This window comes from Papio anubis, chromosome 1 (assembly GCF_008728515.1).
Source record: "Papio anubis isolate 15944 chromosome 1, Panubis1.0, whole genome shotgun sequence".
NCBI lineage: Eukaryota > Metazoa > Chordata > Mammalia > Primates > Cercopithecidae > Papio > Papio anubis.
This window is the reverse complement of record NC_044976.1, coordinates 69,496,432-69,568,520: the sequence shown is the minus strand read 5'-3', so window position 1 is coordinate 69,568,520 and position 72,089 is coordinate 69,496,432. Positions and strand designations below refer to the sequence as shown.

The 72,089-nt window shown below is 38.6% G+C and overlaps 1 long non-coding RNA gene across 1 annotated transcript; it reads right to left on the bottom strand.

Moving 5' to 3' along the window:
- Positions 1-36,762: 36,762 nt before the first annotated feature.
- Positions 36,763-65,813, bottom strand: LOC108587485. Its single transcript, XR_001906083.3, has 3 exons — positions 64,395-65,813; positions 40,042-40,168; positions 36,763-39,589 (listed from the first exon to the last, which is right to left on the bottom strand). It is a non-coding gene; the product is annotated as an uncharacterized LOC108587485 (long non-coding RNA).
- Positions 65,814-72,089: the final 6,276 nt, after the last annotated feature.

The following is a 72,089-nucleotide window of genomic DNA, read 5'->3' as shown; positions in this document are numbered from 1 at the left end:
TGAAAACATGAGCACCGTTAGGCAGTGAATTTGTCACGCTAAGTAGGACAATGCCTAATGGTGATAAGAAAATGAAGCAAACACCTGACATTAAATCTCTTTTATGGCATTTTCATAGAAATTGCAGGCACACCTATATAATCCCTAACCACAGGAAAGAATGTGAAAAGAAAAATGTAGTCTTTAGTGACATGGATTTTCTTAGCTGGATGCACATTTGGGATCATTAATAACAACTCTCTTCCAGGTGCAGAAATTGAGACCTAGAAAAGTTAAGAGATTTGCCCCAAGCTCATATAGCTTTTAGAGGCAGAGCACAACTATTTGGACGATGTCCCAAATGTCTCATTTTTTTCCAGTGATGCCATATGCTAGTAACAGCTAAGATTTGCAGTCCACGAAACGATAGGATATATATTATCATGTTTCATCTTTACTGCAACCCTGTGAGGGTAGTATTATTATCCCCTTCACACAGATCCAAAATCCAAGGCTCAGAGAGATTAACTGACATGCCAAAATAGCTCATGGAAAAGGTTGGGCTCACACCTACATCTTTGGCCGAAGAGTTGGAGTTGGTACACAGTACCATGTTGCCTATCTTGCAGATAGAACCACACAGAAACCTCCTATTTCCCCCATTGCATTGATACAGGAGAATGTAGCTATTGAAAAGAAGCAATTATCAACTACTTCATTCAACAAGCAGGTATTGAGGACCTACTGTATGACAGACAATAATCTAGGTCCCAGAGACACAGCAGTAAGAACAATAGACAAAGACATTGCCCTCAAGGTGACAGACAAGGAACAAAAGCAAAACGTATAGGTGTAGGTGGTAATAAGTGCTATGAAATAAAAAGAAAGTAATAAGAGGATGGAGAGTGTTTGGGGTACTAATTACCAATTACCCAAGGACTCTATCTGAACCTGAACAAATCAGCATGCACAGATTTTATACACAGTGATATATAAGCAATAGTAACAAGTTCAAGCTCACAGATCCTTAAGGGGTCCACAAGCTATGTTCAATGTTTCAAAAATAAATAAATAATAAAATCTAAATTAAATATTTAGTAAAAGAAAACTCCAGATAATTCATTTAAAAAAAAATTAAGACAGATTTTATCAACTCTGTGGAAACTAGACATAATCACAAATCCTGATTAACAGATACACATGTCATAAAAATGAGGACCCCAATCACTAATCAATGCAATTTTTCTGTTTTAAAAAAATGAATCTTTCCAAAAATCAGCCATTAAAGGGGGAATTGTTTAATGTAGTCATTGGCCATGATAAAATTGGAATTCAACATCTATCCTAGGACAAAGCAGAGGAGATCTTTTGGAAATAAGCTTCACCTTTGAGCATCACGGCAAATCTCTCTGAAAAGAACCAAGGCATGTACTAATTACAGCTGCCTATGCTGTCTGTATTACTCCTTTCTCACATTGCTATAAAGATACTACCTGAGACTGGGTCATTTATTTTAAAAAGGAGGTTTAATTGACTCACAGTTCTGCATGGCTGGGGAGGCCTCGGAAAACTTACAATCATGGCAGAAGGTGAAGGGGAAGCAAGTACCGTCTTCACAGTGGCAGGAGAGAGAGAGCGAGTGGGAACTAAACCATCAGACCTCACGAGCACTGCCTCACTATCATGAGAACAGCATAGGGGAAGCCACCTCCATGATCCAATCGCCTCCCACCAGGTCCCTCCCTTGAAATGTGGGAATTACAATTGCAGATGAGATTTTGATGGGGACACAAAGCTAATCCATACCACTGTTCCTGGGAAAATCTGAGCAATCAGCAAAATATACATCGTTTATCGCCTCATAGAATCCTCCTCATTCTCATCATCACTTACGTTTCCCACCCCAGTGTTTCCTCAGGAGCAAAGTACCTCTGCCGTGGTGTTGGCTTTCCACAGCCTACAACTGTGGTTCCTACTTAAGGCTTCTCTCTCCATTCTCAAGACCTTCCTCAGAGAATCAACTTGTCAACACCACATATGTTATACGTTAAATTATTTACTCTGAAAACGACCTGATGAAGTTAACACTACTCTTTTCATTTTGCAGATGAAGAATCAAGGTGTAGGAAGATTGATTAGGTATGCCCTAATCACACGGGGATAGTCTGTCCTTACAAAGCAATATTCTAAGTGACTAGCTAATCAACAAAATTAATGGGTAAACTCTATATTTTTACAAGGTGTTGCATTATCAAGACAGCAACAGTTAGAATGTATGTACAAACTTTGCAAAGAAGTTCATTGCTTATAAATTTTTGCACATTCAATATCATAATGCTAAGGAAACAAGAAAAAATACGAGTTCTCATCATTTTCAGAAAAATTGTGTAGCTGTATGTTTTCAAAAAATTTAAAGTTTATAATGATTTAAGTCTGGTTAGAATGAAAAATAAAGTAGATGTCAACCCGTGTATTTGGGGTTCTTTTCCTGAGAATATTGTTATGTTTATTCTTCCCCTCAGAATAGAAGTACAGGTTATGATAGGCATGTTTATTGTTAAATAATAAAAAAAGATTGTATTTAAATTACACAACAGATTTTAGATAATTTGATGCTGATCCACATGATATGGCTAGAGAAACGTTTTGACATCTAGCACTGTCAAATTTTATTTCCCTAAATAGATTAATAATTGTTAATAATAGTTCTGGTAATGCAATTTTAGATCTTGTTTAATCCTCACAACTACAAGATGAGAATTATGATTCTCAGTTTACATATGAGGTAACTTGGGCTCAGAGAAGTAAAATAAATTCCCAGGTGACAGGGTCAGCATTTAAATGCAGGTGGATCTCTCCCCAAAGCTTTTTATGTGCCTCACTCTTACTATCAGAACCCAACCCTTACACAGAGTCTGACTTTATTCATCACCGAGCAGTGCTAGGGGGTGTCCAAGACTAGACACAGACTAGTTTATCTTACAAATGAACAATAATACTGGATATTCAGCAAAAGGCACTCTCAGAAGAGATAAATTACTTAGACCCTCACTTTGACAACCCAAAAACATTTCAAGTATTAAACGTATTCTACCACTCATAAAAAGGAAGATGAATCATATTCTTGACTTCATATTAAAGTTAAAGATTCTTTTTTTGCATGATTTGCTCTAAATTAATATGCCAATGATTCACAGCCCCTTATAATATCACCTTTGGCCCACCATTTTTTATCAACGTGTTATGATAGAAATTGTCTCTTTGGGTTAAGACACATTCATCTGGAGGAATGTTATTATGGTCTGCATAAATAGCACTCGGTTATTTTTAAAGAATTATTTTTTCCATCTGTACAAATATACTGTTGGTTATCTTGAAACAGGGGACATTACCTACCAGAATTCCTAGCTGTAGGGGACTTATTTAGCCCCTATTCATGACCCTTTATTAATTGATCTGGATCTATTTTACCGCTTTAACAAATTTTGTCTGACTATTGCCTGACTGTTGTTTTAGTCACGCAAAAAATTATAAGCCAAGATTTTTAAAAAATACTGAACAGATTGCACACCGGGAAGCTGGCAGTCTTTCACACCATGTTCATTGTCTGCAGCACAAATCGTCACCACAATAAAGAGCCTAAAACAAAAGCCAAATGCTGCATAAGGAGTACTTTTCCTTCTGAAAAAATTCCAACATTGGGGAGCATCCTTTCCTCTGGATGCACATGCATAATTTCCATTATTGTTAATGGGAGCTATACATGCATAACACCCATTACTGCTAATGGGAGCTAAGTGCACACACAAGGGTAGAATACAGTGAAATCTGTCTTAGAAAATCACCCAAGAGACGAGCAAAAATCAGTTGCCTGGTAGAGAATGGTTTTAAATTAAAAGCAGAACAGAACTGAGGTTGAAACCACAGGGGAACTATTTAAACTTCAGGGAGCGGTGGGAATTGGCTTCTCTTTTTCTTGCTCTATTCTAGTATCTTGTTTTCCTCATCCATATTCTTGATGAGAACCAATGACCTTGTGATCTCCTAAAGAGATGATCTGGAAATGAATTTCACACCTCCATTGATTCAAATGGTAGGCTTGGGGATCCTTTGGTGGGGGAAGGAATACAACTACTAGATGATTACATCACACCACATGCAAAATACAAGTCACATGGTAGCTCTAATGACAGTTAATGAACCAGGATGAAAACAGTAAAGCAATATTATTATGGCAATTTATATCTATCACTCATTAATCCTTTAAAACATCTGTTCTATTATAATGTTATTGTAAAGATCAATGAAAAATAAACCGGAAAGTGATTTCCATCTACCCAAGTGGCCTTCTGCATTTTTTTCAGCATTTCAGGGCATTGGAAACACAAGCTATTCCTACAATATCTTAAAATCATAGGATTCTGTCCTAGTCCAGTCTTTTCATTTTGCAGGTAAGGAAATTGCAGAGAAATTAAGAGGCTATTTTTTTTTTTTTTTTTTAACCAAAGTCACAAAATACTAAAGGGAGATCTTAAATCTGGACTGCAGAATTTTTTCTGACTCCAGATCCAGTGGTTTAATGTTCAAAAGCACAGACTCCCAAAGACTTTCATCTTTGTTGGCTTTGCACTGGTCTCTGGGGACCAAATGCACAGATGGGTGGATGAGTTGTAAACTCCAAAAGGAGCCATTCTGGAACTCTGGAGAGTTGGGGACTGAATGTTCTGCATGTTACTCAAGTAAGTGCATGCTCCAGTTATTTCCGAAAAGAGTTTTAAATAGAAATCTCAACAAATGTTTTAAAGAGGCAGAAACAAAAAGGCAGTATTACCTCAGTCTAGAAAAGAGGAATGGAAATACTGTGCTTAAGATGACTTTTCTGTTCCATCTCCCACTTCCCAGTTATCCTTCTTAGACTGTAGTTATAAAAGCACCAGCAATAAAGTCACTCTTGTATCATGTGTCACATACGTGACACATGTTATTTTTGTTATGCTTTATACACGGATGTTTCTAGTTGGCTTTGTTTTGGACTCACCCAAAAATGGGCAGGGGCAGACGAAAATAACGTTGGACATTGGTTATTGTTTGCAAGAACCGTTAATATATAAAAGCCCATGTTACTTTTCCTTACTCTTTTTCCATGGAAGCGGTTCTTTGTTGCCTTGGCTGCCAGATTCCTGTCCCTCACAGGATTGAAAGGAAAGGAAAGACAAAGAAAGGGGGATGGAGAATGTAGTGAGAACAAAAGGAAGAGACAGAAAGAAAAGAAATAGAGAGAAGGAGAGAAGAGTAGAAGAAGAAAAAAAGAGCAGAGAAAAAGGCACCATAATACTTTGGAAGGCACAGCATAAAACTGGTGTTTTGGAGTCAAAAGAGCAATAATTTTAGAGCCTGAATAACAGAGTTTTATGATCAGCTCAGCCTTTAGAGTCTACGTGATATTAAATTAAATAAATTTATGACGTCTCAGTTTCCCCATTTGTCAAAGGAGAATAGAATATTCATTCTATTTCACAGTGTCATATTAGAAAAAGTAAGCATGAAAATACTTTATAAACCATAAGTAAGTGTAATATAGGAATCCTATGATTATGATGGCTTAAGAAAGCAAATGATCAGAGACAAAAAGTCACACAAAAGGGGCTGCCTTTGTCCAAGCATCAGAGCACATTTTTATGGCATCTGAACGTTACCCTAATTTTCAGTGAACATCTTCATCCCATTTCCATCTTTATATTATAGAAAAGCCACCTAATGAAGAGCAAAAACTTGGTTTAAAAAAACCATATATATATATATATATATATATATACACATATACACACACACACATATATATATATATTTATTTATTTATCAGTTTACCCTACAAGGCTCATGACACATACTTTGACATAACTCTTTCAAAAGGCCCTTGACTAAGAGCAAGGTGGCCTTGGATTGGATTAGAAGTCATTTCTGCTGACTCCACAGGAAACTCCAAGGAACAAGACCACAGGCAGGGGAGTACCCGGAGGCCCATGACTCAGCGCAGTGGTTGAACTGCTGATCTGAAGCTGGCTAATACTCACTGTCTCCCCTCAGCTATTTTCAGAAAAAGAAACAGAACCCTAATGCGTTCTCTGGAGTTCTGAAATATGTGTTTTTGTTATTTTTATGACCTATGTCACAAACTAGACTTTATTAAACTTCATTGCTGTACATGACATGATATTTTTTGTCTATTCATTTTTTTCTTGCAACAAACTGCAATCTCTTTGAGGGCAACTACTATGTTGTTGTTGTTGTTAATCTGCAGCCAAGCATGGTATAAGGCATAAAGTAGAACTCAATTAATATCTATATGATTTATTTATATATGTATTTATTCACATATTTCAATAGATTAAAGATCACATAGACGCAAGTCATTTCATACAGGCACAGACTAGTTTATATATTAAAATAGTTGTACAATTGATCATTTGCATAATTAATTAATTCATCTGAGTATAAACAAGTGCCCACCAAGTCAACTAGAAAGAACAATTAATTCTATAACAAGCATGAAGTCATGCCAAATAGTGCTAGAACATCTAATAATCATGTTTATAAAATCTGTTTTGTTGTAGCTCTTAAGAAAGACAAAGGAACAATGGTTGAGCCTTCAGACATATATTTGACAACAATGTCTTCTATCAGGAAATGCTGACAGTCATTTCATTTCTAAGAAATATTGTTTCTTACAATTCCATTTAGTGCTTTCTTTTCTTTGATTTGGAGTACACATTTTTCCTTTAATTAATATTACCATTGTATAAACTATGCAACTTCTATTTATTCATCTACTTTAGAGACTTAAGAATAATTATACTTTTTTCTTGCAGGAAGATGGCACTATTGCTTCACTCTTAACTTATCATGGTATAGTGAAGAAAACACTAGTTAAAAATCAATAGAGTTGGGTTTTGGTTCCCACAACCAAATATTTTGTCAATGTGTGACTTGAAAAGTTACTAATTTTGCTAATCTTACTGACCCTCCATTACTTATCTGTAAACATTTTTTGCAATAATTGCACCAGATAATGTCTGATAGGAATATTGTCTATACACTGCAAAGCACCATAAAAAGGTTCATAGTGATAATTATAACAATAGATACCATTTGTTTAATAGCTATGGAAAGTTAGGAATTGAGCACTCAATATTATTAATCTTTACAATGATTATGCAATATAGGTGTTATTATTCTCATTTACTTGATGAGGAAAATGAGGCTTGGGAAGCTTAATTAGGTAACTTACCTGTGATCAAACAGGGATGAAAGAAAAGAGCCAGAATTTCAAACCTAAATTGGCTGATTCAGATATTAAAAGAGAAATATGCTACTGGATTTGGGATGAGTTATTCACAGGAACTTGGAGTCAGTTTGCTTTCATTTGTGCCTCTCTCTTTTTTCATTTCCCTTTTCAATGTACTCTCTAACATCCTTCATTTTTCTAACTTTGGAGGGCCCAGCTGATGCTAATATGCATTACATTGTTTCTTATCTTTTTGGGTTTACCTTCACTTTTCCTCATCTGATATACAGAATTTAAGTAATGCTGATGATCATCTGATCCACTTTAGTTTTACTAGATATTAAAGAGGATACACAGAGATAGAAGCAACATCTTAGAAGACAAGAGGTCAGGAGACTTCAGATCCTTGAGCAAAGTTTTCCAAGTATTTTTGGGTAGACACCATATGACACAAAATGACAAAAGGCCACAACAAGAAGATAAGATTGCTGGTTGGTATTTTTTAAAGACAAACATTTTCAAGCTGGGAATGTATGTCACATTTTCAAATTACTTTTCCCGGATCTTTTGATACTGTCCCCATGATTTGTCATGTGATGTGGGTTAGTATGGTTTTGGGAAATAAGCTGATGTGTAAAAACAAAGAAATGGTTTCAGTGGGAAAGGAGGAGTTTTAACCTATATAAATCTTTATTAACATTTCCTCCTTGAAAAGGGTCCTTTAAAATGGCGATATCTAGTGAACAGTAACATTATCAATGGGGCAAACTGACATAATCCATGGCTCTTGTTATAATATACATTGAAGGCTGTAACATCATCTATGTAATATTAACTAATTATGAAGAAATGATCAGCCAAATCTAAATTGAAGGTCATTCTATAGAAAAACTGTTCTTTACTCTTCAAATATCGTAATGTCATGAAAGCACCCTCCAGCCTCCTAAAAGGGCAAAGGACTGAATTAAAATATACTAAAGGCTAAAAGAGATGTGCAACTATAGTCAGTACACTATTTCCGTAGAGAGGTTCTTCCAAAAAATTAAAAACAGAAATACTAAATGAGCCAACAATCTCACTTCTGGGTATATATCCAAAGGAAATAGAATCACTATCTCAACAAAATAGCTACCCAAATACCAAAAGGAAAAGAAGCCATTATATGAAAAAACTCATGCACATGCATGTTTATAGCAGCATAATCCACAATTGCAAAAATATGGAACCAACCTAAGTGCTCATCAACCAAAGACTGGATAAAGAAAATGTGGTATATATACACCATGGAATACTTCTTCGCCATAAAATGGAACTAAATAATGGCCTTTACAACAACTTGGATGGAATTGAAGACCATTATTCTAAGTGAAGTAACTTAGGAATGGAAAATAAAATATTGTATGTTCTCACTTACAAGTGAAAGCTAAGCTACGACGATGCAAAGGCATGAGAATGATAGAATGGACTTTGGGGACTCAGGGGGAAAAGTGGGAAGTGGAGGGTGAGGATTAAGACTACATATTGGGTACAATGTACACTGCTCAGGTGATGAGTGCAACAAAATTTCAGAAATCACCGCTAAATAACTTATCCATGTAACTGTAAACCACTGGCTCCCCAAAAGCTATTGAAATAAAAAAGTAAAAAAATAGCTGCACTCACAAGTTCACTGCTGCATTATTCACCAATAGCCAAGATATGGAAACAGCCTAAATATTTACAAGTAAATGAATGAATAAGGAAATTTGGTATGTATATATGTAGGCATTATATACAAATATATATATATGCCCACACACACACACACACACACACAAACAGTATTCAGCCTTAAAAATGAAGTAAATTCTATCATTTGTGACAATGTGGATGAACCTGGAGAACATTATGCTAAGTGAAGTGAGCCAGACACAGGAAGATAAATGCTGTATGATCTCACTCATATATGGAATCTAAAAAAGTCGAACTCATAGAAACAGAGAGTAGAAGAGTAGTTACTAGGGGTAGCTGGAGTGAGGAGGGGAAGAGGAGATTTTAGTGAAAGTACAAACTTGTAGTTCTAAGATGAATAAGTTCTGGATACCTAGTTTACAGCATGATGACTACAGTTAAGAGTAATATATTTTATGCTCAAAATGTGCTAAGAGAGTAGATCACACATACATGTAACTATATGAAGTGATGGATATGTAAATTAGCTTGTGTGGTAGTCATTACATAATGTCAAAACATCATTTGTACACCTTGAATGTACACAATTTTTATTTGTCGATTTTACCTCAATTAGGGTGAAAAAAAATGGGGCAAAAAGAATGTTGAAATTGTCTATGTACTGTAAAACTATGTGCTGACATGGAAAAAAGACTATGATTTAGTCAAAAAACAGGTAAACAATTTTTGTAAAAATTATACACACACATATTTGTACTCTAAGAAAATAGAAATTCTTGGAAACAGTGATGGGTCAAGTGAATCAGGACGTAAGATTAGTTGTCAGCATACTTAAAAACAGCATCATTCTTTTGCTTTTGATCATCTTTTATGTTTTTATATAATATGAAACTGGATCCTAAGCTATTACAGGTTCAGACGAGGTATAGTGTGCAGGATGTTTATTAAAGTGTGCCAGGGGATTAACAACCTCAGAATGGAGGGTGAAGTGGTAGGGTTGTGGTCCCAATGACGGGTTCAGACAACCACAATAGGAACTCAAGTTAAGATGGCTCCTGAGAGCTCTCACACACTGTGTTGAAATAACAATCTTGTAATGCTCTTGCCTCAATCTGTCTTTGGATACCGGCTGTCCTAAGAAGAATGTAGCCTTGGGACAGGGGCTCTCTACAGCTGAAGCAATTCTTGCAGGAGTTGACCGCCAAAGTCTGTCTTCAGATGTCACTCCCAGGAGCTCAGCAACAAGTACTTTCTTGAAGGAGGGTCTGGATGGTGCATCTTCATCTTCATATATAATTTATTTTCTTTTGATTCAGCAGTAACATGTTCCTTTAAAAAATGTTTAGTTGAATTTGGGATTCTAATTTCAACTGCTCAATAAGAAAATTAATAGGTTTACATAAGCTCTACCTTCTTCATTCATAGCCCTGCTGCTACACATGGCTGTACAATAGTTCTTAAATTCTATTAATCTTTCTTCGTCTTTCTTAGTGCCAGCTATGGATGGAATCGTGTCCCCCTAAAATTTATATGTTGAAGCCCTAACGACCAATGTAACTATATTTGGAGATAGTGTCATTAGAAGGTAATTAGAAAGATGGTGTCATTAGAAGGTCATAGGATGGGGCTCTAATCCAATAGGACTGATGTCTTTACAGAAAGAGGCAGAGAGAGATGCACACTCAGAGAAAAGGCTACATGGGGACAAAAGTGGCTGTGTGCAAGCCGGGAAGAAAGCCTTCACCAGAGATCAAATCCTGCCCAGGACCTTGATCGTGGACTTTCCAGACTTCAGAACTGGGAGAAAACAAATTTCTATGCTTTAAGCCACTAAGTCTGTGATATTTTGTAATGGCAGCCTGAGCTGACTGCCCACAATTGAAGGGCAGATCCAAAACTTGCCAAATAATTAGACCATGTGATTGATAGTTCTCAAACTGACATGATTTTGTACATGGCACAATGGAATTCTAGTAACAATGTGTGATATAATGAAGTCATATCATGTTCAGCTTCCTCCATCCCTTTCTTTGTGTCCCTACTCAGTCACCTGATTGTTCTGCCTAAACTTTTATTTATAATTGTTTAATTTTATATATTTTTTCCGTTTAAAAAAGTAATTGAAACATGTTATGGAAAAAAATTGTGCCTTAGAATTGAGCTTAGTTTGTTGTTTGTTTTTATAATGCTAGTGACATTATGAAGACACTAGAGTTTCCTAAGATTCTGTGATCCAGATTGGTTCATTTTTCTTTACCTTACTGGGATTATAGGAAAACAGTAGTTACTTAGAAAAGGTTCTAGTAACAGTAATATTTACCTATTGATCAGGCTGTTTGATATCTTCAGAAAGAAAAGGGTGCTTTAGAAAAAATCCATCCAATCTCACTTTTTCTTTTTTGGCCATAATTGGAAAATGGCTAGCCAAAGCATGAGCACGGGCAAGGTATGTCTTTCCTGTTCTGTGTAGTGAATACCAGCTATCTTTTGTGGGATTAAATCCATAGTTTGAGGTTTATTATCTATCATGGGGCCTTGAGGAGGAGAGCAAACAGTGCAATAGAATGAATTGGTAGATGTCATTAAATGAAGGATATAAAGCAAAAGTATGTCCAAATGTAAGTTAATGGATTATATCCCTAGGCAGAAATTGGAATATGTGCTTTCTCAAATGTAACATTTTAATTGGCCTACCTGGTAGAAGGTTAAATAAAATGTACACTAAACCTCATTACTAGTCAATTGTCAAATAGCCTCCCTGCAACATGATTAAAACTAGCAGACTGAGTGGGCTCAACCCAGAATTATGAGAGAACTAAAAGTTGTCTTTAGGAGCACTTTGCAACACAGAATTTTAAGTGGTCCCATTAGACCAACTATGCTCCTGCTATTTTATCCAGGAGTTTTAAGTACAGAGATGTGTATTTAAAAATTCCCTTTTCATATAATAATCCATTTCAAATGCCCTTCTGGAAATTATCTGTGATAGTACATTTCTAATAAAATACCACTGCTGAATGAAACCTAACCACCTGGCAAGAAAACAAACTATTATATCTTAGCATGATATTTGCAGATTTTTCTGGCATAAAGTGGTTCAGAAAACAACAGATTGTCTTTGCTACTCCCTAGCCCCCCAAACAAAATCTATTAAAGATAACCTCATTCAAAACAAAGATAGATGTGTGAGGATGAACACAAAAGAATATCAGAAGCCTTTGAAATTCCTAAAAGATAAAGATGAGCTCGAAATTTGTCATGATTACATTTTTAAAAATTATCTTCTATGCTATAGTGAATAGACTTTCCACATTTTTTTCTCTATTTGTGCATGTTGACTACCTAGCTACCGGCTGTTCCAACCATTATCTCTCCAAATAACCAGCAAAAAGAAATACCACAGCTTGTGTCACTGTGCTTCTGGAATTCCTTCTGTCAACAAATATTTATTGAGCCTCTTCTTTGTAACAAATTCACTGAGGATGGCCCAGTGAAAAGAAAACTTCAGCCCTTCAGGAACTCACAATCTAGTGGAGAAGAGCCCAAGTAAGCAAATACTTGCAATACAGTGTGATAAGAGCTACAATAGTGAAAATACCAGGTGCAACAGAAACACACCAGAGGGATATCTAACTTAGTCTTAAAGGGAGAGACAAGTTAAAAGTTCACAAAGGAAGTAATGTTTAAGTTGAAACCTAAAGTAGAGAACAGGGTCAAAGAAAGAAAAAGGCAACAGGAAGTGCAATGATTGGGAAGTAAGACCAGGTGTGTCAAAATGGTGACAATTCAGGTAATTTGGTTAACTTACAGCTTGGTTTTCAAGGTAAAGTGAGAGGTATTGTGGGTGATAAAGCAGGAAAGCTAAGTTTACAAGGAAGTGGAAGATTTGCAAACTGCTTTACAGACTTCAAACTTTATTAAGTCAACATGGAAGGGTTTAAGTAGGGAAGTCACAGGATCATATTAGCATTTTGGAAAAATCACTCCAGCTAAGATAAAGATATGAAGAACAGGTTGAATTGAGATAAGTCTGAATCAAGGCAAGACCAAATTTTTGGTAATTAAAATGCTATTGCAGCAAGCCAGTGGCAGTAGAATGAAGAAAAGGAGATGAATTTGAAAAAGATTTAGGAAGTAGTTTTGACAGGACTTAGTGATGATTGTCTTAGGTAGGAAATGAGAAAGATTTAAGAGTCAAAGATGAGAATGAAGTTTCTGGCATAAAAAGTTGGATATATCAGATAAGTAAACAATGATGGGAGGGAAAGGGTATGTATTATGGATAAATGGCTTGAAAATGAGATTTGCAGTTCCACTTTAACTGAGAGATAAGAGAACAAGGAAGAATTGATTAAATGCAACAAGTTTGTAGGTATAGTGGCAACAAGTTTGTAGGTTGAGTTAATTTCAGTCTAATGATTTCTCTCTCCTTTAGAAAGTCAGAGCCAAAGTTGTCTGCTGAGAAGCAGAGAGATAGGAAATATGGAGGTTTAAAGAGAATAGATAAATTTTGAAAAAGCCGATTTTCAGAATGGAATAAAAAGTGATGAGAAACTCATAGAAGAGATGTTAGGCAGTATTGATCCTTTTGAAGCATGGGTTCATAAAATTAATTAGCATTAATGGCAATTAAATGGCATTAATTGTCAGAGTTGTGTGATTTTTTTTAAAGTCATGCTCAGTTTCCTAGGTAAGAAGGAGGCAATAAATAAATAAATAAAACCAAATTGATCTAAAGTTGAAGGTTTTCCAGTTAACCAAGACATAAGAAAACAGGACAAGGGATTTGAGGATAACAATGACAAAAACAAAAATGTTTGAAGACAGTGGGGTTTTGGCTGGGTAAAGCAGGAAATGACAACTGGAGGGGACTGACAGGGGAAAATAAAAGGAACAAAGGATTAAAGGTACTAAGAACTTGAGGGACTAATCTAGTGACAATCACAGAGGGAGAAGCAAAGATAGGAAAAGAAAAGAGGAAAAAATGCAGTCAGAGACTAGAATGTTTTAAATTAACGCTTCAGAAACAGTCGGAAGTTGAAGGTGATGACAAGCAGGTGATGACATGCTCTAAGGAGTGTGTTAATAAAGGTAAAGATCCCTGAAGTTGAGGGAGTGCAGGCACAGACAGACTGCAATAGATATACTGTCCTGGTGTACATTGAAATGATTCGGGCAGGGGAGAAAACTGAGGTGAAGGAAAAGACCATTAAGGCACTGCCAATATATTCAAAGAATGAGGGGCAGTCACTAGCATCAGATGATCACACCAACAATCTGGGGCAAAGGATGGAGTGAGCCTTTAGAAGTGGAGATTTGGTATGAAAGTGAAAGAATTGTCTGGAATAAAAACTGAGGCATGAAAACTACTGGTGCAACACTAACCCTGTGACATGTCAGGGTCAGGATGTAGAGGGAAATAGCCCTTTCTTCTATAAATACATCTCACTCCCCTTCTCAGCAAGAAGACCACCCTCCATGGACTTTATTAAAATTTAATCACCATTTTGAATTGGGCTTATTGTAATTATGTTTGTAGAAAATAAATCCTTTTCTCTCTCTTTTCAAAACTGACTGGGTTTTCACGGCATGAATATTTGGGACCCTACACTCCAGCTGCTGCACATCAATCTTGCATGAGCACCAACCAGAAAAGTGCATGTGCTGGCAGAAGGTGAGGACCACACTGGGTTTTCTCATCCAGGGATGGTCACCCTGATGTGTAATCAATCAACAGGAAAGGTGTGCATTTTGCAAAGATCCTCCAAGAGGTCACTTTCCTAGGTGTGATCAATCTCCCCCATGCTGATCATGTTACAGCGATTACCACTCTATTCTAACAGCTTCTTCTCCAGGGAGAAACAAACTTTGTCTGTGAATGTGTAGTATGGTGTGTCTTGTCAGGTTAAATTACCTTGTAACATAACTCACTGTAAATTCACCTCATAAGTGAAAACCAATCGGAGATTTTAAAACACCATCCAAAAGCATCCTATCTGGAGGTGGAATTATGTTCTGCAATTGCAAATGAACCATGCCAGTGACCCTTACCATCAGCAAAAGAGTCAGCATTTCTTCAATTCACCACATAAGAAAAAGAGGTCTGCCACGGTTCTTATGGCCTAAGAAGTTCTTGCTGGGCCAAAAAGATACTGCTTGTTCTTATGACCTTTGAAGAGATAGATAGGAAAAAAACTAACATGTAAGGAGCACCTCATGGATGTTATGCTAATGCTTCACACATTTTTTTATAAGACTGGAATAAGTACTGCCTTCTCTGGGAAGCCTTCCCTGGCCACCTCCCAAATCAAAGGGTGATGGATAATTTTCTGTGCTAACTTAACTGGGCCATGAGGTGCTCAGTTGTTTGGTTAGACAACATTCTGGATGTGTCTATGAGGATATTTCTAAATCAGATTAACATTTGAATTGTAGACTAAGTAATGTAGATTGTCCTTTCCAATGTGGATGGGCCTCATCCAATCTATTGAAGGACTAAATAGAAAAAAAAAATGGCTGAGTAAGGAAGCATTTTTCTCTCTCTGCCAGTCTTCAAATAGGAATGTTCAATGCTGGCATGCTGGGCTTGGACTCAGACTGGAACTTATCAGCTCTCCTGGTTCTTAGGCCTTTGGACTTGAATTGGAACTATACCATGGGCTCTCCTGGGTCTCCAGTTTTCCAGCTGCAAATCTTGGGACTTCTCAACCTCCGTAATCTCATGAGCCAAGTCCTTATTTTACCCTGACTAATATGTAGTTTAGTGCTCCTTATCTGTTGTCTTCCTCTGCTGTGTGCCACATAATTACTATCTCCGTTATCTTGCTGTGTACTGTAGATTTTTCCTATGAGACTGTAAGCTATCTGAGTGAGCCTTACTTATTTTAGTAATGTTAGTGCCTAGAACAGTATCTAGCACATAAGGGTGCTAAGTGAATGGGATTAATTAGATATTTAATGCCCATAATATAGTCAGCATCATTACTATTTTTATGAGGAATCTAGAGTTCAGAGTCATCAAATAATTGATATAAAGCCACATAGTAAGTGGTAGAGTTTAGTTTTGAAACTGGGTGTGTCTGACTCCAAAATTCCCACAGATTTTTTTTTATACCACTTTCTTTCTGCTTCCCATTTCAAACAAAATTTCTGAGTAATCCAATTTAATTCTAGAATTAACTCCACTAGAATATGAGAAAGGCAGTGAATGGGATTTAAAAATTTTGACTCCAGAGGCAGATTGCTAGGGTTCAAATCCTAGATCCTCTGCTTACAGAACTCTAAACTAATTACCTCTCTTCCCAATGCTTCAATGTGTTTCCTTACCCACAAGTATTACCTATGTGTATCAGTAAGCTATTGCCACAATACTGCTGCCAAACGAGCCACTCTAATGTATTAGTTTAAAGAGTAATCATTCTCGTGGATCTGCAAATAGGCTAGGGTCCAACTGATCTACATTATTAGGCTTGGCTTGGAGGTGGGAGCAGTCTTCTGCTTCCAGATGCAGCAGTTGGAGAATTTCTGGTTTTTATTGCAAGCCTGTAGCCAATCAAGGCAGCTATGCATGGAATATCCTTCTTCCTTTCAGGACAGTTTTCTCTCTGCCACCCAGACTGGCGTGCAGTCAGGAGATCTTGGCTCACTGCAACCTCTGCCTCCCGGGTTCAAGCGATTCTCCTGTTTCAGCCTCCTGAGTTGCTGGGATTACAGGTGCATGCCACCATGCCCTGCTAATCTTTGTATTTTTAGTAGAGACGGTGTTTTGCCATGTTGACCAGACTGGTCTTGAACTCCTAACCTCAAGCGATCTGCCTGCCTCGGTCTCCCAACGTGCTGGGACTATAGGCGTGAGCCACTACACCTAGTCCATGTAAGCTTCTTAAGGCCTATGTTTGGTGCCAGCACTCTGGCCTTTCCACCCACATGTAATTGGGCAAAGTAGGTGACACGGCCATGTTAAGAGGTGGAGAAATATGCTCCTTCCACCATGAGATTGTGGCAAGGAAGTGGTGAAAAACCATACAGGAAGGAATTAAGAACTGGGCCAAAATTTCAGCCTACTACCCTGTCTCTGAGAGTTGTTGTGGGAATCTAGTAAGTTAATACATGTATCACACAAAACAGACACTAGCACTTACTAAGAGCTGAAAAATGTTCTGAATATTCTACTTGTATATTAAAAAATGAGTTTGCCTTATAGGATGTCCCTGGCTCTGCCACAAATTAGCTGTAAGACTGTGATAAGTTGTAGGATCACCTCGTGTCCTTTTGCTTTTACCTACCACTCAAGTTTGTAATAGCTTGATTCCTTTCTTCATTGTATTACTCAAAGGATCCAATAACATATAGTAAGTGATCGTGTTTCAAAAAGAATAAAACATCCTCAGAATGAAAGTCTAATACACATGGCTAATTCTAAATAACCATTTGGTTAAGGTCAGTAAATTGTTCCAATTTTAAGTGATAGGAAGTCATAGTTCTTATTTTATAGATGCGGTAAATGCTTCAAGGAACTAAAGTACTTCTTTTCTGGCCATAAATCCAAATATTGGCTTAGACGTGATAGAATTAATGTTTCCTGTCTTCTAGGTGTTAACTGGGTCAGAAACTGAACACTGATACTAACTGTTAAGGTTTATTATCCTTCAGCATGAGGTGGTTCACATTCTGATTCTAGGGGTTCAGGGTAGTAAGGAAATCTCCAGGCAAGTACATAACATCACACACTCATTCAGCTAACAAATCTGCTAAGTGCTAGTTTTCAGGGGCTTACAGCTGTGGGGTTAAAGACTGTGAGGGCTACCATACATCTCTGAGAACAAGCCTAGATACCGTAAGTCATGAAATTAATTATCTCAGTTTCATGGGTTTCCAGATGCTAATGTGCCATATCCTATTCACTCTCCATCCCCACTGATGAGACAAAAGAAGAGGAAAAATATAATTAGCATAAAAACCACACCCAGAGAGAATGGGGTGGGTTGAAAGTGGCAGGAGCAGGATTCTGAGCAGGAAAAGAGACAGCATATACGTTCAGTTCTCTAAACCCAGGGCTAAGGCTCCAAAGTTCTGCAAGCTCTCTCTTTTTCCTATATACTGTTGTAAGACACAGATAACTGCTTTCTCAAGCACTTTCTAGGAAATTCATTTTAGATAAACATTGGAGTCATGGAAGAATCTTCAGGGATGGTGGAGACTACTGAGGCAGGGCTGAAAGGGCTCTCATCAATAGCCTTGAGGGCAAACAAGCACCAAGCATGGTGTCAGAATACAATACAGTAAGTGCTATGTCATGGGAACATAAGAAGAGAGTCCCCAAGTCAGAGGCTTCACAGAGGATACAGAATATCTGCTGAGATTTAAAGATGAGTAGGAGTTTGGCCAAGCAGATCTAAGGCATTTCAAGCAAAGGCAACAGGTGCAAAGGCATAGCACATGAGAAAACTAAATCTATTTGGAAGAGTATTACCATAGCCTATTCATGAGCAGTATTTGTGTGCAATTTAGAAAGCAACCAAAAGGCCCTGTTACCTCTCTCCCTTGAGCCTAGGATCTGGAAGAGTTATCTTAGAGTCTGAAAATACAAAGCCAGGCCTACAAAAAATAATGACATTCAATGTGATACATGTTAAAATGGAAATATATACAAAAACTGGTGGCATAGAGAAAAGAGGTCTTTAGGGATGCCTGGGGAACCAGGGCTGCCTTCAAGTATTATTTCACACTCTTGCAGAACCACTGTTCCTTTTCTTACTCAGTATTATTGCTAAATTTGGCCCATTAAATCACATTCCTTTTCACTCATGGAAACTTTTCTCTCCATGGCCCTCCATCTAGCTTCCATTGGGCTTTCCCTCACACTGTTATTTCACCCTGCTAAATATCTCCGAACCCCATTTCCTAAGGATGGGTTTCAAGGTCTTTCCCAGGCAGCTCCTAAAACTTGGAAATTCGGAAATTCAGCTAGGTAACAGAAAGAAAATCACCTTAATACACCAGTCACCATTTATTTTTATCAAGAGTGATTTGTAAATCACACACTGCATGGTAGACATTGCTGTAGGCACCAGGGATACAATGAGCATAACAAACACCTCTATTTTTTATGGTGCATACATGCCAGTGTCTCAGCACCTCAGCTCCATTCCTATGATCCAGTTGGAAATCATATTTTTAAATGTTATAACAGAAATACAATGTTAAGAGCAGTGGGGCTTATTAGAAGGTTTTGAAAGAAAGATCTATTTACTGGAGAGCCACCATTTAGGACAAATGTCTAAATAACATTGCCAATGAGATATAAGCATGTGGATTTGCATATTAAAATTGTTTTTCTCTCCTTCTTTTCTCTGTTCCTTCCTTTCAACTCTTGTTTGTTTTCACCTGATTCCCAGTCATGAAAATAAGATGTGGATTAAGATCTGTGATGATTTCCACATCTTACTGTAAAATAGTGTTGTTTGAATTCCTAATCCTTGTGCTTCTTCTCAAAGAGCAGGGTCTACAATTTATCTTTTGGTAGCTAATTCTAGACATATGTTTAGCCCCAGAACTTGTGTCAATCATTAAAAGAGCTTTAACTCATTGCTGTAAAAAGTGGTTGGAATCCATTTTATTTCTCAAGCATATCACCCACCCCGGTTACATGCAAAGAGTGGACTCATTGATGATTCTATTAAGTTTAGTCATTATATATAAATGGAGTCACATCATATGCATATTTAAGTTGCACATAATTAACTTCAGTACCAAAGGGAAAAAGAAAGAGTTAAACAGTACAGGAAATTCCACTCATGATTCCACTCATGGAGCACAAGCCCTAATCTGAGTGTGAAAACAAGAGTTATGGTGTTGCCTCAGTCTCAGGTCTCATGTGTCTCTCAAAAAAATAAGTGCAATTCCAATGTTTAAAGATAGCATTTTTTCATACAACATTGCCCCCAAATGCAAGCCAACTACTTCATCTGATGCCCAACTGCAGAAACAGTGCTCTATTCCCAGGCTGAAAATAAACCTGGAAGTTAGATCTATTGAGAAACTGTATGTCAGCCTCCAAAATGACATCTTTCTAATGTATTTCCAAAGGTAATTTTGCTTTATGTAACATTTGCCTTATAATCTGTCTTTAAGACTTAACCTCAGTGTAAAATATTATTTCATTGTACTGCCAAACTGAGATTGGTCCAAGATCTTTGAAGCTTATCTCTCTGACCCAGTGTAGCAGATGCTGTTAGTATCCTCCCATATGCTCTCTGCATTCACCACTACTGTACAAACCTTCTAACACAAACTGCCAGCATCTGCAGCTCTACCTGAGGGCTCCCTCCAGCCACCAAGGTCTGCTTTGCTCATCTATGGGGCAGGCCAGAAATGCTGAGAAATGAATGAACACTAGAAATAACCCATAACAATGACTGACAGGAAGATGGCAGATGACAGGCTAACTCTCAGGTGCATATTTCACAGTGTACCCCAGAGTTCCCTATCGAGATGAAGGTAGGGTTGCCTAGAGTGGTGAGTTGCTTGATGAAACCACGTATTGGCTTTCTTTCCTCCCCTTTCCCTTTCCTAGTATTTCCTGGGATCCCAACTAAGAAAATTTCCCTTAAATCTTTGTCTCAAGAGAAAGGTTACTTCTGGAGGAATGCAAACTACAACACTCAGAGTCCTTGCCCCAAGCATCAGACTCAAAAAAAAAAAAAAAAAAAAAAAATTATCAAAATTGGGTGAAATGGGTTCAGTCCCTGAATCATGACTTTTTTCTCACATAGCTGGAGCAAATAAGACTATGGTTTTATATAATCTTTGGTTTATATAATGTGTGTAACGTTTCTTAACACCTATGCCTAGAAAAAATAAAATAAAACCTGCTGTAGGGGTATAAAATTTGAATCTAACTAAATAAAATCAATTCTGATTTGATACCTGATAGCATTTTCCCATAGGAAAAGTCTGGAACTTACTTGGGTGTTTTCTGTGCCTAGGGAGATATTTGGACCTTTCAGCAAGAACACTGCTATCTATTCTGTCCCTTGTATCTGAAAGTTTAAAAATTCATATTTCCAGTGTGTTGGTCCACAGGTATTTCTTTCAAACAACTGCTGGTAGAATTCACTTACATGAACTAATTTAAGTTATATGTTTAGAACTTTCCCTGGGGTTAGAAACCTTTAAATTTGATGCGTACATTTACACAAACCAAAATAGACAGAATAGTAAAATCCCATATTAAATGAAGAAAGTCACTGCTGTTATTCCTAGGTATGAGAAATCTAGGATTCCATAAAATTTCACTCTCAAGAAGATAGGTATCTTCAGAATTACCTTCCTAGAATAAAGCTTGAGGCTGAAAGACATAAGAAACCATTGCATTTTTAGGGCAAACAGAAATATAATACTGTCCTATAATATCATTAAATGTCATCTCAGAAACTGTGGATTTTTATTGTAAAGGAAAAAGAGATTTAAGAGGCATATTTCTCAGTAGTGCTTTTGGCCATTTTCCTCTAAAGGTGCATTTTGTTGCAAATTTTCCTGTGGAAATTTAAGATATTAAGATGTCATGTAGACCTTCACCTCAAACGGTTGCAGTGATTTTAGACTAAGTAATATTCGTTACCTCTTATTACGGTTCTTAGCAAATATTTCATTAACTGGACACCCTAGTTATAGTGCTGAAAATCTGTATCTTATATTTACTAAAAGCCATCTCCTTTTGTTCCTGGTGGGGTGTGAGCGCTCTTCGTTGATGCCTCCTCTATGCTGAAACATTCCGTATGCCAGCTGATGTGCAGTGTTCTTGGCACCCTCAAGACCTGAAATGACTGGCTCTGGAATATATTGTATTGATCTCACAGTGACATTTGTGCCTCTAGCTTGTTCCCCGGCTGGGGTCTGAGATAGATCCACACATAGGGTTGCCTTAGGCTTGAGGCAGTCGGTTGAGTTTGTACCTCTAAACATTATTTATCATTTGATTCTCTTTAGATGACCTGCAATTGTTAATTTTCAGTTTAATAAATAAAATAAAATCATCTGCTTTGTATGTTTCAGGAAAATAATAAAAACAGAGTCTGACCGCATTGATTTTATGTAGACTGTAAATCTTTTTTTAAGGAATAATTATTTTATGCTCAGATAAAAATAATGTAAAAATAATCGGAAATATTCATACTCAGGGGAAACACGACCTGTTTCATTCAAATGACAGAAAATAGTTTCTAAATCACTTTAAATCATAAGGGCATATGCATAGAAAGGACATTTAAAAGGCCTTTTTCTTTGCTTTAACATTTCACCCATGCAGGATTGTATCTCATTTCTTTGAAAACAACCCTTTAGTGCTTATTACTGTGCTGTCTTTGAGAGCAGATCTCCTGACTTCTATTATAATGAGGTCTAAAGAGAAAGAGAGAGGAGAGAGAGACAGAGGCAGGGGATTTTAATGGGAGGATATCTTGTTGTTAGAACCCATAAAGCTAAAGCAGCCCTAGAATGATAGATTATTTTGTTTCATCAGTTTCAAAACAACATTTGAAGAATATGCTAACATTCTCTTAAAAATCTGTTCTTTCTGCTCATAATCCCAAGCAGAAATCTTCAGATATTGTGAAAGCATATTCACATTTCATTACCACAGCCGCCCAGGCAGCTGTATAGAAATCTATCAGTCATTGATGTTTTTGAAGCACTGACAGGCAGTCTTTAGGGAAAATCAAGTAAAAAGACTAACTCTGAATTAAAAGGTATGCAGATAACCCTCATTTTCATGATGAATAAATTTCAAATAAAGCTACCTAGAAAACACACACACACACACACACACACACCCCACACACATACACACGCGTATTCCTCAGTTAATGTCAGCAAAATACACTAAATACACTAAATCCCTCTGAGACTAGTTTGGTACACTGGCAAAAATAAACAAAGTGATTCCAGAGATCATACAGCAGCTGTACGACCCTAAGATATTTGTCTCTCTGAGGGACAAAGAATCAACTGAACCCTAAATGTGCATCCTCCTCATGAGATTGTGTCCATTAAAGCTGATCATTTTAATCAACTTCATGATCAATATCCATCAGTGAGATAGTATTGGGTGCAATGATCAAAGTCTGGCCACTGAAACTAAAATACATGTCCTCAAGTAAGAAAAGAGTTGATTTGTATGCTACTTATGCAGAAGAAACAAAAACTCTCTGATATCCTGCCTCTTTCTTGGGTCTCCAACCCAAAAGAAAATGCCTTCCCTACATGGCAAAAAGGAAAATAGGCAAACGGCAGCCTATTGATAAAATAGGTTAAAATATCCAGAGTAATGAAACTAGATTAATGAACATACTAAAATAATTCATCTTGGAAAGGGATAAATGAAGGACTTTATAAAGAAAACCTATTCTTTATATGAGTAAGACTTATGCATTAATCTGGAAAAGTATTAAATCTACTCAAGTGGAGCATTTCTATGCAAACTTGATTTTATTTCTAAAAAGCCATGCAAATGAAGGGTAAGAACTATTATGTCCAAACTGAGGAACGGCATCCTCAGAACCATCTCCCCATCCCTTTTTACAACCCCATTTACTTCTCTGCACAATTCTCATCTTTATGATAAATAAATTTCAGATAAAACCACCTAGAACACACAGAAACAGAGATCAATGGCATGAAATTTGTTACTTTAAGAAATGTATTCTTTGGACCTGTAAGACAACCAAGTTAGATAGTTCATACACAAATCAAACCATAACTGTGAACTCATTTATATTTTAATAAAATGGGGAGAAACAGGGAGTGTTGAATGTACACCAAAATATTATTTAGAATGTTTGTTAGTTAATTCAAATGAAAAACAGCTTGGGTATTAAAGTACATTTTCTTTTTCCCACTGGTGTGAATAATTTTAGCTCACAGAAATCTGGGGAATGCACAATAATTTTTGTCACTGATCCTGACACCACTTACTGAGAAACTGAGTAATTATATTCCCTAGAATCTGTCCCTATTCCTAGTACTATGCTGGTTATCTGCAAAGGAATATCTCTCCAATGATTTGGGTGAATTATATGATAGGGTTTTGTGTTCTGGTATACAGAACTGAAATATGATCTTCAATCTCACACATAGTAATTGCATATGGCAGATTAATGTCAAAGAGGCTTCGAAAAAGCTAGGTTCATCGTCAGAACTTTCCTCTAGTGCTGAGTTATTACCTAATGTGTTTCCCTGCAGTGTCCCAAAAAGATGAAAGAATATGGTTGGAAATATTATATAGTGCCCATAAAAGAGGTGTTCTTTCCCATCATTCAGAAAAAAAGCAAGGAAAATATTTGCTAAACCTTCATTTCCAGATAGCAGTCTATTGCGTGATCACTGAAACTCACCTAGATTATTTTGAGGTAGATCATACTTTGAATGTCATTTTAACATATTGATATGATCAGATATACATACTACCAATGTCTCAAGCTGCTCACTCTCTTTGGATGTAGTCATCACACATGGTGACCTAAGAATTTGATGGATGAGAATAAAGTATTAATGAGGTCACAGTTATGGTATTGATTTCTGTATGAACTATCTAACTTGGTTCTCTTAAAGAACCAAAGACTACACTTCTTTTTTGCTTTTTTTTTTTTTTTTTAGAGACAGAGTTTCGCTCTTGTTGACCAGGCTGGAGTGCAATGGCACGATCTCAGCTCACTGCAACCTCCGCCTACCGGGTTCAAGCGATTCTCCTGCCTCAGCCTCCTGAGTAGCTGGGATTGCAGGTGCGTACCACCACACCCAGCTAATCTTTTATATTTTAAGAAGAGATGGGATTTTACCACGTTGGCCAGACTTGTCTCGAACTCCTGACCTCAGGTGATCCTCCTGCCTCGGCCTCCCAAAGTGCTGGGATTACAGGCGTGAGCCACCACGCCCGGCCCAAAGACTACATTTCTTGAAGTGACAAATTCCATGCTATTGATCTCAAGATGAACTCATGTGGGTGGCTCAGTGTAGGCTAGATCAGTGGTTCCTTCATTTGTCTGTGCCTCAAAATTCCTGTTATTTCCATTTCTGCTTTTCTTTAGGCCACTCAATCTTCTGAATCCTAATCTCTGAGATGATTCTGATACAGACATTACCAGCACTTGGAAAATATTGGACTAGACTGATCTTCAAGCTAGGGGGAAAAACCCCAAAAGAACCAAATGTAGTGGATCAGTCAAGTCAGCTTCAGCCCTTGTTTGCTTCCCCATCGAAGAGTGATGCTCTCTTTTTCCTAGTTTGGTAACAAAGCTCCTGAAAGAGTTTTCAAGCAACACATAGCTATTTTTCTAGAAATTATGAAGAACTTTCCTAACTAGGCTAAGTGTTCCTTATGTGTACCCTGAGCATATCTCTGTCATTAAAGTTGCTAAATGTACTTTGATGTTCTATCAGTGTTTCTGTTTCCTGAATTCCCCTATCTTCCAAGAACCTTGAGAGAAGGACAATTTTTAATTCCTCTTAAAGTCTACTATAGAATGTGCACATGTTCTCAGCATATACTTTTGTTCTGAAATGAACTAGAATGCTGAGAAGACTCTTTTTCACATACTAGCTCTGACACCTCAAGCAGGTCTTTTTGTCTCTTTGGTCTTCAATCTCCTCATGAAGATGCTGTACTAAATGATTTCTCTAGCTTTCCCCGGCTTCCATCACTCTGCTGCTGCAGGAATTGTAATGAATTGACTAAGTCTGGACTCTACTCTTAAGGAAATAAGGATCTTTTCACTTCTTCTTAATCAATTTCCATTTGACACAGGCCTGATCTGCTTAGTTCAACCGCAGAATTGAGCAGTATCTTAGGAAACTTTTGTTCTGTGTGCCAAGAATCTAAAATATTTGGGTCAACTCTAGAATCTACTGGAGTCATGAATTATACATATTATCTTCCACCTAATGTTGATCAATCATCCATTTGGCTTCATTGGGTTGCACATTACCAGAAATGGTTCTAATGTGTTCCAAAGGAGCTAAAATCTTAATATCGAGGAGAAAAGAGAGAAAAGAGAGTAACTCAAGGACCATTCTGCCAAATCTTTGTTATTGAAATTATATCTTAATGAGATTTTAAAAAATTCTTTAGTGTCCCTTTCTGAATTTAAGCAGATGCAACCTAAAATTACTCAAATATTTATATTTCTTTCAATTGCTTTAATCCATTTTGTCACTTAATTGTATAAAGCTATCTTCTACAAAATAGTATGCTGATATTTTGAAATAAATTGATTTTTTAAAATGGACATGGATAAAAAAGCTACAGATGGGGTTTTTATATACAGTTGTTTGCTCCATAGATGGAATATTGAATCCTTCACCCATTAAATGTATCCTCACCACAGATTTGCTGCACCTGCTATTTTACATCTCAGTATATTTTATACTGAATATTTATGGTCCTTTCAAAATAATATGGAGACACACTAAATGGTCAGAAACAGCCCAATGCTGACATCTACTGGATATACAACTGGACACATTTACTATCAAAAGAATGCCTATATTCTACTTTATGCTGTAAAGGTATAAGAAACAAAGCAAAACTTACTATGTAATGCTTAATAAACATTTCTACTAGTTGTGTATAAATCCATATGTCATATCAACCAAAGAAGCCACAGTATTTAAAAATGGCTAAAGTTGGGAGGTTAGACAGTACTGGACTCAGAATCTAAGAGGAAGGGGAAATAAACTATTATGCTCTGGATGGGGATGAGCTCAGGAATAATGCACTTTAGCCACAGGTAACATCCTTCAGCTGCTAATCCACCTCTGTAGTAAATGGTCCTTTCCTGTGTAAATAGAAAACGTAGCTCCCACCCCTCTCCTCATCTGATCTTGGGAAATTATGCAAGTCCCATTTTAATTGATCTTTTTTATACCACTGTGGTTTCTTTGGCAGACTTTTCTTGGCTTCTATGGCCCTATTAGGAATTACACATTTATTTTGCCAAGGTATATTCAATTATTTTATAAGTTGTTGTAATAGGAAAGACAGACAAACTTGGGTTCAAATTCTGGCTCAGCCTCTTACATATATGTCTGAGTGAATTAGGGAAGTTATTGAATTAGCTAACTAATTAACTAAAACATTTCATGGCAAGGACACTTAGGATATACCCTCAAACATTTTTAAGTACACAATACAGTATTATTAACTATAAGCACAATGTTGTACAGAAGGCTTGTAAAATTTAGTCATCTTGCATAACTGAAACTTTATAAACGCACACTCTGCTTCTTGTGCTTCACTAGTTCCACTTCACAGATATTGAGCCTTTTAAAATGGAAGGTTAGTGCCAACCCTGTGTTGAGCAAATCTATTGGTGCCTTGTCATTTCTCCAACAGCATGTTCTCACTTCATCTCTCTGTGTCCCATTTTGGTAATTCTCACAAGATTTCAAATGTTTTTATTACTATTCTATCTGTTATGGGATTTGTGGTCAGTGTTCTTTGATGTTACTATTGTAATTCAATTGGGGCATCATGATTCTCACCCATTTAAGATTGTGGACTTTATTGATAAGTGTTGAGTATGTTCTGACTGCTCTACCAACTGGTCATTTGCCCATCTTTCTCCCTCTCATTGGGCCTCTTTATTCCCTGAGACACTACAATATTGAAATTTGGCCAATTAATAACTCTACAATGACCTCTAAGTGTTCAAGTGAAAGGAAGAGCTGTACTCACTCATTTTAGACGATCAAAAGCTAGAAATGATTAAGCTTAGTGAAGAAGGCGTTTTGAAAGCCAAGATAGGCTGAAAGCTAGTCCTTTTGTGCCAGTTAGCCCAGCCATTAATGCAAAGGAAAAGTTCTTGAAGGAGATTAAAAGTGCTACTCTGGTGAACACACAAATGATAAGAAAGCAAAACAGTCTTATTGCTAATATAGAGAAAATTTTAGTGGTTTATATAGAAGATCAATCCAGTCACAACATTCCCTTAAATGAAACCCTAATCCAGAAAAAAACTCCAACTCTCTTCAATTCTATAAAGGCTGAGAGAGCTGAAGAAGCTGCAAAAGAAAAATTTAAAACCAGCAGAAGTTGTTTCACAAGGTTAAAGAAAAGAAACTGTCTCCATAACATAAAAGTGCAAGGTGAAGCAGCAAGTGTTGATGTAGAAGTTGCAGCAAGTTATTCAGGAGATCTAGCTAAGATAATGGATGAAGGCAGTTATACCAAACAACAGATTTTTAATGTAGAAAAAAATAGCCTTCTGTTGGAAGAAGATGCCATCTAGGACTTTCATAGCTACAGAGGAGAAGTCAATGCGTCGCTTCGAAGCTTCAAAGAAGCTGAACTCTCTTGTTAGGGGTTAATGCAGCTAGTGCCTTTAAGTTAAAGCCAGTGTTCACTTATTCCAAAAATTCCAGGACCCCTAAGAATTGTGCTAAGTCTATTCTGCCTGTGTCCTAGAAATGGAACCACAAAACCTGGAGGACAGAACATCTGCTTACAGCATAGTGTATTGAATATTTTAAGTCCACTGTTGAGACGACTGCTTGGGGAGAAAAAGATTCCTTTCAAAACATTATTGTTGATTAACAATGCACCTAGTTACCCAAGAGCTCTGATAGAGATGTACGAGGAGATGAATGTTGTTTTTATGTCTGCTACCACAATACCCATTTGGCAGCCCATGGATCAATGAGTAATTTTGAATTTGAATAATAAAGTGTATTATTTTAAAAATACACTATAAAGAAGGCCATAGTTGCCCTGGATAGTAATTTTTCAGATGGATCTGGGCAAAGAAAATTGTAGCCTTTTGGAAAGGAGTTCAGAAGGAGTTGATTCCAACCCTCATAGAAAACTTTAAGGAGTTCAAGACTTCACTAGAGGAAGTAGCTGCAGATGGGGTAGAAATAATCAAAGACATAGAAGTAGAATTGGAGCCTACCAGGCATGGTGACTTATGTCTGTAATTCCAGCACTTTGGGAGGCCAAGGTGAGTGGATCGCCTGAAGTCAGGAGTTCGAGACCAGCCTGGCCAACATGGTGAAACCCTGTCTCTACTAAAAATACAAAAATTAGCCAGGCATGGTGTTGCATGCCTGTAATCCCAGCTACTTGGGAGGCTGAGGCAGGAGAATCACTTGAGCTCAGGAGGTGGAGGTTGCAGTGAGCTGAGATTGTGCCACTGCACTCCAGCCTGGGCAACAGAGTGAGACACCATTTCAAAAAAAAAAAAAAAAGAAGTGGAGCCTAAAGATGTGACGGAATTGCTACAATCTCATGATAAAGCTTAAATAGATGAAGAGTTGCTTCTTTTAGATGAGTAAAGAAAGTAGTTTCTTTAAATAGAAACTACTTCTGGTGAAGATGCTGTGAACATTGTTGAAACAACAACAAAGAATTTAAAGTATTATATAAACTTAGTTGATAATGTAGCAGCAAAGTTTGAGAAAATAGACTTGAATTCTGAAAGAAGTTCTACTGCTGGTAAAATACTATCAAACAGCATTGCAGCAAACTTCAACTTGTAAACAAGATAGTATCTGTGAAGCACAACAAGGCCAAGTGCAATAAAACAAGATACGCCTGTAGCTCAGACATGTTTACTTTAAATGGTCAGATTAACATAATCTCTTCTGGTACTTGTTAAGGTTTCTCTCACCTTTCCTTCTCCAAACCAACATAGCCTCTGAATATAAATAATATCTTCAGAGCCCTAATGATGGAGGAAAGAAGAAACCCAAAATTAGAAAACTGTCATTTGTTCTTTCTTCTAGAAGCTTGGCAGTATCCATAAAAATGTTCATGGTCCCTTATGATTATTTAAAAGCCCTTGGAATCTGTTGCTAAAATTCATGACTGGTAAAGCTTGGGCTATTTTTCTCAGAATGCTTGAAAACCTCCCTGCCCACTCTAATGACTTGGCCCATCCTGGCTCCCACTCATATTACAGAGTATCTAAAATCTCAGCTACATTCTCCATATGGCCACTGTCCAAAGCAGCCTTCTGGCTCTCTACTCTTAGCTCCCTCTGCGTCATCTCTTCTGATTATTCAAGGACATTCTGCATCTTTTTTTATACCATATGAAGCCAAGGGAGATGCCTGGTGTCCAGCCTGCACCACCATCCCTGTTCTCAGCACCCATACACACACCAGTGCTAATGTGAGTGATTTCATTAAGTAGTATCCTCCCAGAAATCTAAATGGAAAAGTAGAGCACAAGCTCTATTTCCGCTTTCTGTAAAAATTCTATCTGTTGTGTTTATGTACTCTGCTCCCACTTTTCAAGGAGGACCGTGATGGGGCAGGTGCGGCACATGGAGAGAAATCACTGACATCTAACCTTGTCCCTATTATATTCCATCCATCGCTCTCCTCCTCTGGAACTGAAAGGCCTGTATTTTCTTCCCATTCCTGTCACAGAGAATTCCTCTACATCATACATCCTTTCCTAGTCCTCTTCCAAAGAAAAACTGAAAGTCCATACTAGAAGAAGCCATTGTCCTGGGGGGGAAGAACACAAAAGGAAAGAGTTTTTCATATGATATGTCCATGCCTAAGGAAAACTTTTTCTCTTAGAGGGAATTGAGATGGTTACTTTGATTTTAGTAATTAAATGAAATTTTATCTACACAGTCCAGGAAAACAAAATGATATAACTTCAAAATAGACAGGACACAAGGATTAAGACTAAATTCCTTGAAAATCCAATCCAGCCTGTACCACCATTCAGAAGGAAATAGCAGAAAAGTATACCTAGTTAATTCTTCTAGGAAGACATCCCTGAATAAGATTCCATCTTTGTCGAAAGTTTAAATTGACCATACCCATATTCAGACTTTTCTAATACTCTGAACTGAAATGGTTAGAGGCCCTAGAGTTCAAACCCCTGTACCTTCTCACATGGCCAGTGGACCAACACAATGATTAATTTTAGATTCTACCTCCCAGTAAGATTGAGGCTTTTGATACTTGACTATCCAGTCATAATTAGATGGGACATTAAGTGGTCTGATATACAAGTGAAGAACAGACAAGTGAATGACATTAGTTGGGGAACGTAGGGCTTACAGTTCTGTGAAAACCTCCACAGCGGATAAGCCAGAGGAGAAGTGAGAAGTCCTTTCATGACTGTCAATCTTTCTTTGTTTCCTCCTCAGGACAGGACCATACATGGAGGCAACACAGTCAATACTGAGCCAAGAGAAGACTTCAACAGTTTCTATTAAATATGTATGGCTTTTTCACCATCATAAGGTCAAAAAATCCTAAACTGAACCATTTTAATTTGGGGACCATGAATACTCATTATTGTCTCTTGACAATAAGTATTGCTCAGCTTAAGTCTGGTGCAGGAGAGAGGGAGATGTAAATAAGGAAACAGAGTAGCAAAAGAGAGGAAAACGTATTCATAGGGTCATTCAGGAAGCTTTCAACTGCAACTAGAAGAAAACAACTCAAAATAATAATAAATTATATACTAAGTCTCCAAATATTCCTCTGTTAATTCAGCAGCCTAATGACTTCTTTAAGGACTAACCAGAGTCCTTTATATCTTTTAGTATGCAAATCTCAACATGTATACTTTGTCCTCAAGGCAGTTCCTCTATGGTTACAAGAGAACTGTCATGGTTCCAGACATTGGAACCAGTCATGGTGATGTTCAAGGGCTCTTCCAGCAAGGAAGTAGGGGAAAATATGATTATTAGGAAGACACCAATAGTCTCAGCTACAGGATTATACATGCTGAGGGCAAGGGGGAGAGCTGTGATTCAAATAGAGTCCTTTTGGTAGTTGAAATTATTAGTAATATTGTTCTTGTGGGCTGCTGGTAGTGGTAGACAATAGCAAATACGGTACAAGTTATCTTGAAGAAATTCAAATTATCTTGAAAGAAATTCTTAACATCAGCCTGCTGAATGGTTACTGCTACCATTACCTACTGCTATACTCAAATTTCACTTATTTGTCAGTTTTGCCTTTATATTCCTGGTCAATGAAAATAGATACAATGAAGATTGCTAGTCATGTCTCTCAACCTGAGTCCACACACAGTAAGAAATAGCAAGGAACCATCTTCCAGTGTGGTCAGAATGAGGAAAAATCAGCCAAATACAGCTGTACCAAATGTGTGTATCCTGCCTCAGAGCAGGGTTAAGGAAATGAGTTTTTCTTATTGACAGTGGTCCTGTAAAGCAAGTTATAAACATTACTCAGGTTAAGAACTAGGAGGCAGAAAAATATAGTTAAATGAATGTCAAGTGCATCTCAGACATTCATGCCAGGTAGTGATTTCAACTTCCTCCCTCTTTCATCACATCTCAGCTGCCAAGAAGTATCTCCAACAGCGTTATGTATACATACCCAATCAAACTGGACACCATTAAAGAACTCCTGTTTGTTAATAGTGGCTTTTGGTTGTGCTCTCACCCCCACCGTTCATCTTCACTTTAACTTACGAAAAGATCTACCTTGTCTCAGTTTCCAGTATTTCCATCTATTTTAACCAGCTCATCTGATGACTTATTTGTATTCTCCACCAAATTCTAATGTAGCTATCATTAGTGTGGATAGGACTTCTTTTTATTATACATTTTTGTTATACATTGCTTATGTATATATTAGACTATTATGAGAAAGAATATTCTAGATAGATCAGTTATTGTCTTCCCAGTCCAAATCCCCATCTAAACAAATCTATTCCACAACGAGATCACACTGTTTAGACGTTCATGTTTTGAACTACAGAACCACCTTATAGCTATGGATGATTGGTCTAGAGGTAGACACGTGACCCAAAGGTAGCCATTATATTATCTGGCCAATGACATGTATGGCCTAACTGGAAAAGATGGAAAAATCAGGCAAACTTTTTCCCCTCTCAGGAACCTGAACAGAGCAATAGAGAGAATTTTCTAGTTGTAACAGAAAGGAGGAAACATATGAGGCACAGCTAGTCACATTAATGTAAAGGCACTAGAATAAAACTATATGAGCTCTTCCTACTGGTGTCCTTAAAACTATTCAGAGAGTTACCCTCCTGCTCCGTTCTCTGTGTGGCATGGACCTATAGCTAAGTTTATGCATTCATGCAAAAAGCATTTATTGAAAACTGCTATGTACTACACATAATGGTAGGCTCTGAAGCTACGACGTTGACCATAGCAAATGTGATTACTGTTCTTAGGGAGCTTGCAAGACAGTAGTTAAAACACACCGTGAATAGGGAGATATACAGGAAGCTATGAAAGTATTTAACAGGGACATCTAATGTAGCTTTTCTTAGGGGAGGACAGACCATCTAGCTCCATCTATCAAAATACTAATCATCCATCAAGTCTGCAATAACAACCCCAGCTGGAAATAGTTGCACTCTCCTCTGAACCCATTGATGGTACTTCTATTGCCACACTTGGTTCATGTCATCCTAGTTTTTAATGTATTGTTTCTGGGTCTCATCCCTCACTAATCTCTAAACTCTCTGAGGAAAGCAACATTGTTTCATTTATCTCTGCATTACTTCAGTACACAGAACAGTACTTTACACACAGCAAGTTCACAGAAATAGAGTTCAGAAATTACTACAGTGTAATGGTCTCTAAAGAAGTCATAGACCTAGAAAGATTTCTAGTGATAATAGTTTTTTCCCATTTTTACAGGTGGTAGAGAATCTAACTGTCTTTATGAGGGAGTCATTTTCAAATCCAAAGTTTCATACAAATGGTCTCTTTGAGTCCTAAGAGATAAACAGGAATGCTTGCTTTAAATGCTATTAATTAAAACAGTAGGGACGGGTTATTTACGTTGTTAAATATGGGAAATATTGAAGGAAAAGAAGATTCACAAAATAAATCCCTCTGAAGGAGACATGTATGGATTAGGATTCTTTGGGTTGCAAGTAGCAGAAAAAAGCTCAAATTAATTTGGAAAATTAGTGTAAGCCAACTTGAGAATTTTATGTAAAGTTAGGACAAGGAACTCAGTTGTGACTCAAGGAAAACTGGACAAAAACTCAAATCTCAAATGCCATCAGGGTTTGCTCCCCACTCCTCTTGGCATACCAGTATCATTCTTTTCTCTTGCAATTTCCTCTGCTCCTCAGACCTCACTACAAATTGATTATATTTTCAAAGACCCTATTTCCAAATAATATCACATTCTTAGGTACCAGAGGTTAGGACTTAAACATATATTTTTTTGAGGAACACAATCAAATCCACCATATGTATCTTTAAAGGTACTGGTCAACTCTAGTTGATGTCCAGATTGCATAGGGAGGAACTCATTGGTTATGGTGTAAATGCTCACCTATGATTCAAACAAATTTAAAGGAGATACGTTCGCACTTTTCTAACATAGTAACTCTTGCTACAACCGTGTGAATAGTCAGTGGGAAAACTCCTGGAAATGGAGAAACAGGTAGTAAAAGCTATAGATGTTCACTAGAAGGAAGAAAAAGAAATAGGAATTTTAGCATAGATGTGTGAGATAGCACAAGTCCTGTGAAAATAGAGACCCAATGTCTCAGCCAAAGAGTCTGTCTCATAGGGTTTGCTGAACTAATACTCTAACTCTCATGAAAGTCTCACCGACCTAATCAGTGTCCTAGTTATGTTTTTAAATCTCTGACATTCTCGACCAAAAATTTTAAAGTGCTAAATTTCTGGCTAATTAAAGCCTATCTCTCAGTCAAAGGAGAGAATGCTCTTTGCATGAGCATCTACTGTATGCCTGGTATTCACATATATTTATTTATTCAACAAATATTTGTTGAGTGCCTCACATGTGCCATTTACTGTGTTAGGCAATGAGTATATGCATCAGCCAAACAGACTGTTATCCTGGCCATTGGGTAGATTACACTCTAGTAAAGAAAAGTTGACCATAAGCAAAAGGTAAAAGGCAAAAAAGGAATATCAGCAAGGAAGGGAGATAGATTCTTTGAAAATGAATGTCAGAGTAGGTTTTACAGAGGAGGTGACATTTAAGCAGAAATCTGAAGGAAGTGAGGAAGTGAAATATTGGGGGAAGAAAAATATGACAGAAAAGAAAAAAACATGGACAAAGACTCAGAAACAAGGCTGTGTTTGTTGTTTTAGAGTATTTGCAAGAATGTGGCTGAAGAATAAGCTTGGAGAAAATGAGGAGAAATTGAGATTGGAAAAGAAACAGAATTCCAGGTTCAAAAGTTGCTTTGTAGGTGGTTTTAAAGACTTAGGGTTTTACTCTAAGAGAAACCATATCAATTAGAGCAGAACAGTAATGTGATTTTGATTTATGTTTCTAAAATGTCACCCTGGGTACTCTATGGATGACAGACAGTGGGGGAACAGAGGGATAAAAGCAAGGAAATGGTTGAAAAGCCATTGAAATAATCTAGGCTAGAAATAACCATGGCGGCAATGGTAGAGCTGTTGTCAAATTCTGGATATTTTAAAAGCAGAGCTAGTAAGATGTACTAATGTAAAGTATAGGAGAAAGAAAGGAGTCAAGGATGAGACTATGGTTTTTGACCTCTACAACTGGCACTTCAGAGTTGCCATTTACTGAGATGAGTTAAAAAACTGATTTGGGAAATTGATTACAGAGTTATGCTTTAGGCATGTTAGATTTCAGCTGCCTGTCAGTTATTCATGTAAATTAGTCTGGATTAGAGAACAAGGACAGTTTAGAGATGTTAATCTGGGAGTCATCAGCTGTAGGTGCTATTTAAAGCCACAAGACTAGATGAGATCACAGAGTGATTAAATGTGAAGAAGAACCAAGACCTGAGCCCTAGGACACAAACAACAGCCCTCAAATTGAATATTATCATCTCCATTGTACTGATGAGGAAACAGAATCCCAGACATGGTAAATATCTTAACAAGATCAGACAGTTAGTAAACTGCAGAGCCAAATATCAAACAGAGACTACCTTAGGCCATTAAATCACACTGTATATGGTGGTAAACAAATCTGAAATCTATCAATGGAAGCAGCAACCCTAGCAACACATTTCCAAATGATTCTCTAGGTCACTGCCTCCCAAATGTTTTTCCACACACCAAGTGCTTACTGAGGAGTTTGTAAAAATGCAGAGTTCTAGGCTCCACTTCCTACACTTGAAAAGGAATCCACGAAAGATATTTTTAATGTTATCTAGATGATGGTAATGCATAGCCAACTTTGGGACAACATCAAAAAATAATGTGACCCAAAGGGAAAAATAAAACCTCACACCTTCCTGAAGCCTAGTGGAGAGATGCCATCCACTCTAGGCTGAGGAAGTGATAAGGTGATAAGAGCTGAAGGAAAAGCAGGGCTGGCTCTAGATACCACACCTCTCCAGGAAGAGAAGTGATGTTGTTTCTCGAGAAACACTTCACTTATGGCCATTCACACAGGGGAAGATCATTCTGCTAATGTTACCTGAAATCAAATTGCCCTTTTGATTTCCACAGGTGAGTTCTGTGAAGCTTATTGGCCAGTAGTCCCCAACCTGGACAAACTTAGAACTAATCAATGATTTTTTATATATATAAATATAGATTCCTAAGATCTGCTCAAGACTCAATGATTCAGAATCTCAGGAATCTCAGAGTATTTTTTTTTTTTTTTTTTTAAGACGGAGTCTCGCTTTGTTGCCCAGGCTGGAGTGCAGTGGCACCATCTTGGCTCACTGCAAGCTCTGCCTCCTGGGTTCACGCTATTCTCCTGCCTCAGCCTCCGAGTAGCTGGGACTACAGGCACACACCACCACGCCCGGCTAATTTTTTGTATTTTTAGTAGAGACGGGGTTTCACCGTGTTAGCCAGGATGGTCTCGATCTCCTGACCTCGTGATCCGCCCGTCTCGGCCTCCCAAAGTGCTGGGATTACAGACTTGAGCCACCGCGCCCGGCCTCTTTTCACATTTTCCAAGGAATTCTTACCAGCATCATTATCAGTTTGTGAACTCATGTATTAGAACCATTGTTGTAGAACATTAAACATCTCTAGGTGTTTTTCCAATGTTCTTGGCTTAAGCTAGGAATTCCTCATTAAATAGAGCACAAATACTTTAAGTCAGCACTCCCCAAACTTTTTGGCTGAGGACTGGTTTCATGGAAGACAATTTTTCCACCAACTGTGTGGGGAGCAGGGTATGGTTTGGGGATAGTTAAAACACATTACATTTATTGTACACTTTATTTCTATTATTATTACATTGTAATATATAACAAAATAATTATATCACTCACCATAATATAGAAGCAGAGGGATTCTTGAACTTGCTTTCCTGCAACTAGAGAGTCCCATATGGAAGTGATGGGAGACAGGGACAGGTCATCAGGCATTAGGTTATCATAAGGAGTGCACAAAACCTAGATCTCTCACATGTGAGGTTGACAATAGAGTTTGCACTGCTATAAGAATCTAATGCCTTCTCTGATCTGACAGGAGGCAGGGCTCAGGTGGTAATGCGAGAAATGGGTAGTGGCTGTAAATAGAGATGAAATTTTGTTCTCTAGCCCACCACTCACCTCCTGCTGTGTGGCCCGGTTCTTAACAGGCCATGGATCCATACCAGTCTGTGGCCTGGGGGTTGTGGATCCCTGCTTTAAGTCTTTTTGAACGTAAGTGCAGACTCATGGTTGCATTGCTCAAGATAGTAGTCGCTAGACTCATGTGGCTACTGAGCACTTGAAATGTGGTTAGTCCAAATTAACATGTGCTATGGTAGAAAATAGACACTGAATTTCACAGACCTAGTGAAGGAATGTAAACTATCTCATTGATTGATACACTTATATCTATTTATGTTGAAATTCTACTTTAAATCTATTGGGTCAAATATATTATTACAGTTAATTTCATCTGTGTCTTTTTACTCTTTTCAATGTATTTCCTAGAAATGTTAAAATTACATACGCAACTTTCATTATTTACAGCACTGACTAACATGTATACTTATTGATCTTCTCATTATTTATTTAATCGCACTATATTCTGGACTTCCACATCCCTTTGCTCATAACTCTATAAGAGACTTATCATAATATATTCTAATTATCTTTTTTCCATCTCAGTCTATACTACTAGTGTGTTAGCAGTTGTGGGGGGCTGGATCCCAGTCTTGTTCACCTATCTCCTCTGGACATGGCACAATGCATGGCACCTGACAGATGTTCATAAACACCTAATTTCTTTGTTTTCTAATCCTGGACCACACAGATTGTTCATTGCAGAGCACAGGCTCTAACTAAGGTTGCTTGACTTCTGCTCTCATTTGCTATCCATGACATCCTACTGTCTTAAACCCTTTCTCTAAAGATTAGCACAAGAAACAAATCAAAGTAAAACTCAAATCCATCCAATTTACCACTCATTAGCAGTTTTTATGAAGACTGGTTGTGGAAGAGATTGAAACTCAAAGCTAAGGTGACATTTTGAATTATCTCAAGTTGTCACTTTTCCATGCTGTGCTTCACTTTCATTAGGAAAAGTAATCAAGATCTGGGACTACTATTAAACTATGTCCCTCCCCATTATTAAAGCTTAGCACTCAGAGGTATCTAATTCTCATGTTGATACTACCCTTTTCTTACTGGCACAAAAAGTTGTCTATTCGTTTTTCCCTGATTAATTTTTGGAGTTTTTTCTCCTTCAGACTATGCCCTCAGCCTATCAATTAGGAATACATATTGATTTTCTCTGAAAGCATTTGTGTTTCCATAACGTGATGAATACATTCAGGTCCCTTTATAATAGAGACATCCTATAATACCTTCTGTTTCCTCTGGGACTGTCTGCTAATATCAGGGCACCTCTGGGACATGCAGGACCCTGAGAAAGTACCTTTTATATACATTATAATATAAACAATTTAACCTTAAACATATTTAGAAATTCACAAGCCTCTGTTAGGTATAGTCAGTTATCTGAATAAAGTTTCAAAATAGTGGATAGAGAAGAAATATTTATTTGTTTATGATCCAATCACTGCATGTAAAGATAATGCATAGTGTGCACCCAAAACCTCTTCCTGTTCAGGTCCAAGAACAATCTTTTTGTGTTCTTTATTGTCAAAGGTTACATTCCTGGCTAATTTCATATCTCCTACTAAAAGAAAAATGCAGCAATGCCGTTATTACTCACAATGCCATGGCTCTTTGGTAACTTTTGTATTGAAACATGATAAATTGTCTTGCCTCTGCAGTTCTCTAATACCATTTATTTAATGCTGGTTACATTATTACTCATGTAATAATGCAATCATTCATTGTGCCACCCATGAACATTGGCTTCCAATGATTCTCTCAAAGGTTGGTGCTGTTTCATTAATGATGATCACGAATGCAGCTCTTACCCAGGTTATTGAGGGAAACATGAATCACAATTCATTTTCTGATTATTGAATTTACTGTTTAGATTTTTTTGCAGCCTAAACACGAGAAAATATTTCTTCCAATTATATCTTCTCTTGAACTCATGAAGCCATTTTCACTGCATTCCTGAAGTGTGATCTCTTTTTATGTCGATCATCCCTGCTTTCTGCATACCACCACCACCAGCAGGGAGAATACATGAAGGGCCCAATGGCATGGTTAAAAAAAAATCTCGTTCATTGAAGGAATGGTCATTCAGAAGGCACAATTTAAGATCATCCAGGAAGAGCAAGCCATTGCCATATCTGTCAGAAGCAGGAAAAATCCTTGATTAGAATGGCCCCCTAGTGTTGCAGAACAATGATTTCAAAAGTTCTCAAAAAGAGGGTTAGAGAGTTAGGTGAGGCCATCCCAGAAGTGCCTGATACCTGGCATAGAACCTGCAGAGAGGTTGGGATGGTGCCCTGGTTGTCAGTGGTAGACTATGCTTACAGGTTTAAAGATACCTGCTGCCTTCATCACAGCCCTTTAGTGCCATGGACCACATGTGGCACCACAATTAGAACCTAGTTGGGCCTGAGTGGATGCATGGGCCCATTCGTGAAGCACAAGGCCAAGGACTGGAGTTGAATCCCAACTCTTTCCATAGCCAGAGCCCTGAGCTCATCCTATCTCATTTGTGAATGACAATCATCTAAAATCTCACTTGATTCTGCAAAAGAAATACCATGCTGGCCAGCAGGAACAATCTTCTTACCATGCCACTCTTCTGGCTCTGAGTCCCAGTCCAGGATTCTAAGATGATCTCAGAGGCATACATCCCAGAGCTCCTCGGGGAATCTGGGTGGCCACGTCATGAGGTCAGAGAAGAGAATAGGAGAGCACTGCAAACGGGATAAAATGGGACCAAGTCAGAGGCACGTACCGATCCAGTAATGGGGCATTCCTCCCTAATGGCACTGCAACCCTGGCCAGTCTCAGTATTGGGAGAAAGAATTAAAAGTTTCAAAGGAGGCCCCCAAAGTGTTAAGTAGTCCCTGAGGGATTTGGGTGGCACTGGCTACAACACATTGAATTCAGGGATAAGGGGCTTTGAAATACTTTCAAGAGTAGACTAAAGAGGAAACAATATATTTAACGGAAACTATAACATCTTAGAGGAGAAAGGGAAATTTACGGGACATTCCAGGTGATGACACATTTGTAGCTACGTCCCACTCACCACCACGGTGGGTGTATCTTAGGTATTTTTATAATAATCAAATAAATGTAACTGTGAACCTCCAGCTTCCCACTGTGAGAATGTTCTAAAACTCTTCGAGTCACCTCCCCAGGGTTTATTCATGATTTTCAGCCTCGGTCCCTTTTGTTTTGCATTGTAATAAATAACACTTACACATCCACATGTGTCTGGTGCTGAAAACTGGCTTGGAAATTTGCAATGTTTTCTCTCCCAAAAAGCACTTTGGGCTTTTATGAAAATCTGTAAACCCCCACTCTATTACTCTGGGGCTTGTCAAATCAAAACTACATCTTATCTTACATTCTATTTCATCAATGCTCCTGATTTCCAGTCTAATAAAATTGTGCAGTGGTGGGCAAGTATTTGTGACATAAAATTGTGATGGTGTCAAAGTTTGTTTGTATCACCTCTTTTTCCCTTCTAGGCTGTATAATATGCTAGTAAAAGTAGGGTTTTTGAGTCTCCAAGAAAAGGATTCAAATTTTGTCTTCATGATTTATTATCTGTGAAACACTAACAAGTTACTTAATCTCCTAGATTTGCTGGGGAGTTTAAAGGTCACCTCGACCCATCCTTTTTTTTTTTTTTGTGGAGTAGAGTCTCACTCTGTCACCCAGGCTAGAGTGCAGTGGTGCCATCTCAGCTCACTGCAAGCTCGGCCTCCCGGGTTCACGCCATTCTCCTGCCTCAGCCTCCTGAGTAGTTGGGACTCCAGGCGCCCGCCACCAGGGCCAGCTAACTTTTTGTATTTTTAGTAGAGACGGGGTTTCACCGTGTTAGCCAGGATGGTCTCGATCTCCAGACCTCGTGATCCACCCGCCTCGGCCTCCCAAAGTGCTGGGATTACAGGCGTGAGCCATCGCGCCTGGCCTACCCGTCCTAATTCTTAAATGGGATCTTCAGCTGGGTCTAAGAATCAAATGGACATGAGACAAATTAAGAGGAAAATATCATGTAAGTGTCATTATTTTTACATGTGCACAGGGATCATTAAGAGAGTAAAGACCTGAAGAAAATGGTCAAAGCAGAGATCTTTTATACATTTTAGACAAAGAATGAGAGATTTGTGAAGAAATGACAGGACAAAAGGATCTGGCGAGAGGCAGTAAATTCTAGGGAAGTCATTAGGAGGCCTATGGTAGGGGTGTGTAAAGCTAGTGGAAGATAACAGTTTCTTCAGTAAGGTCATTTGTACAGGTCCATTGCAGCAATAATTCCCAGTCTCTGGTGATATAGGTTATTTTTGTAACACTGGTACAAGGAAGGCACTCTTCTCAAAGGAATTTTTATGGCTTACTATATGTAGGGAAGGACAGATCTGATAGCCCTTTCTGCAAACACAGCTTCTCAAGTGCTTTCAGCTTAAAATAATTGATATACCGAATCCACGTATTTGTGGGTGATCATCATTAACTCCTGCAGCATTTTTTTCCTGTAAAATAGAGTTAATAACATCTTCCTAGAATGGTAATTGTGAAGATCAAACAGTTCACGAAAAGTCCTTGGCAAATAAGAGGTAAGCAGTTCATATGAGTTAATATTCTTCCTACTTTACTCTGCCAATGCCTTCTGGCCTTCCATATCCAAGCACAGAGCCCTCCAGGTTACCCAGTGCCCATTGATGTGGTATCTTGGCTTCAGACAAGTCCATGCTCACACTTCTAGCTATATAGTCCATTCTTCCAAAGCAATTTATGGTATTTGATTCTCTTGGGAATTCTATGTTGTTCATGACAATGTCAGGAATAAAAGGTTAGTTTAGAGGTTAGCCAGGTTCCAACCTATGCTAGGAGCAAGGTCTGGTTTCACCACTGATTAGTGATTACCTGAGTTAACCACGTAAATCTTGCAATTCAGAATATAACATGGTCTGGATCTTTTTGTCAAAAGCAGTAGCAACAAATAATGAACATTTGGCTTTGACCTTTCACCCAGTGGACTATCTGGGATCCCAAGAACTCCTAGTTCCTTTTCCCAACTCAATCACATTAAAGTGAACTTGCTGCAGCCAATGTGCCAATATCCATTCCCTTGAATTTGGGGATGGAAAATTTGTAGGGAGTAATTACTTGGGACAATTCTGGTCCTTCAGTCTTCCTTGAGTCAAACATTGCTTTGAGACCAATGTTTCTCAAACTATACTCCTTATTACAGTATGCCGCACCACCTTCTCAAAATGCACATGCACACTTCCTACCCACTGAGATTCTGAATTAATCCATCTTGGGTAGAGCTTGGGCATTGCTATATTTTTTCAATTCAAAGGTGGTTCTGATGTATACCAAATGTTAAGAACCATTGTTGGAGACTGATGATTATATCTGGAGATAACGATATCCCTGCTTTATATCTGGATCTAATTCAGATCCCAGCCCTTCTAGTATTTTTTTCTTAACTATTCTTCCATTATTCAAAACTCAGTTGCCAATTCAGACACCCTATCATTTGGAGTACATAAGAATGGGGAGATATAGAAATTCAAATTGGAAAATTAATTAGCCCCTCTACCCTGTAAGAAAGAAGGATTATATGAGAACAGATAATCTTGAGTAGGAGGTTTGATTCATAAACTAGTCTCTTATTCTATCTACATGCTCCAAGAAGATTTTGAAAGTTCATGATTTTTCTCTTCAACATCAGAGAAGAAGCCATTAGGGTATTTTATAAAACATCCTTGAGCTTCTTAACAAATTATATTTATAAATGCATCCTTTAATGTAGCTGAATCTCTTTTGAAATCAGTTATATATTTAGCCTATTCCACTCTTTAAAACAAAGAGTATTTAAAGTTTACTACTGTGCCAATCATTGTATCTTTTCCCAAACATTTGGATCCCTTTTTCTTTCCTAGCATGTGATAGAATTGCATTTCCCCACCCTTTGAACTCAGGCATAGTCCTGAGGCTTGCTTTGGCCAACAAAATGCAAGTCAAGTGAAGTGTGTCACTACCTGGAAGAAGATTTAACAGGAAGTTCATGCTTTACCATATGCCCTTTCTGTCTCCCAACAATGTTCCAGATAGTGATGGTGTCATTAGCGTGGGTCCCAGAGTAACTAAGATAATGACAGGAAACAGAATTCCTGTTCAGTCCTTGATGAGCAAAACTGTTATTGTTTTATGCCACTGAGATCTGGAGGTTTAAACCTCAGCAACTACCTTAGGTAAAAAATATTTAACCTAAAAAGTAGTTACCTTTACGTTTTACTTTTTTCCTCAGCTTCCTTAAAATTTTGCATGTGTTATTAAACTCTTACAGTGTTACAGAAGTCAGTCTTCCTTTTACTCATATTGTTTATGATTTTCTGAATTTTTATGATATATTTATTCTGCCATTGAAATTTTTAGTTATACTTTATCATTTCACTTAATTTTCTAAATTTTTGCTCTATTATAATGCAGGTCTTTATTCCCTGTTTTTAAGTGTCCATGTCTGAAACTTACGTATTTCTCCTATAACTTGTGTGAGGTGTTGACGAAGATGACCTGAAGTAATTAAAATGCAAAGGAGAATAGAATGGCATTTCCTGTTTTGGTTCCAATATATATTTCCCTCCCACCCCCAGGAAAACAGTAGCCTACATTCCTTAAGTTATACTCTGGATGCTTTTAAGGAGTTTCTGCCAGACCCAGTCAATGAGAAGTGGGTTTTGCTATTTAAATCTCGTTATCAAGTGCTTGATCTTAACTCTCACTTATTTCTCTATTTCACATTTTATTTCATTTGACTCTTAGAAACCTGATACTCAGTAAACTATTTTAGCTTCAGTTTGACTCTATTCTTTCCTCCCATCTTAGCTTTGGCATTTATTTGACACTTTTCTTCTAATAAGGATGGGAGACAATGTTACTGTGGGTTCCACTGTATCTCACCTCATGGTCAGCGGAATGGACCACATTCTTGTTGGTATCCAACTTTCTATTGGCCCTATAGTACTTCGTGAGCACATTAACAAATAGAGATGAATATTGCATATTCTTCTTAATCGATGTAAGCCTAATTGCTCCTGCAGCATAGCTGTTAATTTTACCCTTACATCTGATGTTTAACGAACTATTTTTTGAAATAGATTTCTTGTTTTGAATAACAAATTTGAAAACTTAAGCCCAGAAAACTGTAATTTTTTTCTGAAGATGAGAATATTCCTAGCCAATGGAAAATGGCTTCAGCATTTATACATATTTTAACCAATCAAATCTAAACTGCTTGAAATTCCAAGTGTGGGGCAATGGCATAAATATTATTAATAATTCTATGGGTTAGTTCATGGTATATTTTGGTGAGCTACTTAAAGATACAGTATATGAGTGAGTTATAGAACTGAAAGTTTTGGTTGGGCATGATGGCTCATGCCTGTAATCTTTGCACTTTGGGAGGCTGAAGAGGGAGGATCTCTTGAGGCCAGGCGTTTGAGACCAACCTGTGCAATATAGTGAGACCCTATCTCTACAAAACATACAAAAATTAATCATGTGGTGGCGCACAGTTGTCATCCCAGCTACTGGGAGGCTGAGTAGGGAGGATGACTTGAGCCCAAGAGCTTGAGGCTTCAGTGAGCTATGATCACCATTGCACTTCAGTCTGGGTGACAGAGGAAGACCCTATTTAAAAAAACAAAATCAGACTTTTAAAAATAACTCAAATAACTCTAATTCCATTGACAGGAAATGGGAAAATATCAAACCAAATAAATGGGTTTTTTTAATAGAACTGATATGCTCTAATTGCTTTTGTCTTCTGTATCTCTAGCAACTAGATCAGTTTTTGGCACATAGTAGCTATTCCACAAATATTATGTTAATATATGAATAAAAGAATAAATGAATAAATGAATAAATCAGCTCTTCCATTTGTTGAATAAGCTGAATTAGTTTAAATAAGTGTTTTATCCTTTGGGTGACTTGGTATATTAACTTCATAAGTAAACGTTTACTATTAGATAATTAAGTAATAAATTTCTCAAGGTCTAGAATCTTCAGTTACATATAACCAATGTCTAGAATAGTGCTCAATAAATGTTTGTGGAGGCAAAGAAAAAAGGAATAAATATCAAAAAAAGGAGAAAAGAAAGAAGGAAGAATAATAAAAATGATGGGGAGGAAAGGAATAAAGAATGAAAGGCAAAATAGAGAAGGAGGAAAGAAAAACAGTTATAAAAATAAAGGTGAGCATTCAATTAACAGTTTTATACAGAATATGAAAGAAAATGATAAACTTGTATGTTGGTGTCTGAGGTGTGGAGTCAGGGAAAGAAGGGACAACTTTTGATAGGGATGGGAGGAGTTAATTATTTATTTGATTAACATGAGTAGTAAAACTTACCTTTAAAAAGATTTCTAGAGACCACAGCAATTTTTATATTGGAGATTTGGTACTCTACACTTAGGTTGGCCAGAGAAAAGAAACATATACCAATGGACATGATAATATTGCCTTACTTGGACTGCTTCCAGAATAAATAAAATGTCCTTGTCCAGTGGTTAAAATTTAGTCCTCCCAGGCCAGGCATGGTGGCTCACGCCTGTAATCCTGGCACTTTGGGAGGCTGAGGCAGGTGGATCACCTGAGGTCAGGAGTTCGAGACCAGCCTGACCAACATGGTGAAACCCAGTCCCTACTAAAACTACAAAATTAGCTGGGTGTGGCGGCCCATGCCTGTAATCTCAGATACTCCAGAGCATAAGGCAGGAGAATTGCTTGAACCCGGGAGGCAGAGGTTGCGGTGAGCCGAGATCGCACCATTGCATTCCAGCCTGGGCAAGAAGAGCAAAACTTCGTCTCAAAAAATAAATAAATAAAAGTTTAGTCCTCCCTAGAGGAAGTTGTGCTTGATAACACCTCACAAGAAACCTCTCAAACCTATGGCCATTTATGTGAAATCTCATAGAAAAAGTGTTTTGGACTATTTAAGAAAGATGGCCTGAAAATTAATGTAAATATGCTGGTGAAAATGAATGGAAAATTGTTCCAACTTCAAATTCCACCAGAACTCAGATGGGGTCTTTCTGAAAGTTTATAGTGCAAAACTTTCCTTTATCTTATGAAAAAATCTTTGCCATCTTTTAAAAACATAGACTTTTATTCACAAATGTTGGCCAACTTTTGTTGTATGTTGACACTATGTATATAGCTAAACATTTTGGCCAAAGCTAAAATGTTCAGCACATAGCTAACTTGGTTACAGGTATAACCATGTGGAGATAAATGAACATTTTGCACTGGTTAAAAAAAAAAAAAAAAAAAAAAAGTAGGAAAAAAACATGATTTTTCCTATCAACTGGGTAAAAGTTTAACATACTCATTTGTTCATCAGTGATTAAACATCTGCATACGTGTGTGTACACACACATATGATCTTTAATTAAAAGCTTTTAATCCAGGTAGAGTTCAAAAACAAAATTAAACATTTTGGAGGATGATGAAACTTAATTTTAGATTGGCTGAGCATGATGGCTCATGCCTATAATCTCAGTACTTTGGGAGACTGAGGCAGGCTGATTGCTTGAGCCCAGAAGTTCGAGACTAGCCTGGGCAGCATAGCAAGACCCCATCTAAAAAAAAATACAAAAATTAGCTAGGCATGGTGGCACATGCCTGTAGTCCCAGCTGCTTGGGAGGTTGATGTAGGAGGATCACTTTAGTCCAGGAGTTTGAGGCTTCAGTGAGTCATGATCACACTACTGCACTCTGGCCTAGAGTGAGACTCCATCTCAAGAAAAAAAATTAAATTTCTTTTCAAGGACAGCAATTCTCCTTTACACCTTGCATTTCCCGTTTCATAATATATAGTCATTCGTTAATTTAATAAATATTGTGTACCTATTGATAAAGACAGGAGACAGGAAAATACTGGGTAGAAGAGGGTGGTTCCCTAGCAAAGGCCCCACCCTCAACCCTGGAAACCCATGACCCTAAATGGGAACAGGCATTCCTGGTTTTGCACACAAAATGTTGCCTTTTGGTCCACCACGTCACCTATCCTGTACTCATATAAACCCCAAACCCATGGCTCCACAAGGAGATAAGTAGAAGAGCCAAGGAGCAGAAGAATGGTGTGACAGAGAAGGAAAGAAGAGAGGGAGCATCTGAGCATCTAGAGGAGTCCAGCTGGGGACAAAGAGGAGTTTGGCCATGGGACAGCCGAACTCCAAAGGAAGATTATCTTCCCACTGCATCCTCCTTCCAGCTCCCCATCCTGCCAACCGAAAGCCACGTCCACCACTCAGTAAATCCCCCACATTCACCACTCTTCAAGTCCGTGTGTAACCTGATTCTTCCAGGATGCTAGACAAGGGTCTGCGTACCAAGCAGGCACTGAGCTGGTTAACACTTAAGCCTCTTCTGAGGACAGCAGAGCCAAAGGAGCACTGTAACACTGGCATTTCAAGCGTCACAGGCACCCAACCCTAGACACTGCCATGGGGCCAGAGCCAAAAAACACTCACCCTAGTTCCTGCAGCTGCCCATCTGCATGCTCCCTTTCCTGTAAGGGTTTTGAGCTCATGGTAGCCATACAGAGAGCCACATCCCTGTCACACATCCTGCAAGGTGGGTCAGGGAACGCTCTCATCTCACTATTATGTATCAGACACTTAAACAGACTTCACATTGGTTTATGGAGATAGGAGATTTAAAGAAAAGACATGATATAATGTCAAATAGTAATACGTTCTGTGAAGAAAAATAAAGCAGGGTGATATGGTTTGGCTGTGTCCCCACCCAAATCTCATCTCGAATTGTAGTTCCCATAATCCCCACATGTCATGGCAGGAACTTGGTGGGAGGTAATTGAATCATGGGAGTGGTTACCTCCATGCTGTTTTCATGATAGTGAGTAAGTCTCATGAGATTTGATGGTTTCTAAGGGGCTTTTCTTCTTTTGCTTGGCACTTCTTCCTGGCCCCATGTGTATAAGGACGTGTTTGCTTCCCCTTCTAATATGATTATAAGTTTTTTGAGGCCTCCCCAGCCATGCAGAACTATGAGTCAATGAAACCTCTTTACTTTATAAATTACCCAGTCTCTAAGGTATGTCTTTATTAGCAGCATGAGAACAGAACAATATGGTAAATTGGTACCACAGACAGTGGAGTGCTGCTATAAAGATACCCAAAAATGTGGAAGCAACATTGGGACTGGGTAACAGGCAGAGATTGGAATAGTTTGGAGGATTCAGAAGAAGACAGGAAAATGTGGGAAAGTTAAGAACTTCCTAGAGACTTGTTGAATGATTTTGACCAAATGCTGGTAGTGAGATGGACAATGAAGTACAGTCTGAGGTGGTCTCAGATGGAGATGAGGAACTTATTGGGAACTGGAGTAAAGGTCACTCTTGCTATGCTTTAGCAAGGAGACTGGAGGCTTTTTGGCACTGCCCTAGAGATCTGTGGAACTTTGAACTTGAGAGAGATTATTTAGGGTATCTGGTGAAGGAAATTTCTAATCAGCAAAGCATTCAAGAGGTGACAGAGCATAAAAGTTTGAAAAATTTGCAGCCTGATGATGCAGTAGAAAAGAAAAACCCATTTCCTGGGGAGAAATTCAAGCCTGCTGCGGAAATTTGCATAAGTAACAAGGTGCCAAATGCTACTCACCAATACAATGGGGAAAATGCCTCCAAGGCATGTCATGGCAGTCCCTCCCATCACAGGCCTGGAGGCCTAGGAGGGAAAAATGGTTTCCTAAGCCAGGTTCAGGGCCTCCCTGCTGTGTGCAGCCTCAGGAGTTGGTGGCTTGGTGCCCTGTGTCCCAGCTGCTGCAGCCATGACCAAAATTGGCCAAGGTACAGCTCAAGCCATTGTTTCAGAGGGTGCAAGCCCCAAGCCTTGGCAATTTCCACTTGTAGTTGAGCCTGCAGATTTACAGAAGACAATAACTGAGGTTTGGGAACCTCTACTTAGATTTCAGAGGATGTATGGAAACACCTGGATGTCCAGGGAGGAATCTGCTACAGGGGTAGAGCCCTCATGGAGAACCCCGACTAGGTCAGTGCAGAAGGGAAATGTGGGGTTGGAGCCCTCACACAGAGTCCCCTCTGGGGCACTGCCTAGTGTAGCTGTGAGTAGAGGGCTACCATCCTCCACACCCTAAAATGGAAGATCCACTGATAGCTTACACTGTGCACCTGGAAAAACTGCAGACACTCGACACCAGCCTGTGAAATCAGCTGGGAGGCAGGCTGTGTACCCTGCAAAGCCACAGGGATGGAGATTCCCAAGGCCATGGGAGCCTATCTCTTGCATCAGTGTGACCCGGATGCCAGACATGAAGTCAAAGGAGATCATTTCAAAGCTATAAGGTTTGACTGCCCCACTGGATTTCAGACTTGCATGGGGCCTGTAGCCCCTTCATTTTGGCCAACTTCTCCCATTTGCAATGGGTGTATTTATCCAATGCCTCTACCCTCATTGTATCTAGGAAGTAATTAACCTGCTTTCAATTTTACAGGCTCGTAGGTGGCAGGGACTTGCCTTGTGTCAGATGAGACTTTGGACTTGGACTTTTGGGTTAATGCAGGAATAAGCTAAGCCTTTGGAGGACTGTTAGAAAGATAAGATTGTGTTTTAAAATATGAAGACATGAGATTTGGGAGGGGCCGGGGCAGAATGATATGGTTTGGCTGTGTCCCCACCCAATCTCATCTTGAACTGTAGTTCCCATGATCCCCATGTGTTGTGGCAGGGACCCAAGGGAAGTAATTGAATCATGGGGGCAGTTACCTCCATGCTGCTCTTGTGAGAGTAAGTGAGTCCTCACAAGATGGTTTTATAAGGGGCTTTTGCCCTTTTGCTGGGCACTTCTTCTTCCCCCCACCATGTGAAGAAGGACATGTTTGCTTCCCCTTCTGTCATGATTGCAAGTTTCCTTAGGCCTCCCAGGCCTGTAGAACTGTGAGTCAATTAAATCTCTTTCCTTTAAAAATTGCCCAATCTCAGGTATGTCTCTATTAGCAGTGTGAGAATGGACTAGTACACAGGGGAAGGGTATAAATAAAGGTGGTGGAATATTGATTATAGTCAGGATAATAATGGAATATTTCCCTGAGGTAACATGTGAGCAGACTTGAAAGAAGTTGGGGAGTTAGCCAAGCGGCTATTTGGAAGCCATCATGGGCAGAAATAATGAAAGGCTAAAGTGGTGGCATCAGATTTAAGGAACATTCAGGAGCTGTCATGACTGACACTGAATCTGTAAGGGAGAGAGTAGGAAGAGAGTAGATCACAAAGATAGACAGAGCCTACTTCTTATAATTAGTGGTACTCAACAAGTGGGAAGGAAGCAGTTCAACCTTCCAGACGCTGTTTGGCAGTGGGTAGAGACATTTTATGTTGTTACAACTTACAGGGAGTTCTGTTGACATCTAGTGGGCAGAGACCAGAGATGCTGCTAAACATCTTACAATGCACAGAACAGCCAACCCACAGCAAAGAATTATCCCACTCAAAATGTCAATAGTGCTTAGATTGAGAAACCCTGATAGAGGACACTGATTTTCAAACCTGTATGTACAACAGAGTCACCTAGAGAGCTTTTAGAAATATTGTACCTGTGGTCTTACCCAGAGAGTCTAGTTGGCTTTAGGGTCTAGGCATCCATCCTTTTTCAAATGTAGATAAAGGATTAGAAAACTAGTGTGGAACAAGATAAGCACTCACTATGCTTAAAGTCAATTAAATACCTAATTGCTTTCTTTCTTTCTTTCTTTCTAGACTGTAAGTCTCATGAGGCCTGGGACCCTGATTTTCTTGTTCTCAGCAGTATCTCATTCTAGCATAGTAACACACCGTAGAAAGAAGAGAATTGAAATTGAAACATGAAATCAAAGCATTACATATAATGATTTAATGATCCTCATAAACAGCTTTATGAGTGACTTAAATTAAAATGGTCCATGAAAGAGTTAGTTAGAACTTCTTACTTAAGCAACAAGGTTTTAGCATCCAAGTTGCTGTAGTTAAAAATTTTTATTACCCATTTTCTTCCAGGACTAAGCAATATCACAAACCTCTATTGCTTCCAATTTCTTCTATATATTAAACACATATACCTGGTCATGCCCAGTACTTCCTGTATCTTAAAATGGTTTGTCATCATGGTTGCCTGAGTTGATATACAAAGAATTCAAATTTTTATAGTTTTTTATTTTTAGACAGGGTCTTGATCTGTCACCCAGGTGGGAGTGCAGTGGCACTATCACAGCTCACTGCAGCCTCAACTTGCAGGGCTTAAGGGATCCTCCCACATCAGTCTCCCAACGAGTTGGGACCTGTGCACAGCTAAATTTTTTTTATTTTTGTAGAGACAGAGGTCTTGCTATCTTACCAAGGCTGGTCTCAAACTCCTGGGCTTAAACAATCCTCCCTTCTTGGCCTTCCAATATGCTAGGATTACAGGCATGAGTCACCATGCTAGGCTGATATTTGCCTAATCTATTGATGCTAGGCACCAAGAAATACTTTTGTCCCAAGATTTCAAGGGAAGAGTCAGCAATCAAAAGAGGATATAGAATGTCAAAAGACGCTAAGAACTCACAAGATTAAAACAGAGGAGAAGGGAGACGTCCAAGGGAAAGCATCTGCTAAATAACCAGCACTCTTCCTCTGTCTTCTTCTTGTAATTTTTATCATTTTTTGACTTTCCATGTAGCAGCAAATGTGATCATTTTAAAATAGCAGTACCCTGCTTAGAACCTCCAATGATTTCCCACAGATTTACAATAAAATCTAAACTCTTTAATATGCCCTACAAAGCCTTAGATGATGTGTCTCCTGTCTGCCTGTCTCATCTCTTCTCTTACCAATCTTCCTCCTGCCTAGAACGCTTCATCAACACTGGCTGTCTTATGTCTTCTGGTCTGACAACCTATATTTAGTCTAGCCTTAGGGCCTTTAGCCTACCAGGAATCTCATCCTCCTAAAATAAAAATACACAGGGCTCTTCAAATTAATAACATGATTTGCTATTTAACTGGTAGCCTAACAACACCTCCTCAAAGAAGCCTTCCCTGTTCATTTAAACAGCTCCAACCACTCTCTATCATACCACTCCACTTCACTGCATGTAACACTTGGCTTGATATTTTTCTTCCTTACTTACAAAGTTTTGTGTTTGTTTCCTGATATGGTTGGGCTCTGTGTTTCCATCCAAATCTTATTTTGAATTGTAATCCTCATGTGTCAGGGGAGGGATCTAGTGGGAGGTGATTGAATCATGGGGGTGGATTTCCCCCAGGCTGTTCTCATGACAGTGAGTGAGTTCTCAAGAGATATGATGGTTCTAAAAGTGTGGCATTTTCCCCCTTACTCTCTTTCCTGCTACCGTGTGCTTCTCCTTTGCCTTCCACTATTATTGTAATTTTCCTGAGACCTCCCCAGTCATGTGGAACTATGAGTCAATTAAACCTCTTTTCTTTATAAATTACCCAGTCTCAGGTAGTTCTTTACAGCAGTGCGAGAACAGACGAATACATTTCCCTACTCCATCACAACATAAGCTTTATGAGAGTTCAGACTTTGTCTGCCTTGCTCGTTATTGCTTTCTGAGTACCTCAAACAATTCCTATCACATAGTAGGCACTCAACTAAGTTTAGTAGATGAAGAACTCAAGATTGATCTCTGAACCCGGAACTCTGAATCTGGTCCCCAAATCCACTTCCCAAGCAACACAGAGAATGGCCTATAAAAACTAAATTTCACTGTCAAGCCAACAAGCCAGAAAAACATCCATTGTTTCCAAAAAGACAAAACCAGAGACATGTTAATAAGGCAATAAATTTTCCTCCAAAATGAGTTTAAAGTGCATTGTATCAAAGTAAAAGTAATGGGATTCTTTTTTGTCGGGGGGGGGGGGGGCAAGCCCACCAACAGCCTGAAGTTCTCATGAGTGAGAAGGCTGAGCTAGAATTGGAGAACCCAGGGTTATAACTGCTTTTAGCCCCTCTTGGACTTTAGTAGAAAGGAGTCTTCGGCCCTTTCAGAAGAAGGAATTATTATAGCTTGTGGTGGCACAGAAGAGAACCATAATCCTGGGAGCACAGAAGACACATACAAGAGAGGCAAGAAAAAGGGCCATTCTGAGGACAGTGGATACTAGAGGGAGAGAAAACACAGAGAAAGTTTTAGCTGAGGTCAAATTTCATTAAGCTTGAAATTTTATTTAGAAGCAGTTCTGAAGGTACCATTATTATTTACTTCGTCATGTACCCCTCATTATAGGCATTTCTTCATCCCCAATATATATTTAGAAAAAAAAGCCCTCAAGTTACTATACAGAGTTCTAAATGAAAAAATTAAAATATCATAAATGTGTAAGCTAGAGAGTATACTATGCCAATTTTTGCCTGGAATTTGCTTGCAACAAGTAAATGTCAACTCTAAGATCTCAAAATGGAACATAAGATGGTACTACTGTATTTAATTCATAATGGCATTCAAGCATGCTACAATGAGACACATTACCAAATTGCAAATGATTTCAGGTTCTGTACATACAGATGGATCTTGCCTAAGGTGTTTAAGTGCTAAGAGTCAATAGGTTAAAACAAATATACTCTAGATGGCATTAATTTAAGTTAAAAGTTTTAAAATGGAAAGTGCTCTTCCACTAAATGGTAATGTTGTTCCCTAACAAACTGCTAAATCATGCCCTTGTCAGAAGAAATAAGCCAGAGTAACAAAAGATGTGCCCCCAAGTGCCTGAGAGGCAGAGTATAGCATATTAACTAAATCACGCCTTTCAAACTGCACTTTTCTTCCCTCCTGCTAGGTAGCATATCCAAACAGGATCTATACAGCTTCTATGCTCGCATAGCTCAGCACAAATACATGTTACAATGGGAGGGTTCAGACACCTGCACACATGCATAGGAACAAGGGGTCATACCACCTCTGGTCCTCTGAGATATGAGAGATGCCTTTTAAACCCTGTAAAATACCACCTGATCTAAGGTCTTGAATTCCCAAGAGTGAGAATTGGTGGGAATCAAAGAGAGTATTGTGCTCAGACTTTCTTGCTCATTGTAATATCAATAATTTAAAAGCATTGTCCTTACATCAAACCTCCCTAGAGTACATTTCTTCCATTGCATCATGGGATATTTCCATGATTAATTGGTCTTCTTTCTGATTCAAACACACTCCTTCCCTAAAGACACAATACTTTCCTTCTAGCATGGCTGAACCCCTCCCTCCCAGTAGATTGCTTACCAAACAGATAAAAATGATATAAAAACTGATGCTTGATCTTATTATAGGTAGGTTTTCAATGAAAGCTTAAAGGTGTGCACAATTTCTCCAAGAAGGAAAGAAAAGTGTTAATTAATGTTCATACTTGAGGAGGAAGCCTGATCAGGAAGATTCTCGTTTTTATTTCCAGTAGTGACAAGGGCTTTGCAATGATTCTTCCCTTCTCTAAAAAGCCTACAAGAAGATGTTTGTGACTAGCTTTCTGTGGCTGAGGTCACTATACACAGGACCTTCCCTTGAAAATCAGGCATAATGACACAGTCATAGGATCTGGAGGATGGTATAGAGGAAGGTGAGGAAGGGTGGTGTGGAAAAATTCATATCAAGTGAGAAGACCTGCATTCAAGTTCCACAATTAATCAATTATCTTCCTTTGCCTCAATTATTTCATCTCTCTGAGCCTCATTTACATCTGTAAAACTAGGATGATAATGACTAGCTTACAAAGGTTTTGTACTGTTACTGCTTTCACTGAACAGTTAGTGTCCCTATTCTAAGTGCTTAGAGCAAAGAAGGTGGAGGAGCAGGAGGAGAAAAAGACCTGGGCACTTTAAAGCCTTAACCATAGTAATGAGAACAAACATAGAAATAGATAATTGGGTGTAATATGATATGCCACAAGATAGATTCTGACAACTGGGACCAGATGGACATAATTCCTCATGAAACTATAAAAATATCACCACCACGATGACTGTCCTACCATAATTTACGGAGAAAGGAGGAGAGATTCTGTGAAAATTCTGAATTGATTGAAATTTAATCTGAAGTGACTACATTTATGTAGAATCTACTTGGAATAGTTTTTCTGTAACCAAACAAAACGGACATGAAAGGGAGATTAAGTGGTATTCTTAGATCAAGGTCTCTAGAAGTAGACGGTGCACCAAGCTCCATGCAAATGAATCATTAGGGAAGTACTCCTGAGAAAAATCAATAGAGAGAGGGGAAGCAGAGCATGGAGGAGAAAGAAGCTAAGTAAGGCTTTAGGCAAAGTCCTATACAAAATAGCTTTAGCCTATGCCTCAGAGTGGTCCTGTCCCTTGATTGAGACTCTCTCACCATTCAGTCATTGGTTAACAGCCACCTGGGATGAATGTAATTCCCAGGCACCACCAGTTCTCTGAGCTTCTGGGCAAAGGCATAGTAGTCCAGGGGCATACTCTGAAGAAGAATCACAGGTGCAAGTTGAGGAAAGCAGAGGCACACTCAAGTCAAGGGAAGAGGGCACAAAGTAGTAAAAGGAATACAAGGGGCTACAGGAGGAGCATTAAACTGGAGGCACAGAAGTGCCAAGTTACACTCCTCACACCTCAGAATGTGCTGTCAAGTATTATTATTGCAATATAACCACAAGATAGAAATATTAGAAATATAAATAGAGGACAATCATGGAAGCACCAAGGAGGCAGTGACCAATTCTTTCTGAGGGAAACAAGAAGATGTTTAACAGACTGTATGATCCCTCCCTTAAGGGGCCTTTGGATTTACAGGAGTGTCTGAAAAGGTGACTGAGTCTGGGGTCAAGGCTCCATCCTGTGGAGTGATTATCTCACATGCCTAGGGACAAAGTCAGAAGTCAAACTCTATCTAAAAATTAGCAGTGAAATTCAAGTCACAAAAGCTAAATCCATTTTTAGAAACAAAAGGTTGGGAGTTCAGCCATTACAAGAAAAGTGTCAGAGACAAGGAGCCAGATGATGAAAATTACACATGAGACCTGCCCATTTACCAGGGGCAGAGCAAGGCAGGGCAGGGTTGTCCTGGGAAACATGATGGGTAGGTGGTGAGAGACATCAAGGAGGAGCATCCAGATGTCAGGTCAGGGTCAGGTCTTCATGAAATGTATGTGTTTTCAGATACAAATAGAGCATATGGCATTAGAGAAAGAAAAGCTGTGCATGGAGCTAGAAATTATTGTGGCTTGAATTTAATGGACATGGTGAAGAGAGGGAGAGGAAGTTCAGGAAACTGAAGAGGTCATTTTTCAGCTGACTTCTCCAAGACCCTGTAAGCCATTCTGAAAGATTTTCACCTAGTCCAGTGGCCAATAGAGCAGTATTTTTTTTTTTTTAATTTTTAGGAGATTATATAGAGGATAAATTAGAGTGGAGAAAGAGAGAAACAGGTTTGAAGATTGTTGCAAAAATCGAGGTGAGTGATAATAGACAATGAAATTAACATTCTCCCCAAAGAATATGTAGATCAAGGAACTAACCCAAAGGAAAATATACCAGGCCATTCTTAAAAGTTCTTTATCTCTTTGCATTCTATTTGTGTAGTGGTTACTGCTGAGGGAGGAAACAAAAATTTCATCTATTTTTTAAAACTCTGCAAAAGGCTTGATCTTGTGATGAAATAGAAACTCGATTCCTTTCTAGCAAATAAAAAACAGAAAACTACCTAATGAAATAAAATCCTGGCTCAGGTTTGGGATATTGGGAAAATTACAGTAAAGAAATGATTGAAATGTTTCAAACTGCAGAGAATACTAACATAAGTTGACTACACAATGGTCAAATGATAATTTTTAGTAAGTAAAAGTCATTAATGGATGATAACAGAAAATCTATAAGCACCTACCTACTAGATTTCAGGTAAGGGGCAAGATTAAGGAGTTACTTGGGGCTAGAATCAATAGAACTTTATTGCAGATTGCACACATGAAATGAAGGAGATCGAAGAGTCCACTGGGAGGCTTAGGAATCGGAACTGAAGGAGGAGGAGCAATATGGGAAGAGTGAGGCAAATGGAGAGTTCACTTTTGCGCATGCTCAGCATTCAAGTTGGAGATGCTGAGTAGGTGGTTGGAAATATATGTTACTTCAGGGAAAAGGTGGCTCTAGAGATATAAATGTAAGATTATCACTGTTTAGATTGTACCTCAGTCCTAGAATGAGTAGGAGTTTAAAGAGAGAAAATAAACATTCTAAGAACAGAACTGTGGGAAGCTACAATATTTAAGCTACATTTCATGGAAAGAGGGAGATTTAATAAAGGATTTAAGGATTTTATTTGAGTGGCCAGAAAGGTTAGAAATGAGTGGTATTCTGTAAGCCAACAAAAGAAAAAGTGTCCAGAATGAAAATGCAACTATGACTGCCTAGGACTAATGATGGCCCCGCTATGTACTCACTGAAGGGCAAGTAACTTAATCTCTTTGTGCCTAAATTTCCTCATTTGTAAAATGGGAATAATAATGCCTACTCTATAGGGCTATTCTGAAAACTAAACAATTTAATAAATGGAAAGTGCTTAGTGCAGGGCTAGGCAAAGAGCAAATGCCATGTGTGTTAGTAAAAAGAAAAAAAAGTGATGCCGAGACATCGCTTTCAATAAATTAGTTAATGCCCGAACACAGTTCATTGGATTTGACTACTAGCAGGTCACTGTTATGGGTGAAAGGTATTGTATATAAAAGCACACACTTAAAATAGTTATCATTTAAATTATTTTTCCTTTTTGCTTATTATTTAGAATTTCTGAAGATGAGAGAGAAAATGATGGTAATGTCTTTATAAAGAAAAAATAAAAGAGCTAACCCATGTTTCAAAATATACCAAAAACTAGATTAAAGGTGAATTTAATACAGTAAACTAAAGTATAGAATTATCACCCACACAAATGTAAAAGACACATGGGGTTTTTGTTACTAACAATATTAGGTGTCTGAAATCTCACTGGAGTTATTTTAGAAACACAGATGGTCAGACTGTATGCTGTATGTGAATATGTGAAAAGTAAGTGACACAAATTATAGCTGGGATAGTCACCTTAAATGTATACATCTTTCTTTCTGATTATGCCATTTAATGAAAAATGGATACATCTCTACAGAAAATAAGTATTTATTTATAGCATTAATATGCGTAAGTATCATTTATATATTTTTATGGCCGGAAATTATTGTTATTCTTCATACTTAGCACTTATGGAATGTTTATTGTGTGTGAGCAATTACTAAGTATGTTATATGTATTCATCCATTTAAAGTTCACACCAACCCAATGAGGTAGTTCTTACTGACAACTCCATTTCACATGCAAGGAAACTGAGATACAGAGAAGTCAAGCAATTTGACTTTGGTTGCAATCCTACCAAGTAGCATGGCAAAGAATGAATCCAAGTAGGCTGGCTCCAGAGTCCATGCATTTATTTAGTTGTTATGCTACACTGCCTCTAGAATAAGGAGGAAATAAAAATAAATAACATAAAAAGAGTCCATGTTACCTTTCAGAGATCTGTCATATTTTGTTATGTACTAAATTGTGTTCCGTGCAAATTCATATGTTGAAGCTCTAACCCCTACTACCTCAGAATGAGGCAGTTTTTGGAGACAGAGCTTTTAAAGAGGTAATTAAGTTTAAATGACATCACATGGGTGAGCCCTAATCCAATCTGACTGGGGTCCTTATAAGAACAGAAAATTTGGACACACAGAGAGTCACCAGGGATGCACATACAGAGAAAAGACCATTCAGGGACACAGAAAAACAAAAAACAAAAAAACAGCCATCTGCAAGCCAAGAAGAGAGGCCTTGGTGGGCACCAAACCTGCTGACAACCTGACCTTAGATTTCTAGCCTCCAAAGCTGCGAGAAATAAATTTCTATGAAAACAAGTTTCTAATATATAGTTTATAATTCTTTGTTATAGCAGCCCAAACTGACTAAGAATCATGTGAGCCTATTCCTCATAATACATCTCCGTGTGTGTGTGTGTGTGTGTGTGTGTGTGTGTGTGTGTGTATGTCTGTATTTGTACCAGTTTGTTTTCACACTACTGTAAAGAAATATTTGAGACTGAGTAATTTATAAAGGAAAGAAGTTTAATTGACTCACAGTTCCACATGGAAACTTACAATCATGGCAGAAGGTGAAGAGGAGGCAAGGCACGTCTAACATGGCAGCAGGAGAGAAAGAGAAAGAGCAAGGAATCGCCACTTAAAACCATCAGCTCTCATGAAAACTCCCTCACTGTCATGAGAACACCATAGGGAAAATCCGCCCCCATGATCCAATCACCTCCCACCAGGTCCCTCCTCTGACATATGGAGATTACAACTGGAGATGAGATTTGGCTGGGGACACAGAGCCAAATCAAATCAGTATGTTTGTTTTCTTTCTAATTCTCTTTTCACATAACATGTATTTATTTTATATCATAGTATTTAAAATTGTTGATTTTATATTATAGTATTTATATTACGGGATATTAAAAGGAAGATAAAACATCACTCAAGAAATTTACCTCCAACCAGGCATGGTTGCTCATACCTGTAATCCCAGCACTTTGGGAGGCCAAGGCAGGTAGATCATTTGAGGTCAGGAGTTCAAGACCAGCCTGGTCAAGATGGTGAAACCCCATCTCTACTAAAAATACAAAAATTCGCCAGGTGTGGTTGTGGGCACCTGTAATCCCAGCTACTTGAGAGACTGAGGCAGGAAAATTGCTTGAACCTGGGAGGTAGAGGTTGCAGTGAGCCAAGATCATACCATTGCACTTCAGCCTGGGTAACAAGAGCAAAACTCAGTGTCACAAAAAAAGAAAAGAAAATAAATTTAATTCCTCTTCTGGGGAAAGGGTTAGTGTGTTTTTAGTTGTATACAGGATAGGTGTACTATGTTAGGTGGAATTATGACCTTATTATTGTCTTCATTTGGAGATTAAGTATGGTTTAAGATGTGTCTGGGTGCTAAGTTGACATGGAGTAGACTTGTGGTGGTTAATTTTATGTGTCAACTTGAGTGGGCCAGAGGGTCCCCAGAGTAGACACGTTTCTGAATGTGTCTATGACGGTGTTTCTGGATAAGATTAGTAGTTGAATCAGGGGATTCAGTAAAGCGATTGCCTTCCCCAACACGAATGGCATCATCTAATCCACTGAGGTCCTGAATAGAACAAAAGGCAAAGGAAGGAGAGATTTCTTCCTTTTTTCCTGTCTCATCACTTAAGCTGGGACATCTCATTTTATGTTTTACTTCCCTCAGACTAGGATTTACATCATTGGCTTCTCTGGTTGTAAGACTTTCAGACCCAGACTGAATTACATCACTGGATTTCCTGAATATCTACCTTGCAGATAACAGACTGTGGTATTTGTCATTCACAACTGCATGAGCCAGGTCTTCATAACACATCTCATACATTTCTCTCTCTCTCTCTCTCTCTCTCTCTCCCCCCCCCCTCCCCCTATGTATATAGAGGGCCAGGTACAAGCAGGTAATAAAAACTAAAGAAAAATTTTGCCTAGATATAAACATAGATATATACATACATACATATCTATATGTGTGTGTGTGTGTGTATTTTATTGGTTCTATTTCTCTGAAGAACCCTAACTAACACAGGTGCCTGGCTCAGCCCAGACATTTTGTTTACTTTTTTAACTTGGTGTCTAATATTGCTATCCTTCCTATGGATTTATTCAAGACAAATTCTTTCTATCTCCTATTCCGATGGCCACTTTCCAAATCCCTTTATCCAGAGATTGTCTCCGATTCACATATATACTGTCCAAGCATTACTTGTATCTTCCGTAAATAAGCAGTGAAACATTTTTTAAAAGTTCTTCATGAAGTGTCAAGCAAAAAGACTGAGGAAAAATTGGTGTTTCCCTTTAAAATACTACGGGTCAACCATTTGAGGGTACAGGGATTCTGTAACAAGTTATATGATTATGTCCTAATTGAGTTCTGTGTAAAGGGGTTACCATATGCTTTTTTCAGCTGGCGAGCACTTACCCAGGATTCGTTGGATCTTCTCTTTTTAAGTGAGTAACTCAATTATGGCTCCCTGAGATCTTTTTTCTAATGACCCCTCACAAAAGTTTCAGAAACTTTTGGAAAGTGACATTTATAACCTCTTTATATTTTTTGAGGTAAATGGAATAATTAAATCCTCAGTAGACCTTAATAACGCTCTATTTAATCAGATTTGGCCTACAGAGAAATAAATCATGAGGGCAGTTTTGTAGTAAATACTATTGTAACAAATGAAGAAAGGAGATATAAAGCAAAAGAAAGTAGAATCCACTGAAAGAGAAACCATTTCAATTCACAACATTTTTGGAGACACATTGCCAGAATGGAGATGGATAGAAGTTGTAATTCAAGGATATCCTGCCTAAATAAAGTGAGTTTACAGGAAGGACATTGTATTTCCAGTATAACTTAAGACTTATTAGCTACCCCAGGATATGAAGAAAACTCAGTTTAGCTATTTTTCTTTTAAAATATGCAATGTGTGCTTGGCTATGTAGATCTCAGCCATTTAAGAAAGCTCAGTTTTGAAATCAGTTTGATTTTTTTTCTATTACATTGTAAGTTTCAGTATATTTTAAGAATACTCGGCCGGGCGCGGTGGCTCAAGCCTGTAATCCCAGCACTTTGGGAGGCCGAGACGGGCGGATCATGAGGTCAGGAGATCGAGACCATCCTGGCGAACACCGTGAAACCCCGTCTCTACTAAAAAATACAAAAAACTAGCCGGGCGAGGTGGCGGGCGCCTGTAGTCCCAGCTACTCGGGAGGCTGAGGCAGGAGAATGGCGTAAACCTGGGAGGCGGAGCTTGCAGTGAGCTGAGATCCGGCCACTGCACTCCAGCCTGGGCTACAGAGCGAGACTCCGTCTCAAAAAAAAAAAAAAAAAAAAAAAAAAAAAAAAAAAAAAAAAAAAGAATACTCCTACCTCCCTATCTTATGTCAATTTTTAAAAGATTATTTTACACCACGTTTTGCCATACCCCGAAAATATTGCAACACTACAAAGTTGGACACGCAGAAAAGCAATTCAAGGTATAAAGTGCAGAACTGACATTAGCACACAAAGTAGATTTTTGCCAGCTAAGAAGGAAACAAGGTCAAGAGCTCATTGATGGCAGAGCAGAATGGTGTCACATCTGGTACACAGAGCATGGGACTAAGATTCAAGCAACCTTGTCTATATCCCAGCCAGCCAGCATACTGGTGTTAGAATAGTGTTAGAATTAGTGGCTTGTTATGGGACTTAGTGGAATAAGAATCTGGGTCATGTACAAGCAGGTAATGAAAAGCAAAGAAAAAATTTACCTGTCTTTTATATTTAATTTAGTTTTTTCAAGACAATCCAGTGTTTTCAGGATTATAATGGAGTATAATCAATGTACTTGCCCCAGAAATTCTAATACTATTAAGAGTTCAAGACCATGCAAATAACCTGTGATCATGCAAAACTAAGTTGATTAAACCTACTGCAACAAGAGAAAAAGTAATCTAAAGTGAAGCTTCACAGTTCTCAGAAGAGGTAGGGCATAAAAGAATATATACACATAGGGTTTTGAGGTCTGTGTTCAAACAAGCAAATCTTTCAAGGAGGACAGCTTTCAAATCTTTCCAAAGAAGACAGCTTGTTAGGATTAAGCAAATTAATTAATGATAATCTGTAACAGACGTGTGGAGAAAACGGTCTTGAGTCTTCATAAGTAAGCTCCTTTGGATAAGCAAGCACTGTGACCAAGTGAGATAACAATTTTCCTGGACAAATTAGTAATTTCCTGAAGCAAACAGTGAAATTACTTACTAGTTTACAAGTCATATATTCCTAGATAAAAAAAATTCCTGGAACAAACAGTTAAGTCATGTTAAAACAGTCATTCTCAAATCTCAGTCCTAATGGTTAAATTATACAACCACGAAGGACCTTAACTGTCACAGAAAACATATTCTAGTTACCACATTGGGGGTCTCTGTGAAAAGAACAAAAGTGAAAATGAAAACAAATGGTGAGAAGGGAGAGATACTAAAGAAAGAAAGGAAAAAGTGGTATATGATTTTCCAGTAACAAAACCAGTCAAGTGCAGTAGCCAAAAGCAACCGCGGTTGTCACATAAGTCTTTAATTATTCCCAAGGGTATCATTGTGATATGGACAGGAGACAGGGAAATACTGGGTAAAAGAGGGCAGTTCCCCACAAAGGCCCCACCCTCAGGCCTGGATACCTGCAGCCCTAAACAAGAACAGGCATTTCTTTTTTCACACCCAAAAAGTTACCTTTTGGTCCACCATGTCCCCTATCCTGCCCCCATAAAAACCCCAAACCCCAAGCTCCAGGGCAGAGCAGTGGACTGGCAGACCCGCAGACCAGCAGGTGAGAAGATGAAATGACAAACAGATGGACAGCAGGACACACGGCAGAGAAAGAGGAAAGAGGAGGTGTGAGGGGAATCAGGGAACTCTCTGTTTCTATTGCAAGGGTAATCATATGATTTCCGTTAAAACTGAGAAACTTCAAGGTTGAAAGCGGGTGTTAAAATAAGTTACAGGCTTTAACATATTTACAACTGGTATAACCAGGAATCCAGGCAAACCTGTGGTAATCCAAGTTAAAGCCTAAAAAAGCAAGCTCTACTATAAAATTTAAAAGAAACAATAAATGTCATTACTGTGTGGACTTTAGTTTCAGCTCTGACATGCAAGGAGCTTGGAAGTTACCACTCCCATCCTTGCAATAAGGAAAAAGCTGAACAAATAAAAACTCAACAACTTTTCTTGAACTCATCAGAAAATTGAGATCTCAGGGCAAACCACCATAGTAAAATCTGCAGAAGCAGGAGAAGAAAGAAAATCACAGCTGGCATCACCTTACCTGGAGAAGCAGGCTAGCAGAAATGGTTAACCAGTAACTTGGATGAATTGCTGGAGGCTAAGTTTTGTCTAGCGTGAGAGTGAGAAATTCCAGGGGGTCACAGTCCTAGGGGCCCCACATCATTGGTTTTAACTCCAGGAACTGCATCAGGTTCTCATGGTGAGATGCTAACAACAACAAATCCACACATGGCAATGTCAAGAAGAGAATAACCATTTTGAAATATGCCCAGAACATTCTCCACAGCAGAAGTCTATTCAGTGTAGGCTCCCAGTTGCTGTGGAGAGCATTCTAGGCATACTTCAAAATAAGGGAAAGTATCGGGAAAAGACTTGAATAGAGCCTTATCTGAACTGAGAGAAGAGCAATTAGGGCCATTACATAACTCCAACCTTCTATAGCTCACCTAATGACTCAGTGGGACAGGGAGGGCAAGAGGAGAAGCTGATAAACACTTACAATGGTTACAGACCAGGGATGCAGGCCCACTAAGAGACTAAGACTGAATCATAGGAATACAGAATGTGTCCCCTCACCTACATTTACCACTCCTTAACAGGACTGTAGCATAATAATGGTGGACAATAGCTGAAAGAACTTGAGATGCAGACTCAATTTAAGACAGAGTTGTTAGGAAAACCCAAAGACAATAAGGAAGACAAACATAAGTACATTAGAGGAAAAGAAAGTCTTTCATACCTAGAGCTATAGCAAACATTAAACATGACCTAACTCCCAGTAAGATTAACATAAACCCTCACAATGAAGAGATGTTTACTTTCGTTTCTATTACCTGATACATTATATCTAACTTTCCACAAAATTACAAGGCATGCTACGAAGTAAGAAAAAAACAGTCTGAAGAGCTAAAGCAAGTATCTGAATAAGACTCAGAGACAGCACAGATTTTGCAATTATCAGGCAGGGAATTTAAAATAACTCTTGTTAATAGGTTAAGGGCTCTTGTGGCAAAAGTAAACAACACACAAAAGCAGATGGGTAACATAACCAAGGAGATGGAAACTAAGAAAGTATCCAAAAGAAATGCTGAAATTCAAAAACAGAAACAAAGAATGCCTTCAATGGACTCATTAGTAGATTAGACAGGCTTGAGAAAGAATCAGCAAGCTTGTAGATATGTTCATATAAACTTCCCAAAGTGAAATGCAAATAGAAGCCTCTACCAATTAGAAGCCTCTACCAATCATCCTCCCTGCAGAAACACCAAATTGAACAACTATTTACCCTAAAAATCACCTTCATAAGAACGAAAAATCAGGTGAGCAATCATAGCACTTTGTTTTAACTTCATATCCCTGAAAGAGGCATTAAAGGGGGTAGAAAAGATGGTCTTTTTTGGGGGGACAGAAACTTACTTTGTTACCCAGGCTGGAGTGCAGTGGCACAATCACACTGTAGCCTCAACTTCCCAGGCTCAAGCGACCCTCCTACCTCAGCTTCCTGAGTAGCTGGGACCATAGGTGCATGCTACTATGCCTGGCTCTTTTTTTTTTTTTTTTGGTAGAGATGAGTAGAGATGAGGGTCTCACCATGTTGCCTAGGCTAGTCTCAAACTCCTGGGCTCAAGCCATCCCCCCACCTTGGCTTCCCAAAGTGCTGGGATTACAGGCACCAGCAACTGTGCCCAGCTAAAAGACAGTCTTGAACTGACAATGTCACCCCTCCTCCATCCCCACCAGTGACTGCATGGCACACAGAGAGATTCTGTGCACTTGGAGAGTGACAGCGCAGTAGTGGCGGAGCTTTGCATTGGAACTCAGTGCTGCCCTGTCACAGCAGAAAGCAATATCAAGTAGAAATTAGTTGGCACCCATGGAGACAGCATTTAGACCAACCCTAGCAAGAGGAGAATTACCCATCCCAGTGGTTGGAAGCTGGGTTCTTGCAAGCCCCACCTCCACATTCTAAAGAGATATGAGGTCCTAAATAAACTTGAAGGCAGTCTAGGCCATGAGGACTACAATTCCTGGGCACATCTTGGTGCTGTGCTGGGCTTGGAACCAGTAGACTTAGGGGGCACAATATCTAGTGAGACGCCAGTGTGGGCAGCCAAGGGAGTGCTTGCATTGCCCTTCCCCCAACTCCAGACAATGTAGCTCACAGCTCCAGGAGAGTCTCCATCCCTCCACGTCAGGAGAGGAGAGGCAAGAGTAAAGAGGACTTTGGCAACTTGGATACTTGTTCAGCCTTAATAGGATAGGGTACCAAGCAGAGTCCTAAGGCCCTCATTCCAGGCTCTACTTCCTGGACATTTCTAGACACACCCCGGGCCAGAAGGGAACTTTTTGTCTTGAGAAGAAGAATGCAGTCTAGCAGTTTACTGTATGACTGCTGACTAAAGAGCCCTTGGCCCTGGATAATCAGCAGCGATACACAGGCAGTTCTTGCTATGAGTCTTGGGGGAGACTTAGAAACATGCCAGCTTCAGGTGTGACCCAGAATGTTCCCAGCTATGGTGCCCATGGGAAGGGACTCCTTATGCTTGAGAAAAGGAGGAGGAAGAGTAGATGAGACCCTGTCTTGTAGCTTAGGCACCAGCTTGTACACAGTGAAGTATAGCACCAAGTGGGCTCTTGGGGTCTCTGATTCCAGGCCTTGGCTCTTGGATGGCATTTCTGGATCTGCCCTGGGCTAGAGGGATTACTGGTCACATCCCAGCGCTTTGGGAAGCCAAGGTGGGAGGATGGCTTGAGCCCAGGAGTTTGAGACTAGCCTGGGCAACATGGTGAGACCCCCATCGCTACCAAAAAAAAAAAAAAAATGAGCCAGGCATGGTAGCATGCACCTATGGTCCCAGCTACTCAGAGGGATTACTCTTAAGGAAGAGTCCCAGGCCTGGCAACATTCACCACAAGCTCACTGAAGAGCCTTTGGGCCTTGAGCAGTAGCCAGGTAGTACACAACACCAGTCTGGTGTGGTGGTGGCCATGGATAGAGATTCCTGTGCTTGTGGAAAGGGGAGAAAAATGTGGGAGGGACTTTGTCTTGTGGCTTGGGTGCCACAAGACAGTATGGGTGCCAGCTCAGCCACAGTTGAATAGAGTACCAGTTAGACTCCTAGGGTGTCCAATGACAGGCTCTACCTCCCAGACAGTGTTTCTGAACCTGACAGGCATTCAGGGGAACTTGCTGAGGGGAAGGACACAAACCTAGCTAGTTTCACCACCTGCTGATTGTAGAGCCCTGTGACCTTGAGTAAACATAGGCAATAGCCAGGCAATGGTTGCCATGGCTATGGGTGAGACCCAGTGCTGTGCTAGCTTCAGATCTGACCCAGCGCAGGCCACAGCGCATGTGGCACCCTCCCTTAGCTTAAGGCAGCTTAGCACAGAGAAAGACTCCATATGTTTGGGAGAAAGAAAGGGAAAAGAATAAGATTCCCTGCTTAGTGATCCAGAGAATGATTGTGAATCATATAAAAGACTACCAGTGTGGAACCTCTATGAGTCTGCAAGACCCACAGCATTACTAAGCTTCGGGTACCACTTTGTTACTGGTGGCAAATTTGTATGGGTCTACAGCAACCTCAATTCTTGCCTCCTCAGAAGAAAGAATTTGACTGAAGAGCATAAGGCAGAAGGATAGACTGAGGCAAGTTTTAGAGCAGTAGTGAAAGTTTATTAAAAAGTTTTAGAGCAGGCCGGGCGCGGTGGCTCAAGCCTGTAATCCCAGCACTTTGGGAGGCCGAGATGGGCGGATCACGAGGTCAGGAGATCGAGACCATCCTGGCGAACACGGTGAAACCCTGTCTCTACTAAAAAATACAAAAAACTAGCCGGGCGAGGCGGCGGGCGCCTGTAGTCCCCGCTACTCCGGAGGCTGAGGCAGGAGAATGGCGTACACCCGGGGGGCGGAGCTTGCAGTGAGCTGAGATCCGGCCACTGCACTCCAGCCCGGGCGACAGAGCCAGACTCCGTCTCAAAAAAAAAAAAAAAAAAGTTTTAGAGCTGGAATGTAAAGAAAGTAAAGTACACTTGGAAAAGGGCCAAGAGGGCAACTTGAAAAAACAAGTGCATCATTTGACCTTTTGACTTGGGGTTTTATATGTTGGCATACTTCCGGGGTCTGCATCTCTTCTCCCTTGATTCTTCTCTTGGGATGAGCTGTCTGTATGTGGAGTGGTCTGCTAGCACTTGGTAGGTAAGCATGCACAATGTGTTTACTGGAGTTGTACGCATTCTCACTTGAGTCATCCTTCCCTTACCAGCTGAATATTTCTGGAAGGTCATATACCAGTTAAACTCTGCCATTTTGCCTCTCTCTGTACATGTTTGAGCCTACTTGCCCAACTCCTAGGATCTTATTGGGAAGCTGCTGATCACCAGTTTCAGGTGTTTCAGATTATTAGAAGACTGCCTTTCTCTGGTGCTGGCTGTGACCAATTATTATTTTAGAGAGACAGTTAACAACCACCTGATCATCACCTGGTGGTTGCCTGACATTCTGGGTGTGTGTGTAGTGGGTGGTTGGGGGAGCCCTCTTCTGCTCTGCTCATGTTAGACTAGCTACCTACTGTAACACCCTAATACAGGTATAAGTGCCGTGACAAAAAACTTCTATCACAACACCCAAGTCCTTTTGAATACCTGGGAAGCCTTAAAAGAAGGATGGGTATAAAGAAGCCCAGACTGCAAAGACCACAATAAATACCTAACTCTTCAATGCCCAGGCATCAATGAACTGGATAGCATCTAGACTATCCAGGAAAACATTACCTCAACAAACAAATTAAATAAGGCCCCAGGGACCAATCCTGGAGAGATAGAAATATGTGATATTTCCAACAGAGAATTAAAACTAGCTGTTTTGAGGAAATTCAACAAAATTCAAGATAACAGAGAAGGAATTCAGAATCTTATCAGATCAACTTAAGAAAGAGATTGAAATAATTTAAAAAATCAAGCAGAAATTCTGGAGCTGAAAAATGCAATTGACATACTAAAGAACGCATTAGTGTCAAAACAGTAGAACTGATAAAGCAGAAGGAAGAATTAGTGAGCTTAAAGTCAGGCTATTTGAAAATAGAGGAGGAAAAAGAATAGAAAACAATGAAACATGCCTACAAGATCTAGAAATAGCCTCAAAAGTGGGAAATCTAAGAGTTATTGGCCTTAAAGAGGAAGTAGGAAGAGAGATAGGGATAGAAAGTTTATTCAAAGGGATAGTAACAGAGAACTACCCAAACCTAGAGAAAGATATCAATTTTCAAGTAGAGGAAGGTTTTAAAACACCAAGCAGTCTTGATGCAAAGAAGACTACCTCAAGATATTTAAAAATTAAACTCCCAAAGGTCAAGAATAAAGAAAGGATCCTGAAGGCAGCAAGAGAAAAGAAACAAGTAACATGCCATGGAGCTCCAATTCACCCGGCAGCAGACTTTTCAGTGGAAACCTTATAAGCCAGGAGAGAGTAGCATAACATATTTGACATATTTAAAGTGCTGAAGGAAAAAAATACTTTTATCCTATAGTTGTATATTCAGTGGAAGTATCCTTAACAGCCTGAGAAATAAAGACTTTCAGAGACAAACAAAAGCTGAGGGATTTCATCAACACCAGACCTGTCCTACAAGAAATGCTAAAGAGAGCACTTCAACCTGAAAGAAAAGGACATTAATGAAATGCAATAAGAAATCATCTGAAAGTACAAAACTAACTAATAGTAGTAAGTACACAGAAAAACACAGAATAGTATATAACACTGTAATTGTGGTATGTACACTACTCATGTATGAACCAATCAAAATGAACAATTACAACGTTTCAAGACGAAGTATAATAAAATATAAGTAAAAAGAACAAAAAGTTAAAGAGTGGGAGGATGAAGTTAAATCATAGAGTTTTTATGTTTTTTCTTTCTGCTTGTTTACGGAATCAGTGTTAATTTGTCATCAAACTACTCATGTATGAACCAATCAAAATAATAATTACAGCTTTTCAAGACACAGTACAATAAAATATAATTAGAAAGAACAAAATGTTAAAAAGTGGGAGGATGAAGTTAAACCATAGAGCTTTTATTAGTTTTTTCTTTTTACTTGTTTGTGTAATCAGTTGTTAATTTGTCATCAGTTTAAAATAATCGTTTAAAAATATCATTTGCAAGTGTCATAATAACCTCAAATCAAAAAAATACAATGGATACACACATACAAAAACAAGAAATTTAAAAAGCAAGAAATTGGCTGGGAGCTGTGGCTCATGCCTGTAATCCCAGCACTTTGGGAGACTGAGGCGGGTGGATCACAAGGTCGGGAGATCAAGACTACGGTGAAACCCCATCTCTACTAAAAAACACAAAAAATTAGCCGGGCGCAGTGGCGGACGCCTGTAGTTCCAACTACTGGAGAGGCTGAGGCAGGAGAATGGCGTGAACCTGGGAGGCGGAACTTGCAGTGAGCCAAGATCGCGCCACTGCACTCCAGCCTGGGCGACAGAGTGAGGCTCCATCTCAAAAAAAAAGAAAAGCCAGAAATTAAAACATACCACCCAAGAAAATCACCTTCACTAAAATGAAGACTGGAGAAAAGGAAGAGAATGCCACAAAACAACAGAAAAAAAATAACAAAATATCAGAAATATACTTAATTTTCAATAGTTAACATAGAAAGTAAAAAGTGAACTAAATTCTCCAGTAATAAGACAGAGTGGCTGAATGAACTTTGAAAATTAGGCCCAATGATCTAGTGCCTACAAGAAGCACACTTCACCCATAAAGACACATGAACTGAAAACAAAATAATGGAAAAAGATATTCCATGTAAATAAAAACAAAGAAGAGCAGGAGTAGCTCTACTCATATCAAACAAAATAGATTTCAAGACAAAAACTATAAAAGTTGACAAAGTCATTATACAATAATAAAGGGGTCAATTCAGCAAAAGAATATCATAGTTGTAAATATACATGTACCCAACACTGGAACACACAGATATATAAAGCAAACATTATTAAAGCTAAAGAGAGATATAGACCCCCAATACAATAATAGTTGGAGACTTTAACACCCCACATGAAGCACTGGACAGATCATCCAGACAGAATATGAGCAAAGAAACACTGATTTAATCTGTAGTATAAACCAAACGGATCCCATAAATGTTTACAGTACATTTCAACCAACATCTTCAGAATACACACTCTCCCCCTCAGCATATGGATCATTCTCAAGGGTAGACCATATGTTAGGCCAAAAAAAAAAGGTCTTTAAAAAATTCCAAAAACTTGAAATTATCTCAATTATGTTCTTGGACCACAAAGGAATAAAACTAGTAATTAATAAAAAGAGGAATTTGGAAACTATACAAACATTGAAATTAAACAATATGCTCCTAAATGGCCAGTAGCTCAGTGAAGAAATTCAGAAAGAAATTAAATATTTCTTGAAACAAATGAAAATGGGGATACAACATAGCAAAGCCTATGAGATATAGCAAAAGCAATACTAACAGGAAACTTTACAGCAAAAAGCACCTACATTAAAAAAGTAGAAAAACTTCATTCAAATAAACAACCTAATAATGCATCTTAAAGAACTAGAAAAGCAAGAGCAAACCAAACCCAAAGTTAGTAGAAGAAAATAAATAATAAAGACTGGAGCAGAAATAAATGACATTGAAACAAAAAATATGAAAGATCAATAAAATGTTGCTATTTTTCAAAAGACGAACAAAAT